This window comes from Cupressus sempervirens, chromosome 8 (genome assembly GCF_028749045.1).
Source record: "Cupressus sempervirens isolate cs-2001-9-10 chromosome 8, ASM2874904v1, whole genome shotgun sequence".
Classification (NCBI taxonomy): domain Eukaryota; kingdom Viridiplantae; phylum Streptophyta; class Pinopsida; order Cupressales; family Cupressaceae; genus Cupressus; species Cupressus sempervirens.
In genome coordinates this window covers 347046927-347119015 of record NC_143125.1, presented here as the reverse complement: position 1 = coordinate 347119015, position 72089 = coordinate 347046927, and the positions used below count along the sequence as shown (strand labels likewise).

The 72089-nt window shown below is 32.6% G+C and overlaps 1 pseudogene; it reads right to left on the bottom strand.

Moving 5' to 3' along the window:
• Positions 1 to 47655: 47655 nt before the first annotated feature.
• Positions 47656 to 48510, bottom strand: LOC149542757 (non-specific lipid transfer protein GPI-anchored 14-like; annotated as a pseudogene).
• Positions 48511 to 72089: the final 23579 nt, after the last annotated feature.

Sequence of the window (72089 nt, the reverse complement as noted above, 5' to 3'; positions counted from 1 at the left end):
TTTTTCCTGACAATGAACCTAGAGAAGGTAAGGAGGAAGCTAACACGAATGCCCTTTGGACATTGGAATTTGATGACAGATGCTCTTATTCAAAATTGGGTGTCAAAGTAGTCTTGATTTCTCCCTTAGGAGACTTGTTTCCTTTCTCTTTTAAATTGGACATCTAGAACACAAACAATACAATAGAATATGAAGCCTTGCTTTTAGGCTTGTAGGAAGCCAAAGAGAAAAAGATAAAGCAATTAAAGGTATAGTGCAAGGTAGAACTCATTGTAAAATAGGTAAGAAATCAGTTCTCTATAAAAAATGGTAGACTAAAATACTATAGAAACCTAGTTTCGGATGAGCTTGAATCCTTTGATGCTTTCTCCATAGAGTTCATTCCTCGCTCACAAAACCGTAGAATTGATTCCTTAGCCATTTCTACCCCATTACTATTGCCACACCCTGATTTCAAGAATGATGCCTATAGGATATAAATAATCTATATACGTAGTGTCCCAGATAATGTAGACCATAGGAAAGTTTTTGACAATGATTCACAATTAAAGGATTTTATTGGATGTATTGGAAGCTTTGCTGATATTTTATTTGATGGGTGAGAAAAAGATGGCAAGTCAGTGGGTGAAGAATTGGTTGAGTCTACAGAAGTTATTAAATTAAAAGGCAATAAAATTCCCAAGGGGTTGGTCTCATTAGAGCATTTGTTCAAATGAAAAGATGCCAGTACCATCAAAAAGGAGAATGATCACAATGAAGGCCTAAAGGAATGTGATAAAATTAATATCAAAGATGAGGGAGATCCTAAACATGATTTCAATCAGCCAAACATGCTCAAATTGAGAGAAGGGAAGTTTTCTCAAACTTTTGGTCAAATATTAATATGTCTTTGCCTGGGGGTACAAAGACGTAAAAAATTTCAAGAATGGAGATTTTAGGCATCACATATCTTTAAAACTTGAGGTAGCTCCTTATCGGCAAAAGCTCTTAAACTATAATCCAAAGGTGTTTGAAGCAATTTTAAAATAAGTGGAGAAAATGTTGAAAGCTTGTATTATCTATCCAATTCACCATTCGACTTGGATATCAAAAATTGTCCCTATGAGAAAGAAAAATTGTGAAATAAGGATCAGTGTAGATTTTAGGAACTTGAACCAGGTTGGTCTCAAGGAAAACTATGTGCTTTCGCCCATGGAATATGTTCTGCAGTCAGTTGTTGGTTCTGAGGTTATGCCAATGCTTAATGGTTACTCAAGTTATAATCAAATTATTGTCATGTCAAAAGACCAACACAAGACAACTTTCATTACTCTCTAGGGAACCTATGCTTACAATATAATGTCCTTTGGCCTAATCAATGCAGGAGTGACATTTCAGAGAGCAATGAGTTCCTCCTTCAAAGACTTGTGAGACAAAATAATTGTAATATATCTGAATGATCTGATTGTCTACTCCAAGAGGAAGAAGCACCATCTGAGGAATCTCAAATCAGTATTAGGCCAATGTAGATAGCATGGCATATATCTCAATCCTAAAAAGTCTATTTTCTTCATGGAATAAGGCAAGCTTCTAGGGCACATTGTTTCAAAGAAAGGCATAAGGATTGACCTAGACAGAATAAGAGCAATCCAATAGTTGTCTCTGCTTACCAATAGGAGTGATTTAAAATCCTTCTTTGGTCAAATAAATTTTCTAAGGATTTTTGTTCCTGAGTTCTTATAAAAAGTAAGGCATATGTTGAACATGATGAGTGAGAAACACCATTTTAGATGGCAAGAGGAAGGTAAAAGAGCTTTTGAGGATATTAAGACAACTATTTCAAAGGCCCCCATTTTAATAAACCCATATTTCAAAAGAGATTTTATTATTTACTTTTATGCTTTAGATCATACTCTATTTGGTATCTTGACTCAAAGAAATGAACAAGATGAAGAAGCTTTGATTGCCTTCATGAGCATTCCTTTGAAAAAGCATGAGTTGAATTATACTCAAATGCAGAAACATGTGTTTGTTGTAGTGAAGGTGTTGAAGCAATTTAGGAATTATATTTTGTATTCTCATTCTACTGTGTATGTACCTGAGATTGTAGTCAAAAGCATATTGACTCAATAAAAAATTGGGGTAAACAAAAGGGCAGTATGGGTGGCCAAGATTCAAGAATATGATCTTACAATCAAACCTACTAACTTGGTTAGGGGATAGGGTTTGTGTAAATTGATAGAAGAAAATAAAGAGTCATTGCTAGGAGACATAGCCACCACACTCACTATTTTTCTAGTTAGTTCAACTAATCCTTGGTTTTTTAATGTAGTATACTACTTGACCTATGATGAATGCCCAAAGAATTTGAGTTATAATGAAAAACAAAACCTCACATTGAAAGTAGCCAAGTACATAATTTCTTAGGGCATGCTATATAAAACAGGTATAGATGGGACCTTTTTGAGATGTGTAGACAGTGAACAATAGAAGAAATTATTGAAATTATACCATTCATATTTTTGTGGTGGGCATTTATCATCTACTATAACTTCTTTCAAAATTCTAAGAAATTATTTCTACTAGCCAAGCATGTTTAAAGATGTGTACTTGTATGTAAAAGATTGTGAGAAGTGTAAACTCTTTGCAGGCCTCCCTCAGCTCATAGCATTACCACTAAGGCTAGTAGTGACTGATGAAGCTTTCCATCAATGGGATATAGATTTCATAGGGCTCTTAAATCCTCCATCTAGTGTTGGCCATGTATATATCCTAATGGCTATATATTATTTCACCAAGTGGATGGAAGCAATCCAACCTAAGAAGGCTAACTCACAAGTGGTGTGTGAGTTTTTGATGGAGTTTATATTTGTTAGGTTTGGGGTCCCATAGAATATAGTGGCTAATAATGCATAATATTTCTCATCTAAATAGATTTTTATGTTTTTCTATGAACACAATATATCCTTGGTGCATTCTTCGAATTATTTTCCTCAAGGCAATGGGTAGGAAAAGTCTCGCAACAAGAACCTTGTCACCGTAATGAAGAAATTGGTAAGTGACAATGACTGGACTTGGCATAAGAAACTATATGAGGCATTTTGGGCTAATAGGATTATTCCTCAAGGAGTTATTGGCATGGCTCATTTTGGATTAGTTTATAGAGTAGGAGCTCAGGTATCCCTACTACTAGAGTTATCCACCATGAAGTTACAATCAATAATTGAGGATCCATTTTTTGGAGATTCCTTAGAAAAGAGAGTGATGTATTTGAACAATCTAAAGAGAGTGATGTATTTGAACAACCTAGAAGAAGAAAGGGATAAGCTTTTGGATCATATTATCAAAAACTAGATGAAAGTAAAGAAGATCTTTGATATGAGAGTTAGACTCCACAATTTCATAAAGGGAGATGAACTTCTGTTGTGGGGAAAAAGGAGAGAGCCTAAAGGGGCACATGGTAAACTAATTTATTATGGAAAGGCCCATTTGTTATCACAAAATTCATTGGTTTGAATACCTTTCACTTGAGTTACCCAGATGGTATAGGTCTTCCCTTTACTTATAATGGATAGGACCTCAAATTGCTAAAATTGCAATCCCTCCAAGAGTTTTTCCCATGTAAATATTTCTTAGCTTTCCTATTTTATTTTGTTTCATTTTCTGTCATTTCCTATTTTTATGCCCTTTTAGGTCAGTCTTTCTCCTACCATTTTAAGTTCTCTATGTACTCTGTCTACATAGTCCCAAGTCAGAGCCCTAGTTAGCCCTAGTTTTGAGTCACCATTAATTTTAGTTTCTCCATTAACTCCATAATCATACATTAGAAAGTTCCTTGAACTTTCTTCTTTTCAAAATTAATCATGCCTTGTATTAGAAACTTGATCTTGTGTGGCCTCTTTGTGAGTCTTTCTTTTGAACCACTTTCAACCACTTTCAACCTTGGTTCAAAGTAGTTCAACCAAAGTTTTTGAGACTAACTTTTATCCTATAGGTGGGACCTACTAAGTGTAGTAGAGATGTATACTTGAACCACTTCAAACCTCTTTGAACCTTAGTTCAAAGTAGTTTGAAGTAGTTCTACTACTAAGGCTTTTGCACATGAGTATTAATGATTCTTAAAATGGCAATGGTTCCTGAGGTATTAAATTAGGTGTCAGAGTAATGATCTAAGGGTCCTCTCTAATTCGTCATTACTTGATGCAAAGGTTGAGTTGTCATAATGATTAATGAGAGGGAATATCTTTCACTTTGGGAGCTCGATCAGATGTTAGAAGTTTAAAATTATTGCAAGGACATTCCCTTAGGTGATCATTTAATAAAGAAGTCTTGCCACAATTTCAAGTGTGTGTTATGAGGTGCAGTGATCTTAGCATAAATGCCTCATTATGAGCTAGAAATTTCACCAGTATGCCCTCTTTCCTTCAAAAATACTAAGTTTTCTACTTAGATGTTTTATCCTATGTCGAGGTGAATTGAAAGTGGGGCAACAAAGAAAGAAGGGAATTTTTCTAGTTTTATTTTAGTGGGTTACGAGTGAGAATGTATAAATTCTCTTTCCCCTTTCTCTATGTTGTTGCTTTGAGAATCAAAGGCAGTCTTGGATATTTCTTTCCTTTTTGATTAAAATGAGGTTTGTTCTTCATGTTTTTGGGAATTTTTTTCTAGCCTTGAATGTGAAAAGCCCATAATTTTGGACACTTATCTAAAGGGATTTAGGGTTGAGAAGCTAGATTAGAATTTTATTGATCAAGATAATAAGGTTAATGGTTGTTTAGAAGTTCTAACGAGTGGTTTTCTTGAAGCAACCACTTTTCCTTCTGCTCTTTTAAGCCTAGAATTACTTCAATTATGTATTGACCATTATGATGCAAGAACTAGAAGTATTTTGAATAGAAATGGTGAGCCCATACTATCCATTACTTGGGAAACCATCTCATCAATCTTGTGTCTACTTGAATGTACTTTTTTTTCTTTTAGCCCTACCCAGTCTCTGGTTCAATATCAAAAAGACCCTAGCAAGTATTGTAACATGAAGGCTCAAAAATGGATGTAGAAAAACTATAAAGATTGTTTGAGGTTACCTAAAATAATCACCAAGGACCACATAAAACCTCACATCCATGACCTAATGATTTTGCTACATTGGGCTAAAGGATCTATTGATATCTTACTTTTTGAAGATTGGATGTACTACTATGTGGATATTATCTTGATAGGGAAACAATTTCTAGATTGGGAAGAATTGATAGCTGGCTCACTGAGGAATCAATTGAAACATTCCAAAATCTTAAGAGAAGACTTTCATATGTCCTCTTACTTAACCTATTGTATTGTATGTGTTTGTAATATCACCCCAATATCTCATGAACCTTGGAGTGAGAATATAATTGTTTACCAATATTTCCCCCTAATACAAAAGGACAAAGTGTTAGAAGAGTTTAGGAAAGCACATGATGTTTTAATAAAGATTGTGGATTTAAATTTCAAGAAATCACCAATGCTAAGGATATCCCCAGAAGCCCAAAAGCTAATCTAAACCTATGGAAGCTTTTTCATCTAATTTCCTAGGTTTACATACCTATGAGTAGGGGGATTTGAAGAAGAACCTATGAAACTGTCTCGGTATACATTAGACTATTTTTTTATAGCTGACATATGTAGATCATTATTTTTTGTGATTAAGGATAACCTACCTTAGGAGAAGTGAGAGTCCATTTTTCCCATTAGACTTGGTCCTTTGGCTTGCGGTACTATGATTAATGCTTGTATCATCAAGATTAATCTTCTCAATTTTAACCTCAAGTTATATCAGGGAAGGAGGGATTTTGGTATTAAACATTTTGTAGCAAAAATGCTCAGCTTAAAGGATCAGTCACCGATAATTCTTCATCTAGAAGATTTGTGTCAAGATTATGGTGATGAGAGAGAGATGGTTCAAAGAGATCATTCAAGGTTAAGACTTCCCTAGATTAACTCCTTGAAATAAAAGTTCAAATCTAAGGGAATAATTGAAGATGATTTAGCTATTGTTGAACCAGGATAGGAAGAGGGAAATGAACAAAAGCAACTTGAAGTGGACTAGAACTGGGTTGAAGAGGATGATATAAACCTGAGAATCAAATCCATTTTATCTTGTATAGATAACTGGTTAAGAAGAAAGAGCATGAGATCAATTAATGAGAAAAAAATTGCAAAGTCCCCAAAGGCAACTTCTTCCTCTAAAATGTTAACTTCTAACATCCCAATTTCATCTCATGTTGTAGGTGACACTTCGACTTCTAAGAAGAAAAAAGAAGTAGCATCTCCTAAAAAAATTAGGGCTCCTAAAACAACATCCAAAATCAAGTCTGGGGTGCTCATCCAAGGGAAGGTTCAGAAAGAGAAAATCATGGCTCAAGAACAAGACAAAGGAGAAGAGCTCACTTTCTCAGATAATCAAGATGCTGATGTGGAATTAATAGAAGCCCCAAGAGTAGAGTAGTCTAATTTCATGATTCCTCCCAAAGGAAATCAAGGGATGGTAACCACTTTTTCCATTCCACCCTAGTTATCCATCTCAGTGAGTAAGTAACACAACCTTCAACCGGTGTCCATACCTATTAAAGACATCGTCACAAAATATGCAACTTGTGGTTCTAAGAAAAAAAAGATGAAAAGTGATGCACGATTAATCAAAGACCCTATGACTGGAAAAGTGATAGTAGAGGTGGCTACCTATAAATAAAAGGAAAACTCTAGGGAAATTGATGCTAAAGACTTTAAAGTTACTACTATAGAATTGGGAGCTATCACTAGAGATACCAAGAATCACTTCTTCAAATTCTTAGTAGATCATATGTTGACTTAGTCTAAAAGAGTTAGTAAAGAAAAGAAAGAATTAAAGAAACTAATGATTACCATGGTTGAGTATATAGACTCTTTGATGAATGTGGGTGCTCTTCTATTTATTCAAACCCCACAATCTTTTGACCCCAATTCTTCAGATAGTCAACAATTGGTCAAATAAATGTAGAAAGGGAGGTTACTGTTGGAGGTGATGAATACTGAAGTACTAGAGGTTACAAAGTTGAAAGGTATGGAGTACTAAATTTTTTGAGTGAGAACCCCATGAAAGTTATGGACTCATGCTTGTTATGCATCCTTAAAAGCAACATGGGTTGAAAAGATTCAATCTATAAGGTAGCTATAGAAGAAATGCAGGTAGTGGAACTTGAAGTTGCTAGGATGCATAAAGAAATACTAAAGGATATGTAGATCATAAACCCCATGGCTATCTTGCAATTTGATGATGGCAATATGGATCCCAATACCTTGAGCAAAAGTTTTGGTGACATCATATCCAGGATTAAGGATAGTGACACCCCTACTTCATGAGACTTTACCACCCTCTCTAACATCAAATCAATGTTATACCTGAATGAGGAGCTCATGTTGAGGTCTAGTCTCAAAATCAAGGAGTTTAGGTAGTAGAAGGATGCTTGTTGATCAAAGTTTCTCATCTTGAAGAATCCTTGCTCCCATGCAATGTAAGAATTCATGAGAACCTTTAGGAGCTAGAAGTTAGTAAGAAAAACATGGCGGACAAAGAAAAGCCCATCAAGGAAACTTAGTTACAAGTGGTTACCTCTTGTGTTTTGAATTTTGAAACTATTTTAAAAACTATATTTTGTTCATGATTGTTTTCAACTGAAAGGATGGGTTTTGATGGAGGCCTTTTTGAGTTTGTAAAAAACTATAAATGATGGAACATTAGATGGGAACAAGGTTAGTTTTTAGTTGCATAAAAATACTTTGATAGATTAGTATTGTTAGAAGTTTTACTTTGGTGGAAGATAGCAATAGAAAAAAGGTATCAATATATGTAGATGTTATTTCCTTGAAAGACTTTGTGCTTGGGAAATTTACTTGGATATATAATATTTTGTTGTGGTTTGAAACTTGGAGTTCAAGCTAAATCGTAATTAGTTACTTTGAGGGATGTGATGATTAGTTGTGGATGATATCTATTGTTGTTCTGCTAATTGTCATATCTTTTATTTTATTTGTAGAAGCTGGTTTAAGTTTTTGTAGAATTCAATTTGTTATCAAATATTGTTTTATTGTGGAAAAACTGTGTGCTTTTTAATCTTTCATTTGATTCCTAAATTTTTGAAATTGCACCTCCGTATCTAAGAGTACAAGAGAGACCCTTAAATAGTTTTTGGAAAAAAATTATAATTTTTTATTCTTTAGTTATTTCAAATTCATTAATAATCTTTGTAAAGGGAGTTGTACCTATAAAAATTTAGAGGGAAATGATTAGCATAACATTTACCCAACTGTTGTGAACACCATTGATCTTCTATTTTGGGCATAGATTGAATTGTTGAATTTTGTAAGAAAATATAATCTATTCACTAACACCCTAATAACCACCTTGTTTTGTTTATTCAACATAAGTCTTATTCTATCTAGATTGATAGTTTCGTCAAAGGCCATGAGCCTAGAGTTTCTATAAAGTTTAATTGGTGTGTCTATTACAAGAAAATGATAGAGAGAATATCCACTAAGACCCAAAATTGAGGCAAAAACTACCTTGAATAGTGATATAAAGCTGCCAAACTGAATACCATAGAATCGCAAGTAAATTGCCAACCCATAAAGTTGCAAAAAGAATAAAAGGTTCTACATCGACAAGAAGTCCAAGGTAAACGATTGAGAAATAGTGGTGATGATAAGATAGGAGAAAATGACAAAAAAGTCCTAGATAGTGATTTTAGTCAGAGACAAAATCTAAACATTCTCTCATATTACAGAATTTAGAGACACAGATATTGCAGATTTTTTTTCTTGTATTAATATTCTTTGGAACTAATACATTACTAATATAAACTTAGGAATAACTTGAGATATGATAGGATTTTCATTCAAGATTCATTTATAGAATTGACACAAAGACTAACTAGACCAACTACAAAAATAACATAATAATTAAAATTATACAGACTTCAAACCTTCCTCTAGCCTTGGGAACTCACTTATATAGCATGAGTTGCAACAAGCTTCAGGCATAAAGGGAAAATGATAGTTATCCTTAGCACAAAAAGATTTACAAAAGAGGGAAAAAAAACTAGCACTATCACAAAAAGATAAAATTTGGTTTATGTTTGCCTCTTTCAAACAGAATGGCCTTCTCATTGATTTTCTTATGGTGGGGCCACTTCTACTCTAGCAACTTCTTGTTGATCTATTGCATCTGATTATTGGCCTTGTTGTATATATTGCTCTTCCAACTATGGGACCACTTTGCTTTCCCATGATGTGTCATGCTCTAATATCTAGATATTTATTACAACTAATTTCTCTTCTTCCTATTCATTAGTTTGAGTAGCCACATCCACTATTGTAATTGGTTATTCTTGTTCCACATCACTAGTTTGAGTATCCATGTCAATTGTTATAGTTGGTTGCTCCCTTTTTCTTTCTTCTATTCAAACTGTTGCATCAATTTTTTTTACCTCATCCTAGTCCACATCCATTTCTTCAACTTCTTCTAGTAATAATTGATTTTCTGAGGAATATTCTATCATCTATCTGTCTGCTAGACTATCCTTTATGTCCAGTCATTTTATTTTCAAGGTTAATCCTCTTTTGGACTTCCTTATTGTAGGCATATAGGACTTGTTCATATTTCTCATGTAGCTCTTGTATAAACCTTTTCTCTTTCTTGGCAGTGGCTAAGGTAAGAGTGGTTGTTTCAACATTTAATTATGTTGCCTCTTCATTTGGATTATCCTCTACTCTCTTGACAATCAAGTTTCACATTAATTTAAAATCATTAGTTTGAGAAATACTAGCTCTAGATGCTATCTTTAAGGACCAAATAACTAAGGTAGCATGGTCTTCACTTTATTTAACACCACTAAGTACCCTTTTCTTTTTCTCCTCAGTGCTCAACTTCTTTGTAATAGTATTAAACACCATTGCATCTGTAATGTCCCAATTTGGAAGAAGTAAAACTCCATCTGATCTAATCATTTTTCTTACCTCTTTAGGAGTCACACTACTAAATTGTTGCATCATTTCTTCCTTGATCTCATCTTGTATGACTAAATCTTCTTTGTCTGGCTACTCAAATTTCCTTTTACTACATTTTTCCTCAAAGTTTTCAATATTTATTCTCCATGAAAATTGGTAAAAGGGCCTTGACTTTATAAAATTTTCATTAGATAAGAATTCATGGCTAGCCTATTCTCTTGCAAGATCTAGCTTTTTTCCTTTGAAATTAGCCATAGTCAATTCTAGGTTGGGCATGGGAAGTTCTATTGGATTTCCTTCTTCCAATTCTACAGTGGTGATGAACACTCCACCCTAAGATCCAAGCTTCACACAATTGTAGTTATCTTTTAGTGTTTGTCTTTTGATGCCCCAACCATGTGAATACAATTATTCACCAAATTGTTGTGAAGGTTCATTATACTTCTCTCATTCAAGTGGCCATGCAATTGAGGCTTTACTAACTATTTCTCTCAATTGCAAGATAAAAGGTAGTTGAGTGCTTATCTAATGTGACTTACTGACCAAGGAAACTTCACTGCTTTGCCAGGTTGCACTATAAAATGTTGTTGTCTTTTGATAAGATTTGACTGTGTGATTAACTTGATCACCAAGTCACACACTTAAAAGATTTATGACTTAGATCAAAACTCCAAATCCTTGGAGAGTTTATTTCATTTACCATTGATAATGTTAAGATCAATGATGGGTGTATCCCCACATTCTAAAGTTGTACAAGGTTTAAAAAAAGTGAGGATGTGAGGTTGTGACATGTGGATGTGTGGGGCCCTTTTCCTTAGTTTTAAAGTAGTGTATATTGTAAGAATTTTCCTTACGAAAAAATTCACCCAAGACCAAGAAGCACAATAACTAGCACAAATAGACCAATAGAGTATGATCAAAATAACAATGTGATATTCAATTCAATGTATAGTACACTAGAGGTGCCTATATATAAAGGCCTCTATGATGCATATTAAATGTCTAGGAGTTAGCTATATGATAAGCTCCACAACTAAGCACATGTCCACTAGGAATGGGTTATCCTAAATTAAGCATAGGAGTTAGTGCGATGATGAGAGGATAAGCCTACAAAGATGTGTCATGTAAATTTATGTTGTAGACACCATGTGCTAAATTGAGAGTGCAAAAAACTATGTTGTCAACATGACAACTTAGTTGATTATGCAAACTCCAGTGGTTTAGACACCATGTGCTAAATTAAAGTTTCTTACTCTTGTGTTATCAACATGACAACTCATATGAGTACACAAACTCCTAGGTGTCTAACCTAAGAAATAATAAAATAATGCATTTATCCTAAGTAAACTTAAGTAGAGTGTAAATAATAATTATTTACACTTACACCCCCCTCCCCCTTAAGGGCAGCTTAGGGGAATGCACTTAAGCTCACAAAAGCTATGATGAAATGCATAATGGGTCCTGGCTACTAGGCCATGTTAGGTACCCAAGTACAATGCAATGCTGAAATGCAATGAAATCTCTTTGCAAGTAGAGAAAGAGGGAAAACCTCATGGGAAAAACCCTCCCCCAAAAAGAGAGGTATGTACAATAGAGAAGAGAAGGATCATGTGACCCCCCTAGTGGAAAATCCCTAACCCCCAAGAGATCTCATAAATGAAGATACTTGCCTTTGTGAAGGGCTTGGTGAAGATTTTGGCCACCTGTTGCTCAGTAGGAAAATACTACAGTGTGATGACCTACTCATGGATCAACCCTCTGATGTAGTGCATATGAACTTCAATATTTTTGGTTCACTAATGTTGCACTAGATGTTTGAAGATTTCAATAGCACTCTCATTATCACAATGGATGACTATGGGTTTGGATAGATCAAATCCAAACTCCTTCAAATTTTTTTTAGCCAAATAGCTTCTATTGTTGCATCAACAACTCCTCAATACTCAGCCTTAGCTGATGAAAGAGAAATGGTTTTTTTTTTTTCCTCTACCAACAAATGGGGCTAGAACCAAGATAAAACACATATCTTGAAGTAGATTTGCAAGAATCAATATCTTCTACATAGTCAAAGTGTATATATCCCACTAATTGAAGTTTTATACTAGCTGTATAATGTATCCCATGTGTATGTGTACCTTGGATGTAATGTAGGATGTGTTTGGCTACCTTCCAATGAAATTCATGTGGTTCTTGCATGAAGTGAGAAACCATGCCAACTACAAATGAGATGTTAGGGCATGTATGTGTCAAGTAGATAAGGCTTCCAACCAACTATCTATGCAAAGTCACATCAACAAGTGGAGAGGAACACTTTGTTTCTAACTTAACACCTAAAAGGAATGGGGTAGATACAACTTTGTAGTCACTCATGCAAAAGTAAGCAAGAAGATCAAGAGCATACTTGGGATAGTGTTATCCCTAATGAAGACTGATGTATCTCTATACCAAGGAAATAGTGTAGTAGTCCCAAGTCTGTCATCAAAAACCTATCTTGCAAAGTAGCCTTTACATTGTCGATGATGGATGTAGTACTTCATATAACAATCAAGTCATCCAAATAAAGTACAAGGAGTAAATGTGAATCATCCCTTTGAAGAATGTAGACATTTAGGTCAGAATGACATCTGGTGAAGCCTTTGGAGAGAAGTAAGGAATCCATCTTGGCATACAAAGCTCAGGTGCTTGTTTAAGTCCATAGATAGACTTCTTTAACTTGTAGACCAAGGAAGTATCCTATATGAATACCTGTGCCTATTCCATATATATCTCCTCATATAGATCACCATTCAAAAATGCACTCTTCACATCCATCTGATGAACAACCCATCTCTAACCTACTGCAATAGCTATTGTCAAATGAATGGAATTCATCTTTGCCACTAGTGCAAAGGTCTCAGTATAGTCAATGCATGGTACTTGAGAAAAATCTTTTGCAACAAGGCAAGCCTTATGTTTATCAACACTTTCATTCACTGCAAATTTGGTCTGATAGATCCATTTACATTGAACCAATTTACTTCCCTTAGGAAGAGAGACTAAGTCCCATGTATTATTACTCATAAGAGAATTATATTCTTCCTCCATTGCTCTATCCCATTTTGAAATACTTGATGATTCTTTGAATGATTATGGATCTAAAGCAACTACAATATAAGCATGTGGGAGCAGCTTGTGCTATGATCTTATCCTCCTTGTATCAGAAGGATTCCCTACCAATGGTCTTGCTACATCCAATATCTGCTTGGCCCATCTAGGTCTAGTGGAAGAAGATGTAGTAGGTGTATCCTCAATCTCAACTGGCTGATGCCTCTATGTTGGTCAGGGACAAACATCTTCCAAGTCACTATTATCACTATCACTCTCTTCAATGAAGGAGGAAGAAGGAGGAGTTGAAGAAAAAGAGCTTGGACAACTTTCTTCAAAATTACACTCCTTTCATATAATATGTCATGTGTCTCTAGATCCATTAACTTAGAGGCTTTATGTGAGTCTACATATCCAACAAAAATGAAAGGTTTTCTTTGTACTTCCAATGCCTTGCATTTATATGGAGGAATTTTTTCCCATGTTGGACAACTAAAGACTCTAAAGTGCTCAACCATAGGTTTCCTACTAGTCCATGCTTCAAAAGGAGTTACACCATCCAAAGGTTTGTGAGGACTCTTATTCTGTATATAGTTAGCACAATTCCTAGCTTCAGCCCAAAAGACTTGATCAAGGGACTTGTTTTGTATCACACAAGTGGTCATCTCTTTGAGGGTTCTATTTTTCCTTTCAACAACACCATTTTTCTGTGGCATATATGGTAGTGAGTATTGAAGGTCAATACCCTCTTGAGTGCAAAAGTCTATTAATATTGTGTTTACATAATCCCCCTCATTATCTATTCAAAGAACTTTGATGACTTTCCCTAATTTCTTTTCCACTTGAGCCTTGAAGCTGAGAAATTTTTTATACACTATACTCTTATAAGCCATGAAGAAAACCCAAGTAAAGTGAGAGTAGTCATCTATGAAGGTGAATGCATAGAAAGACTTGCCAAATGATGGTACTAGAAATGGTCCCACCACATCACTATGAACTAATTCAAGAATACGTTGTGCTCTCCAAGACTTTCCCTTTTCATACAATTTTTTTGGATGTTTCCCAAGTGAGAAACCTAAACAAACACCTTCAAAAAACTAAATTTGAGGTAGACCATTGACCATTTTCTTGCTACTAAGCTACTGAAGATATCTATGGTTGAGATGTCCAAATCTCTCATACCGTAGTTTATTTTCTACATTTGAATGTAATAACAAGGCTTTTGCATTTGATGTAGGCATAAAGGAGGAGAAAGTATAAAGCCTTGAATCATGATTGGCTTCACCTATTGTGATCATAGAGTCATTTTTAATTCTTTTCACTACCATTGAATCTGGAAGAAATTCAACTTTATTTCCACCTCCATAGTGAGTCATTTGGTAGACTAAAAGAAGGTTGGAGGTTAGATTAAGAACATATAGAACATCCTTGAATACTCCATTGCTCATCTCAACTTCTCCTTTACCTTGAACTTCCACCTTAGTGTCATCACCTGCAAAGATGTGTGATACCTTTGAATGTGTCATGAAAAAAATCCCACTTTGACACACCCATATGATGTGTGGCACTTGAATCAATGATCCATTCTCCCTAACTAATATTTTTTGTGAGTAAAGCACGCCCTTTGCCTTTAGAATCTAAAGATGAAGATCCTTTCTCTTTATAAGCATTGGGCAGTGGAACATTGTGTTTCTTCATGATGTTCATCAACTCATCAATCTTTTTATGATAATACTAATGTTCATCATGACCCAACTTCTTGCAATAGGCACACTTTTTCTTCTCCTAATTAGTGTTCCCCTTCTTGTTTGTATTCAAGTAAGACTTGCTTTATTTTTTATTAAGGAAAATAGGTTATGAAGGGTGCCTGAAACCTTGTACACAACTTTAGCTTTTCAATAAGCACAAAAACAAAAGTACATCAAACCATAGAGGAACAGGTCACCCCCCAAAAAGGGATGACCATGGTGACAGAAAAACAACAAAGATCTGAAGAAAGGATCTACCTTGAAAAAACCTGGCTCAAACAAGGGAGGTCAAGATACTCCCTTTGATTTGGAGTCTCCCTTGTTTGACCGGAGAAACATATCAAAAGGTGGAGCAGAGGGCTTAGTCTTCTTTCTTTTAACTACAATCCAACTATCCTCCACCTTAGCTACCTCACCAATCCAATCCCCAGAATAAACTAAAGAGTGGAAACCATGGGGAGTGGGAAGACTTGCTTTGTTGATTTTATGGTGGTGTTGTCTTTTCTGTATCCTCTTGTTTGTTATTCTTCCACTTCTTCTTTTCTCCCTTTCCTTTATTTGAACTTTGACTAGCTGAATTTTGAGAATCCTTATTATTAGCTACCAATGCCTTAGACTTGGATAACTTGAGAATCCCCATTGATTGCAACTTCTTTTCTTCATCATATAATAGTTGAGCATAATCATCAAAAGTGACTTTCTTAGAGGCAGCCCCTAATGTAGTCTTTGTGGTGTTGTAAGAGGAAACAAATGTGGAGTTCTTAGATGATAGCTTATTATGAATGAGATAGATCAACCTATCATCTTTAATAAGACTACCACAATAATCAATCTTTTTTCTTAATTAATTCACCTTAATGATGAAATCTTGTATAAAATCAAATGTCTTAGGATCTAGGGATACAAGCTCATCTTTAATTTTATAAACATCCTTCTCAGTAACTTACCATATAGGCTTTTGAGGGCATCCAGAGCTACCTTAGATGTATTATACTTCTAAATTTGATAGAGAATCTTGTCTTCAACCCCCATCATAATATCACCTAGGGCTTTCCTATCTGCCTGTTCCCAAGTAGTAATATCACTTTTAGATACTTGATCACCCGTTGGTTTAGGAAGGGTACCATCTACATATTGAGAAACTTCATTATGCATTAATTGACACCACATTTTAATAGACCATGTAGCATAGTTATGTGGTGTTAATTTTGGAAACTTAAGATTTCCCATGATGCAAGAAATGAAAGATAAAAATAGGAAAAGAGGAACACAACACCAAGAGACACCCCCCCTTTTTCACTCAATCAAGAAACTCCCCCAAAATGAAAGATTTTGGCACTTTATACTTAGTGTGATTATAATAGCCAGTTGCCAATTTTGGCCTTAGTAGTCTTCTAATTTTCTATTTACAACCTCCTTTTAGAGTCCAAATATGAAACTAAGCAATGTACAACAATTTTGAAGGAATATAATGCACAAAAAGGACCTAATTCTAAAATTGATTTTTCTATCCACACAAGCCTATAGTCTAATTTCATATTTGGAAAGTAGACAAAAAATTACACACTTTCAAAAAAATGAAACATGGTTTGGAGTCCAAACAAGCCCGTACAGAGCAATTGTAGTTGCAAAATGCAAGATTAGATAGGTATGATCACCAAAAACTAAAATTTCTAACAAATCCATACACCAAAACCAAAAAATAACTTCACTACTAAAATTTTTAGGAAATTCTACCCAAAATTTAAAAATGCATCTAATTTGGAGCCTAGATGACTGAGATATGGCCTCCCAAAGTTAGACTGCCAAATAAAAATGAATGTGGAGGAGGGTCTGATCAGCAACCTGTGAGGTTAAATTTGATGTCCAAATAGTCATTGGCGTAGTTCAAATTTTCCTAGAAATGTTGGTTAGATGAATGCCAAATTTAAGATAGGGATTTGCTGACATCAACAAAAATCTGCCCCCTGGGTGACATGGCAATGAAATTACTATACAAACATTGTACAGAAAGGTGATGTAGGATACTAACTTAGACTATATCACATGTACACATTGCAGATTAATGTGCTAGGAAAATTCAACTCATGATAGGGTGGGAGGTCATTGACTTGGCTCCTGTGCTGATGTGGCACAGGCAGGGTGTAGAGTAGACCATTGACTCATGGATGACATGTCTACTTGTAGAGGTGGGTAGATGTCACTCCATGTAGAGGTGTGTTAATGGATGTTGGCTAACAAGGATGGGACAGGCTGTGCATTGCGGGTCCACATGTTACCGAGTGGGCATGAGGCCCGGTGTCACTAGAAATTGTTTGACGGGAGGGTGGAAAGTGTTGGCACCATGAAATCATTTAACAATGGCCAACCTTGTGGTTTTGGTTGCACATTGACTGTGGGTGATATGTGCAAGTGGTTTATAAACTAAAAACACCAAGAGTTCAAATAACATTGTTGTGGGATTGTGTGTTGTCAGTTGTTGAGTGTTCAGTCAGTATTGATGTCAATGCCAAAATTTTAGCCGTTGCTTATTTGTGATCCCCACCAGTAATGCTTGTGCACCATAATAAAATGGTAGCTGATGGAATATTTTGCCAATTATAGGGAATATCCCCTGCAGGGGCCAGGGTTTCACCACCCAGTTCCTGCAAAAAATATTTCTTTGTAGGCCCTACTGGCCTAATTTTTTTTGAAAAAATACTCCAAAAATGCAAAGAAAATTAAAATTAACAGATCCAAAAATAAATTAATCAGATCTGAAAAATGATCATACCATACTTGCAAATTGGGCCTTCAGGTTCTAGTTTGCAAAAAAAATTCAAACTCGACTATAAGCAAATTTATAGTTAATTTTCACTGAATCAGTGCTCTAGACACAATGGTGAGGTCCACTTTGGCTCTAGATACTCCCAATATCTATGGATACTCTAGATCTAGATCGAGGTGCCCTTAGAGAGGTGAAGCAAGATCTATCTCTAATGGCTATGAAATGATGCTCCTATGGCTCTGATACCATGTAAGAATTTTCCCTAGGGAAAAATTCACCCAAGACCAAGAAGCACAATAACTAGCACAAATAAACCAATAGAGTATGATCATAATACCAATATGATATTCAATTAAATGTATAGTACACTAAAGGTGCATGTATATAAAGGCCTCTATGATGCATCAAGAATGTCTAGGAGTTAGCAATATGATAAGCTCCACAACTAAGAACATGTCCACTAGGAATGTGTTATCCTCCATTAAGCACAAGAGTTAGTACAATGATGAGAGGATAAGCTTACAAAGGTGTGTCATGTAAATTTACGTTGTAGACACCCTGTGCTAAATTAAGAGTGCGAACAATTGTGTTGTCAACATGACAACTCATATGAGTATGCAAACTCCTAGGTGTCTAACCTAAGAAATAATAAAATAATGCATTTATCCTAAGAAAACTTAAGTGTAAATAATAATTATTTACACTAACATATAACATGCAAGTTCTTGATCATCAATCAAATAATGACCAATGATCATTGCTTCCTTGGATTCTAAAGATGTGCAGAGTTTAATAAAAGCAGAGAAGTGAGAAGCTATCATGTGGAAAAAGTGGGACCGAGTTCAATATGTGGTCCACAAAAGGAGCACTATCAAAGCAAGTGATAGATTATCATCTTTCTATTGGTTTAAGGTTGTTGATTATGACAATGGAGTGTCAATTTTGTAGAATCATTGGTCAAATGATGATTGACCTTCGTCACTTCCCCGCATTTTTAAAGTGCACATAGTTTAACCAAAGTGGGTCAACGATGTTGTGACATGTGGACTTGGTGGGGTCAATTATGTCATGAGTTTCTAGATGATGTTGAGATTGGATAATATGCCAAATGTTTTATTCTATTTCACCAAAGGTACAATGTGTAAGAAAAGGAGGATGTTGAGTTAAATTAATGGGCCTGATGTCTTTTAAGTGAATGTAGTAATAGTTGGAATCACTCAAGATTGTCGATCAAATGATGATCAATGATCATCACTTCCCCAAATTTTGAAAATGATCAAACTTTAACCAAAGTGGGAAGTGATGCATTAACACGTGTCTGACTTCTAAAAAAGGTAATGCATATTTTTAAAGTTTTAAAAGGAATTGTCCAATTTGGTGTAAATTGATGATTTGGTTTCAAATTTTGTGACATGGCTTGGAATATGACTGTTAGAGCATTAATTCTAATCAATGCAAGTTCACGTAAAGCCAATTACCATAAAATTTATGATTCCTCTCATTATTGAGTACCAAGTAGCAAAGAACTTTTAGAGTGTAGAAAAATTTAGAATTTCAAATTGCATTTCCTCAAAGCCACAAAAATTGTAGACGAAATTCTCAGTAGAGCAAAACAAATTTTTTGAGTGAGTACTAAAAATCTTTGAGTAGTCGAGAATTTGCAATTGTAATTGAGATAATATAGAAAAATGCCTCCACAAAGGTATTTTTAAGGAAAGGTAGATTACTAGTTGAGAGTTGTGCGTGATGATTTTCTTGAATAATTACCATAATCAACTAATGAGTCTTCCAAAGGAAAAGAACTAATGCCTAAAAACCCTAGATTACTAGTCAATTAGGGTTTCCATAACAAGGCCAATTGGTTAAGAGATGCCCAAACAACTGTTGGGGGTTTATATATTTTCACAAATGGTTTTTGAAGCGAAAACTTGATACTCCTCTAAAAAACATATGGGAGTTCAACATTGGTAAGCTAGTTTTCCTAGGTGTTTTCTTTGATGATGATTTATTAGCTAGGATAGCAAAGAGATATGACCTAGCTTTAAGTATGGTCAAGAATCATAGTGGAGATAATCTCTTTAGGGTTTCACCCTAACCTATTAAGGGAAGTTTTTCAAGTTAAACCCTAATCATGCAATACATGAGAAAATTGACATGGAGGATTTGTAAGCAAGATATGATGAATAGAGGGTGTACCTAAGGAGAGGGCCACTACAAGAACACTTTGTTAAAATAGGTCAATTACCATTGGTGACTGCCAATACCCTAAAGTTGTTATTAAGGAAATATTTTAATCCTAGGGATTGAGCACTATATTTTTCTCTCTACAAAATATTTACAATGGATGAATAGGATCACATCCAAGGATCCATTATTTTTATCATTTCTCAGACACTAGAGTATGGCATGAACTCAATTTTTGTTTTTGCTACATATTTAGTAGAAGAAATCCATGATGGATTAATAGGCATAAATAAGGCTAAAGTTGTAAAACCATTCTGCTACTACTCAAGTTGATGTACATATGTTTGTAGAAAGGTGTTACCTTTTTCTCCAAAGAGATGAAATTAGAGCTAGAGAAGGATGGAGAGAAATTACCATTCTAGCTATAGAGCACTAATATGAATTGAGAGCTTACTAATGTCAGTTTCATTGGATTTGATAGGTATTTTTCTTCCAAGATAAGAATTCTATTGACTAGAGATAACTCTAGAATACCTCAATCCTTGTTGGAATTGATTAGACCAAAGGATCACACCAAAGGATTGAAGGTGAGCCATAATTGGGGAGATCCCGTATTTAGTTTCTACTATATTCAAAGTGTATGGTTTCCTAGGGAAACCACATGTGTTTCTATACCAAGTTTCTTTAAAGGTGGGGATTGCAGAATTCTGATGGCAAGTAGGAGGGTTAGAAGAAAAGGAACTGTTAGGTAGATCTAAAGGTACTTTCTTCCCTCAGATTACTGTTGTCCGCAATTTTTTTTTTGTCAAGAAGGGTTGGAGGATTTTGTTAGAAAAATACTAGATGGCCTAGTCCCATTCTCATTTTATAGATCCTGAATGCTTCTATGATATGTTTGAGGAGAGAATAAGAGATAAATCACATGAACATATTGTTTATTTTCTTGGAGATATAATTAGAAATTAGTTTTCACCACAAGAGCAAGAGGTTAGAAAAGAAAAATGGAAAGTGTACAGTAGGGTGCTTGAATTTGTTAATGCCTTTGAGCCAAAGTACAATCCCCTTGCTGATAAGACATATTGGGGTGCCAAAATAGATATGCTTATGAATAATTTTTTTGGGTTTATAGAAACCTTAAATGAAAAGAAAGCAATTTTGACTCAAACCTATCTAGACAAGACCATTGAAGTAGAACATAGGTTGGCTAGCAAAGAAGGTATAAATCCAGTCCACTACACATTGCAGAAGAGAGTTGGTTATGTTGTGGCAAGAAATATTCAGCCTATGCCTATTTATAAGAGACAACTATCAAAGAGTCCACCTATTACACCTACTACAAAGAAGAAGAAGTTAGAAAAAGGTTCCTCTTCTAATATTGAAGAGTATTCTTCTTCACAAACCCCTATTTGAATAGATGATGAAGACTCCTTAAGGGAGCAATTGAAATAGATGGGAGATGAAAGGAATATTGTTATAACTACTACAAAAATAGAGGAAGGAGCACCTAAAGAGCCTCTTATGCCATCATTAGGTCTTATTTTAGGAGACTTTAAGGGTAGATAAATTGACCCTATGGTGGAATAGGTGTCTAAGAATTTTTTGGATAATGAAAGCCTTGAAAAATCTAGAGCATTTACTCAATTTTTGTGGAGCAGTAATATTAGTGATTTTGAGGCAAGGTGCAAGAAAATTAAAATAGAGCAACCTGATACGTAGGAATTTAAAATTGAAGAAGAGTTCAAGGATAGCCTCATAAAAGAATTTGGGAAAATAACCCTTGTGGGCAGAAGGGAATTGTTAAAGGATTTAGGGGTCATGATACTTCCCAAATGAGATATTGCTAATGCAATGATCTTTGATGTTTTTAGAAAGGCAAAAGACGCCTAGTTCAAAATTGAGGAGGAATTTTTGCAAGCCCATAAAGGGTTGAAGTATAGTGATGACCATCAAGCCTTGGTCATATGGTCTATTTAGAAGAGAGACAAGACTATAGCTCAAGAGGTCTCAAATTCTGAGCACACAGGCAGTCTCATGGTTTACAGGGCATAAGAGGTAGATAGTGACAAATTGGCCTGAATGACTAAAGAAATGGCTAATTTCAAAGCTGTGGTTACTACTAAATACTAAGAATAAATTCTTGCAGTTAAATGATAAATTTAAAAATGTCTTGAACGCCTACAAAGAAAGGGGAAAGAAGATCAACCAATTGGAAAACACGATTGCCCAAATGGATAAATAGTTTGGGAAAATAAAGGTAGGTACATAATCTGGTCATCTCAAGATTGCTTATCCTCCTCCTCTAATACCACCTTTTAATACCATCCCAATTGTAGAGATTTCTAGTACTGCTTAAGGGCCAAGAATGTATACAAAAGAGGAGCTTGATGAGGAGAAGGCAAAAATATGGTCATTGAATGTGGAATTGGGCATGAAGCATGAAGATAGAATTAGAGATACACTTTTGTATCTAGTGGATAGAGTTCGTTGGCCTTCATTTTATTTATAATTTTTAAATTTAGTAGAGATATCGAATGAGTTAATGAATACCAAGGAAACTTTAAGCCCAATTTTGGACAAATGGATTAGTAGGGATGATATCATCACAACCCTTTGTTGTCATGTGATTGATTTTTCTAATGAACAAGTTGAAAGAACTTTTGATCAAGCTACTGATCTCTTAGATTTTGATTGTAAGAGAAATTTATTGAAAAGAAAAATAAGTAATTATTTACTAAAATACCTTGGTAAAATTTTTGATCTCTTTCCACATGTACTTAAAGGTATAGGCTAGATAAGAGAAAATGAGGAACGGGCTAAAGAATTGAATGAATTAATGAGCATTAGGCTTAATACAGTTGTAAATGATAAAAAGAATTTTTGATTTGCTAGAACTACAAATGAAGTGGTAAAAGTAAAATTATTTTTTGATTCTTTTAAACAAGATTTTGAAGAAATAAGAATAATTGGAAGAAATGTCTTGAGAAAGGAATAAGAAATATTGAGTTTCAATTGGTCTAATGATACACTCTTTGACAAGTAGGTAATTGATCAATGCTTCAACATTAACAAGTTTATTGAAAGAGGTAGTTGAAGGAGAATATGTGGACAAGTTTGTTGCTATAGAAAAGGTGCAGTTAATTGATGTATTGATGCAAACAAATAGATTAGATGAAGAACAACCAATTGCAACTATGGACATGGTAGTTCAAATTGATGATATGGTAGGGGATCAACTAATTGTGATAAATATCTAGATTACTAAACCTAATACATCAAGTATAAGCCAAGTGGTTCTATAGTTGGAAGAACAATAGATAAAATAGAGCCAATTACCAGATATAGTGGATCAACAAGCAATTGCTACAAATGAATTAGTCCCACCACAAGAAGATCAATGATACATACATTCTATTGTAAAGTTGCAAGTGACCACCAAATTTTATCTTTTTGTGATAGTGACATCTTTTATCCTTTTTTCATTCTTTTTTTCTAAGGATAGTTATCCTTTTCCCTCTATGCTCATAGCTTGTTGTATCTCACACTATATAAGTGAGCTCCCAAGGCCAAAGGAGGGTCCAAAGTCATATAGCTTGTAGTTTTTGTGCTATTATCTATAGTTAGTCTAGTTTTCTTTGTGTTAATTGTATGATGTATTCAATTTTGCAAGTCTAAGAATTTTGAATATCAAGTCTATCATATCTAGAGTTGTTATTGAGTTTATACCACTAATGTATTAGTTTCAAAGAACATTAATACAAGGAGGGAGTTCTAAATATTTGTGCCTCTAAATTTTGTCTCCATTTTCATATGCTTGTTACTTTGGGATTGAGTTTTCATGGAATTTAATGTAGCTTAGCTAGGTTGTATGTTAATATATTGTTGCTTTTAATTCAAGGAATTAAGTAATTTCTTACATAAATTAATAGGATTTCAAAGCATTTGAGAGGGATATCATAAGAATGGGGTTTAGGGTTAACAACTAATAATTTTAATTGTAAGGCAATTATATAGGTCAAGTATTTACTAGTGTGACTATGTACAACAAATGGATAAGGCACTGATCATAAGTTGTGATGCAAATTGATGTAATTTTTTGGTTACACAAAGTATATATAAATCAAATCAATTTTACTTTCCCATAATAAAGAATCAAACTATTGGTCTTCACTTATTTGTAATTATATTTCTCTAAATTATAGGTAGCTATTATAATCAAGGAGTTATTACAAATCTAAGAATAATTATGACCATTATCTACTATATAGGATAGATCTATAGAGAAGAGTGTGAATGAATGAACTGTGAAAAAGAATATCAGAAAATGTACAGTCATTCTCATCCCTAAGGTACACCCACCTTGGTGCTATAGAGCCTAAAATATAGAGAGTCCTTGTGATTTTGTGGAAGTAGGTCTAGATCTGAAGAGAATTCAGTTGAATATAGGAAGTAGCTAACCCTTAGACTCAGTCTTGTCTTTTGCATCTAGTCTCATGAAATCCAGGGTGACAGCCATGTGTACATCCTTTAGACTATTCATTTATTACCATGAAAAATTGATAGGGATATGTAAAAACCTTATTCATTCCTTATATCCCTAAGTCCTTTATTTCCTTCACATCGAATGAAGATTTTGGAGTTGCAATGATGCAATTACCTCTTTTCACTCTATTGCCCCAATTCATTACTTAACTGTTAGAGGGGTCATGAAGGCATGACACAGTCATCTCAATAGTCAACACAACTTCATAGCTTAGAAGGATAACATCTAGTTTCAAGTCATGAAATAGTGACTAACCATACATCACATGGTCATAGATAAGGTTCTGCCTTAAGAAAACCTTAGGGGGGCACAATTTTCATAACCATCAGATCTTGTTAGATCAATGGCTGGTGTATTCATGCTTTCTAAAGATGTGCAAATTTTAGCTAATGCTAGGATATGAGCTTTTGACACATGCCTTGATGGGCTAGGTGCATATGAGGCCCTCATCACATTGTCACAAGGGTTAACAACAAGATAGGACTTTAAAAATTAAGTAGGAAAACTCTCACACATCCTTATAAATGAAAACAATGTAAAACCTCTTTTAGGAATCTATGGAAAAAACTAATTAGTGTAACATAATTTTAAGGATTTTTTCTAGGCCATAACCAAATGAAAGACACGCAATCCCTAATTTCAAATGGATAACTGGATTTCTCACTGTAATTTTGTAATTTTGCAAAAACCTTCAATTCAATCTATACATATACATATATAGAAAATAATTTCATATAACTAGCTAAATTTTGTATCTGAATAATGCAGGGAGCTATTAGAGGATTTGTTGGATTCACAAATAGTGATCTTGCAAGCCTTGTAAATAAAGTTGTAATGCTCAGTCTTGTTGCTTATCTAGATCATGTTACTTCTCCCCTATCAAGATCTACAAGAATAATCAACCTTGATTATGTACTTTTTTTGTAATTTTTTGGTAACTACATTTCTATAATTTAATTCATATGTATACCAAATTTCTTTAATGCTCATCATTTTCACCAACAAGTATACTTGGCTATAGGCATCTATGAATACAATACATCAATGTAAGTTGCAAAATCATCTAGTAAAAATAAAAATTTATGAATACAATAAAATAAAAATTTATTAATATCAATATTATATTTTACATTCTCTCTTTTAAATTGATTTAATCATTCTTTAGATCGCATTTGCGATTTTCCATTTAATTTAGGGGTAGTAGCTAGGGATTTGAGGCTATGGATTTGCAGATTCTTCCAAGAGTTCAAAAGATATTGATCATTAATTACTAGTGAGCATATAATAAGTTTTGATATATATTTCTAAATATTGAATATATGAATTGTAGTATTCATTTGAAGTACACATTCACTAGGAAGGTTTTGTAGAGATAGTATTGAATATATACATCACATGGATGGACAATAGTGGTATAGCACAAGAAATATTCTTCCAAGATTTTGTGTTGTTAATTATATTTGTAGTTCTCATAGACATAATGCTTGTTAAATTAGGATTTGTCCCTCCTATTTAGGTGTCACAAATGTATAGGTTGTGTATCCTTAATTTAGATACCATGAACATCCAGGATGCACACTTTTAATTCAAGAACTCATGAATAAGGTCATTATGTTAGCAGGCTACATGAAGTTGACTGACAGGAGAGAAAAAAACCTCTGCTTCTAGTGCTCATTAACCATTGCCATTAATTAGTAATTTTTATTTCTTTTGTCTTTTAGACTACATATATCTAAGTTTATGACTATAGTCAACATCTTTTGGTTAGAAGTTAAGCTTATGTGCATTACTTAATAGGTTGGGGAGCTAATATGTGGAAGCCAAAGGGAGGAGAAATTGGAAGTTATTGAGAAAAGATATGTGGTGCAATGGGTTGTCTTTTCTTGTTCTTTGTAAAAAAAATCATTTGAAAATACTTTTTTTTTTGCATAACTTATTTTTTATGTATGGTTGTAGCACTGCTAAAGAGCCATCTTAAGTTAGCAATCATTGACAATATCTTAATTTGAGATAGCTACATTTCTTGGTTATTAGAAAAAGTTTATATATTTAGTTTTTTAAGGAGTATCCCTTCAATATATGTAAACTAGTTCATATTCAATTTTTGAAGGAATATCCCTTCAATAGATGCATACTAATTTTGATCGATACATTCCATTGAAATGAACTTTAGAGTTTAAGTTGTGACAATGCAAAAGGTAACTAGAGCAGTCCATTTCACACCATTGCAAGTGATCAAGGTTCACCTAGGGTCAAGATGGTGATGATGCAAAATGCATTGTTCACATTATCACAAAGAGTTAAGTGCAAACCCTAGTCAAGGTTGTGTAGTTGCACAGTCATTATCCACACCATCATATGGTTATTTGTTATGTTAAGAACCTAAGTCTTGATGGTGCAATGGCAGTTAGTGTAGTGGTTATCATCATTTTGTAGTAATCAATGGAAAGAAACAACAAGCAGACGTGATGGAGCAATAAATGGTTAAAAGTTGTCTTCATAGGTCTACACAGTCAATGAAGAAATGAAGTTGTGAAGCTACAATGGCATAAAATAGTTGGCTCTAGAAAGTTATCACAATGTTGTAGTTAAGAGGATTTGAGACAATTTTTAGGTCATGAATTTGTGAACAAAAAAATATGAAATAGTTAATGGTCTTCATAGCTTCACATGGATTTACCCATAGTTATAGTTTACAGTTGCAAGGTTGCAAAATCAAGGATGGCAGTCATCAAAATAGTGATCACGGTGTCACATGACATTAGGGGATTTCATGTCTGTAAAAGATAACTATATCTCAACCTTGCATGGTTAAATAGTAGTTAGGTCCTAATTGCTATAAGGGTGTAAGGCATTCCTTTTATAACATTCACAAAGTCGTTGTTGTTAGTCAAAAAAATTCTTTAAACAAAACAAGTTGGTTGAAATCTCCACCAATGCATCAACTAACATTGATGGAACTTTTAACCAATCTTGGTTGCAATTTTGACCAAAGATTTGTTGACATTTTGACCAATACAACAAGCAACACTGGTGGAATTGTCAACCAATCTTGGTGACAATTTTGACCAAAGATTTGTCAATATTTTGACCAACGCAATGACCAACACTAGTGGAACTTTTGACCAATCTTGGTGATAATTTCAACCAAAGATTTGTCAACAATTTGATCAATGCATCGACCAACATTGGTGGAACTTTCGACCAATATTGTTCGCAATTTTGACCAATGCATCGACCAACATTGGTGGAACTTTCAACCAATCTTGGTCGCAATTTCAACCAATGAGTCTACCAAGATGCAATGATAGAAGAGTTTAATTTTGACCAAATAAATCATCACAATTCTAACACCTACAAGCTTTAGTGAAAATTTTGATGACAAAAATAGTGACAAACTAGTTGGTCAAAAATTAGACCACCATGAGTCAAAATTTTGACCAATTTTCATCAAAAAATGAGCAAAATTCAACTACTAAATTTACAATTCTATGAATGAAAAAAATTATGATGACCATGATGTACATATACATGAAAATATTAATTTATTACCATCCAAATCCTTATTGATGTACTTTTTGATGTTCAATATCCCAACAATTAGGAGGGGTCAGGGTATCACTGCCCAGTTTCTACAAAAAAAATTCTCTGCAGGGGCCTATAGGGCTTTAAAAAAATTCAAAAAAATACCAAATTCAAAAATATTGTATTGAAGAAAGAATGGTGTCTAGACAAGAATGGTGGCCTCCAAGACGGAAGCTAGGGTTTGGTGGAGATGCCCTAATGATGCCCTGTTACGAAGAGATGGTAGAGTCAAAGGGAATGGGTTGTTTCAATCGAAGGCACAAGGGTAGATTGGGTTTAATGGTAGGGTGTATGGTGGCTCAAGGAAATCTTTTAACATCCCCCAGGCTATGCATGATAGTGATAGGATGCCTTCATGGTGGAGTGGCAAATGACAGGGTTGGGTTTTTCATAGTGATCAGAGGCCTGAGAGGAATGGGAATGGGGCTTCTTAGCATTTTAATGAAGATCTTTCAATACCTCCTCGCTTCAATTTTGAGCAGATCAAACATAAGATTTGGTGACCAAAACATGTTCAATAGGAGAAAATGGCGGTAGTGGGTATGTCATCTGATTCCCTAAACAAAAATATTTGTAGGGTTTCCACTCTCCCAGTGTAAAATCCCTCCTAGAGTGAATCTTTTAAACATCTTCAATGTAAGGCTTTGTTTATGAAGTGGTTAAGACCTTGTCCTTCTGTAGGGGAAATTCATGAGTGATTGAATGCTAGCTAGGGTGAAAATATTGTACTTAAGCCTTTAGCTAATGAATTTTTCCTGGTGATTTGTCCTACACCTGACAATAAGATGGCCATCTTAAATGAAGGCCCATATATGTTGGATGGAAAAGGTTTCTATGTTTGTAACTAGTGGCCAAATTTTAACCTAGAAATTGAAAAGGTGAAGGAAAATTTGATCTAGGTTAACCTAAAAAATTTACCATGGGAATACAAGGACAAGGAAACCCTGCAGATGATTGGGAATAGTTTAGGGGTTTTTATTAAATCGAAAGAATATTTGGAAAAGAATCATTTATATTAGTATTTTAGGATTTTAATTAAGATGTAGGACTATTATTCTATGCCTGACCAAATTTCTATTCACACTCTGGAAGGGGAATTTGCAGTTGCCATTGATGTCGATTATGCTGATCATGTTACTCTTCCAGAGAATATTGGTAAAGGGAAAGGACAAGGGGAGAATTTTTGTTTGGATTTGATGAAGTATATTGAGAGGTAGAGGGAAATTATTCCCCCATGGTCTATTTATTTTGAGAAGGAAATGATTTAAAAAGCTAAAACAAAAGTGGATTTTAATGATGGCTTGGAGAGTGGTACTAGTGATGGAGGTTGCGGTCTAGGTGCAGATTTGAGTTGCAAGATTGCTGCCCAGTCTACACAGGTTGTGTTAGAGACCCCTTACTCCCAGTTGTATAATATCTAGGGGGGCCTAAAGATTGTTTGTACCCCTCAAGGTCAGAATTTGTATGTCCCAAATACCTTTGACAAGAATGTTGGTGAGGGTGGTAAACAAGTTTTGGATGAGAGAGAGTTAGTGCCACAGAGGGAGGAGTGTGTCAATGAGGTGGTGGGGGAGGTTTCAACATTGGTGGGCAAGGATTGGGTGGAAGATGAAATCTTCAAAGATATAAAAATCTCCCCAATTAGAACTCTAAATTCTTTTTGGGATAGTGAGAAGGAACAGACGGATGCCTTGGCTTCTAAATCTGAGTTTTCTTGTGATGAGGATATTGGGGCAGATGAGTGTAGGGTTAAAAATTCATTGGTGATTGAACAATAGCATTCAATTTGAATAAGACCATCAGTAATTAGTAAACCTAAGGTCTCTAAGAAGAAGAAAAAGGGGCCCTAAATCAATGAGTGTCAAACTTGCCATTACTGGTAGCACAACAGACCAAGCTAAACTACTAAGATTGGGAAGAGGATACACCTCTTCTTAGAAGCCATGAAGTCACTTTCATGGAATGTCAAGGCCTGCAATGCCCTCACAAATTGTGCTTGAACAAATGTGTGGTTGATCAAGTTAATTATGATGTTGTATTTTTACAAGAAACAAAGTTAAGTGTTGAAGGTAGTGTTTTTCTCTCTATAAAACTTTTGTCTTGGCAGTGTATGCTGGTGGACACTGATGGTGCATCTGGTGGTTTATGTGTCTTCTGAAAAAAGGCTTTATTTTGTGTTTCTTTGGTGGATTTGGGTTCTTATTGGCAACTGGTGAATATTTCCTCTTTTCAGCTACATATAAGTTTTTTGGCTTTTAACATATATGGGTCGTGTCAACAAACCCTTAAATCATAGTTCTGGTCACTCTTGATGGACAAATTAAGATAGTGGGATGGAAGGTTGGTGGTTCTGGGTGGTGACTATAATGTAATTCTATTTTTGAGTGAGAAACTAGGTGGGTTGGTTAAATTAAATATAAGTCATCAAGAGTTTTCTGATTTCATTCTAATGAAAAATTTACAAGATTTACCTTTTTGTAAAGGAAATTTCACATGGACTAATTGGAGGAAAGGATTCACCAATATTGTTGAGAAGATTGATCATTTTTTATTGGGTAGTGATTGGAGCAGCACAAAGTGGTTGTGCCAAGCTAACATCTTGCCCCTTATAGGTTCTAATCACTTTCCTATTTGTTAAAATATAAGGAATGATTCAATGTTGGAGCGTGCTCCTTTTAGGTTTGAAAAGATGCGGATGCCTAAAGATGGTTTCTTTGATATGATTAAAGGATGGTGGAGTATGGCTCCTAAATGTAAAGGCACCTTTGCTTTTAAGTTTTTTAAGAAATTGTAGTTTGTGAAGGAACAGTTGAAAGTGTGGAACATGATAGTGTTTAAGAATATCTTTGATGAAAAGTCTAAGTTAGAGAAACAATTGGCAAAAGTGAATGAGGTGGTGATGGCTAGGGGTATGGACGATGCTTTATATCAAAAAGAGTTGAATTTGAAGAAAGAATATGATGTAGTTTTATAGGAGGAAATTTTTTGGAGGTAGAAGTCTCAAGAATTGTGGCTTAAGGAGGGTGATCAAAATATTAAATACTTTCATAATTTAGTAAAGGAAAGGAGAACCGTCAATAAGATTTTCTCTATTAAGAACTTGGATGGGGTTACTCTTATGGATCAAGCATAGATTAATGGTGAGGTAGTAAGGTTTTTCAAGGATCTATTAGGTGTTCCACATAATGAAGCCTCAGAGGAGGATTGTCAAAGTTTTTTGGATGGTATTCCTAAGTTGATTTTAGATGCCTAGAATAACATATTGACTCGACCGGTGTCTATGGAGGAAGTTAAAACTGCCCTTTTTTAGTATGGAAAGGGATAAAATTCTTGGTTTGGATGGGTTTCTAGCTCTTTTCTTTTAGAAAGCCTGAGATTTTTTTGGGCAAGAACTCTGGGAGGTTGTGGAGGAATCTAGAAGGAAGGAATTTTTGTTTAAAGATCTAAACAATACCTTTATCTCACTCATACCCAAAAAAGGGGATAGAGAAACTTTTAATGACTTTAGGCCTATTTCCTTATGTAACATAGTTTATAAGGTGATTTCTAAGGTAATTGCAAATAGGCTTAAGTTAGTTTTGCCTACAATCATTTCCTCATAACAGAGTGGTTTTGCTCCTGGAAAGTCTATCTTTGAAGGAATTATTATAGCCCATGAAGCCATACATTCGTTGAGATTGAACAAGGATGTTAGGATGATTATAAAATTGGATATTTGGAAGGCTTATGACAATATGAATTTTTGTTGAAGGTTTTTAATAAGTTTGGTTTCAGCAGTTTCTGGTGTAAATGGATCTTCTCTTGTATTGATTCCCCCCACATCTCGGTGTTACTTAATGGAAGCCCTCAAGGTTTCTTTGAAATGGAGAGGTATTCATCAAGGAGATCCTTTATCTCCTTTTCTTTTTATTATTCTGGTGGAAGTGCTGGGGAGAGCAATTTCAAAAGAAAAAAAGGATAGAAGGTGGAAAGGCTTGCATGCTTCTAAAGGTATTGATTCGGTTACACATTTATAGTTTGTGGATGACAATTTTCTAATGGGTGAGGCTAGTGTTAGGGAGGCTTTTTGTATTAAAAATGTTACAAAGGAGTATGGAAAAGTGTTAGGGCAAAAATCTGAGATCTTTTTGAGTACTTCAAGCAATATTCAGGCTAAGATATGTCAAATTTTGGGGGTGAGGCATGGAAAGTTACCTAATAAGTACTTAGGAATACTGCTATTTTAGGGTAGAAATAAATCTAATTTATGGAAAGAATTCATTGATAGTTGTATTAAGTGCTTGGATGGTTGGAAAGGGAGGTAGTTTTCCTTTGCAGGAATAATTTTACTTCTATAGACAGTAATTTTAGCTATTCCAACTTTCTCTATGAGCTATTTGAAAATTTGAGTGAAAGTGTTAAGGTATATTGAATAGAGGATGAGGAAATTCCTATGGAATGGGACTCAAAATGAGGATAAAATTCCTTTAGTTGCATGGGAGTCTTTGTGCAAGTCAAAGAAATAAGGGGGAGTGGGTCTACATAGATGGCAAGATGTCAATAAGACGTTTGGAACAAAATTGATTTGGGATATGTATGAGCATCCAGAATAATTATGGGTCAAAATACTATGGGCTAAATATTTAGACTCTGGGGACCCTTTAAGGATTCTTACTATTAGGAACCCTTTGAAAGGATCAATTGTTTGCAATTTCACGTTGGATTGCAAGCATATCATCACTAAGCATATCTCTTGGCACATTGGTAATGGGGAAAAAGCCTCCTTTTGGCATGACTCTTGGAATGGGTTGAGTAGGTTGGCTGATCTAGAGGGATTTGAAGATCTTATTCCAGTAATAGAGGCTGCATGGGGTGATATAGTGGATTGTTATGTGGAGGAGAGGCAATCAAAGGTGGGCTCTTGCTGGGTCTAGAAGGACTTCTCCAATTTACAGCTGTCGGAGGAACATAAATTGACATTAAAAGGTATTTTTAGGAAAGGAAAATTAATTTGAGTAATAAGGAGGATATTATTATCTAATGTGCTTAAATGAGTGGATTTCATTCAACAAAGTTGGGTTATCAACTTAGTGGAAAGGTGATTGTTTCTGATGGGTGGCCCCATAAGTTGTGTTGAAATAAATTATGTTTTCCTAAGGCTAGATAATTTGCATGGTTAGCTTTGAAGGGCAGGATTCTTATGGATGATAGGAGGTATAAGTTTAGGTTTGTGGGCCTTTCTCATTGCGCTCAATCTAAATGCGATAGAAACTACGAATCATCTTTTGGTACGATGTGATTTTGCTCAACAATGTTGGATGTGTTTGAAGATGCATCTATGCTGGTCTACTCCCCTACTAGATTCTCTTCATGGAATTTTTCAAGGTTGGCTGGTAGATTTCAAAAAATCTATTTACTCAAATATTTGGGTTATTAGTCTAGCTTTAGTCATTTGGGAAGTGTGGAAGGAGAGAAATAGGTGTATCTTTCAAGACAGATTAGGAAGCGTGGATAGGGTCTTGGAAAGAATTCACCAAGCTATTGAAGAGTGTATGAATGCCAATGGAATGCTACAACACTCAAGGAGAATTTTTAATTGTTGGGATAGTAGGGTGCAAAATTTTTGGCTTAGGATCAAAATAAAATGGGCCAATGATGGAGAATTGGAAGGCAAGCTGAAAGTTGATAGGAAGGAGGTTAGATGATGCTCACCAAAAGGGGACTCGATTAAAATTAATTTTGATGGTGCTTCAAAAGGGAATAAAGGTTTGTCAGGTGTAGGGGTAGTGGCCAAAAATGCACAAGTGGATATTATTGGTTTTGTGGCTAAACAACTAGTGGATGACACTAATAATGCTGTCGAGATAGAGGTTTCACTTCTAGAAATATTATTAGCCAAAAAATTATGTGTTAATTTTCTTCACCTTGAAGGGGATTCAAAAATTGTGGTAAATGGTATTGTTAAAGGTTCTATGTAGGCATGGTTTTACTAGAATCCAATACAGATGATTAGAGAGGAGCTTGAAACTTTTATTAATTTTAAGGTGAGTCATGTGTATAGGGAGGGTAATGTGGAGGTGGACAAGCTAGAAAATTAAGTAACAACATTGCCCCAAATTAATACAATTGCATTTGAGGACTTTTAAATGGCATGATTAGATGGGTGATTTGGTAGTGGCGATTGGTTGTTATACTGTTGTTAGTTATATATTTTTGGCTAGTGAAGTTATGATGGATTTGATGGGGCTGCATGTGAGAAGAAAGGTAAGAATGAAGTTTCACACTTATTTTTTTGGCTTTTAGATTTGTGTCATTAGCCAGTTTTATTTAGACAAAAATGGCCTATGGGACTCAATTTTGAATGAATGCTTTAAGCATGTGAGGTAGGTGTTTTTATGTGAGATAAAGTTGGTTGTTTCATTTATGAAACACAGTGTAGGTGGTTGTTTTTCTTTAGTACTCTTATTAGTGTATGGGGAAGATGATTGTAAAGGAGGCCTCTTTTGCCATGGACTCAAACAAGTAGCCAAAATCATTTAAAGGTCCCAGTAGTAAGGAGAGGTTGAAGGGCTTACTTATAAAGATAAAAATTGAAGGAATGATTGAGGCATTTTTGGGTGTAATTGGTGCCCAATTTCAAGAGTGAACGGTGAAACATTGCTCAAATCTCGAGACATGGGGGTTGGAGTTAAACAATACCATGGAGGAAGTCAGCTATGTTCTCAGATCACTGTTTGAGAAGGACATGTTGGGAAGCCTAGATTCTATCTGCGAGTGGTCTGTTATAGGCATTGAGTCAAACTTTTTTGAGTCTTTCAAAGACAAGGATGAAGGAAAGCATTATGGTTACATCCCCTTTCTGTGATGGAAGGTGAAGGCAGATAAGCCTTCTCTGTATAAGGTAGCCAAGGACAACTGGGAGAAGTTGTGGTAGGAGTTAAGTTGAGCAGAAGGTGGGGAGGATCAGCTAGAAAATGAGTTGGTAAATTTCCCACGTCGAAGGCACAGTCCACAAGGCTAGAGAGCTATTTTTGAAAGTCAGGGGTAGGTGTTTAAGGATTGTTGGTATGCTACGAGTGTATTTTTTGCTGAGTTAGTATGCTATTGTTTAAAGTTTATTTTTTATTATCAGGTGATAGTTATGTATGTAATTTTTGTTCCTATGAAACAATGTAGAGGGTTCAGACTAGGGTTGGGATGGTTACGGGTATTTTTGGTCATGGTTGTTGTAATGTATCAAAATTCTGGTAGGCGGTGATAGGTTTGTTTTTAAGGCTAGAGGGCTTTTTGTTAATGGTGGTTTGATGCTTTCTGAAGGACTTGTATGTAATTGTTCTATTTATTTTATTTTTAATATATATAAACCTTACCGATCAAAAAAAAAATCCCAACAATTAGACACTCTTTTACATAATACATATGCATTTGGTATAGATATTCTTCATGGTTTTCTGTTGTGTTGGGATTTTTTGTTGTGTATCCTCTCATCACTTATCATCTTTTGATTTGTATCCTTCCACACCTACTCTTTTTATTATTGCTACTACTTATATTACCACCCCTAGTGTTGCCCATCTTGTTTTATTATATCTTTTAGTATTTCCACCACTATTTCCTCCAATAGTATCTCGGTCACATTTGATCCTTTCACACATATTCTTATAAGTGTTATTTCCTAAACTTAAACTTATAATTTTCCTTCTTCTTACCCTATAACCCTTTTAATTTATGTTGAAAATATAATAGTGCATAATTTTTATTCTTCATCCTTAGAGGAAGACTCTATTTTTCTATATATATGGTAGTAGTATCTCATAACCAAGGGACACCACCTTTCATTAGGTATAGTTATAATTATATAACATAACATATTAATTATTATATTATTATATAATATTATTATTAATCTAATAATTATGTTATCACGACCTTATAATATTAATTCAAATGGACTATTGATTATTGAAGTTTTTCTTCATGAGGAAATGATGACATAAGTAACAAAATTTGTGAGGAAATGAAAGGTGAGTTTGAAATGTATATGATAGGAGAAATGAAATATTTCTTGGGTTATAAATAACTCTGATTGAGGATGATATCTTTATATCTCAAACTAAATATCTTAAGGAATTGCTAGTGAAGTTTGGTATAGAAAATTACAAACCAATTAGGACACCTATGGTTATAGTTTGTAAATTGACAACTACTAGTAATTCCCCCTTTTTAATAATGTCAAATAGGGATAGAATCATGTGAAAAAACTTTCATCAGGGAAGGTATGTGTATGTAAAGTTGGAGGACTATATATATAGAGGATATTCATAATGTAGTACTTAAAAACTTTTGAATTAATAGTTTCTCACCATATACTTCCATCAATGCCAAAGAAGGAGATTGTTACAAATCTATAGAGATTTTTGGCACTTTGATTGATGTAGAGATATAGTATTAATGATAATTTTCATCATGTTTTGATGTCAACATATGTTCTTTAGTTGAAGACAGACTTGGATTTTGTGTATCATAGGTCATACAATATAGGTGGTAGTTGACATATTTGGATATTGATATTCTAGATGAGTAACAATTTATTTGATATTTAGTGAACAAGAAAGGATGCTAGAGGTAGTTGTAGTATTTTTGTTATAGCTTGATGATGAGCAAGAACTAGTGTTTGTGAGAATGGAAGATGCTAGAAGACTTTTTCATGCATGTGTGTTTGGATTTGTGAGTCATTTGGCTTACTTTGGAAAGGTCGCAAATGTGTAACATGTGATGCATTTTATTGGTAGTTGGTTGGATCATTATACTATGTGAATTGTTTTTTATTAGAAAAATAGGTTTTACAGGGATCTTGAAACCCAAAAGTTAAAACACATCAAAAGGCTCATAATAACCAAAAAAAGCCCAGCCATAGTCCATACATATTAAAAGGCTGATAATAAGCACAAATGCCTAGCCACAATACTATGGCCAACCAAAAGGCTAGAACAACAAATATGCAAAAGTCCAAAAACCAAAAACTACAAAAACTAGTCAGACCAAAGGACAAGAAATGAAAAACCTATGTTACTCATCTATCTTTCTTTCTAGCTCCTGCATCATTTATGTCGCTTCATAGGCCTTCTAGATCTCCTTAGCCATATGCTCCTACTTCTTTGGATCTATCTAATCCAAGTTGCTAAAGGTAATGTCTATAGTCATGTCCTCATCCATCCTATCTCTAGCTCTATCCTTTTCCAGTCAGACCAAAGGACAGGAAATGAAAAACCTATGTTACTCTTCCGTCTTTCTTTCCAACTCTTGAATCATTTTTGTCACTTCATAGGCCTTTTGGATCTCCTCAGCCATATGCTCTTGCTTCTTCTGACTTGTCTAATCCAAGTTGCTGAAGGTAATTTTCGTAGTCATGTCCTAATCCATCTTATCTCTGACTCTATCCTTTTCCTCATTATCCTCCAAGAAGCCCTTGGCTTTTAGCTTTCCGGCAAGAGAAGAGATATTTTCATTAAGAGAAGTCAATATTGAAATTATCTAGTTTTCCAAATTATGATTGTAATTTTCCAAATTTTGAATTCTTTTTTCCACCAATCTGAGGCCATCCACCTGATTTGTCAAATTTTCATGTTCTAACTTCTTCCCTTGGTTTTCCAATTGACCCACTCTTTCTTTGACCTCCTTCAGTTCATGGTAGAACCATTTAATTGACTTAAAATTGTCTATCATACTATTTTTAGCATTATTTATCAAATTCATGCTAGTTTCCATTGCATTATCAGTAATAGCCACCAAGATCGGATCAATGAGTTCCTCCATCTGGAGCTTTCCCTCTTTACCTTCAAGGATTTCAGGGTTCATGGTTTCTCTCACTATTACCATTTTTGAAGTTCTAACATTAAAATTTTTCTAGGAAATGTTTCTGTCCTTTATAATCACCTCTCCACTTTCATCCTCTATCTTCCCCTTGTCATGTTCTTGAGGAGGGGAAATTTGGGAAAGAGGAATGGTTGTGATCTCTGACCTAGGATCCATTTTCCCCACTGGGGGCATGTCCTCCTCCTTAGACCTCCTCTATTTTTTAGCTATTGGCTCCTCCCTCTTAACATCCTCCTTCTTCTTATTCTCTTAATCAGTATCCATCTCATCCCCTTCCTCATTATACTCCTCATCTCCTTGTCCAACAATTTTAAACCCTATCCCCCAGGGACTTTTCTTGCAAGGGTTTTAGTTGAGGGAGGCAATTTCTTCTCAAAAGCCTTAGCCTTCTTTCCACATGAAGGGTTTGCATCTTCATCCTCTGAACTTATACTTTGAACATCATTTGTGTCAGATGAGAAGTTTGAACTCCCCATCTCCTCGAATGCTACAGCTACTTGGTCAAGGGTTTTGCTTTGAAATTGAGCCTTGAAATGCTCATGTATCAAAAGCAACAAACCCTCATGCAAGGCCAGATTTGAAGTCGGCTTCTTCTTCTACATAGAAATTATCTTATGCATAGAAGTATATAAATAGAAAGGAAAAGAGACCTTAATCCCATAACAAAAATGATTGAGTAGAACAAAATGGTGTGTCCTAACTCTATCAAATCTCATGTCTAAAGATATATACTCAATAATAGCCCTCAAAACATACCTCCATAGTTTCTTTACTGAATCGATCTCGTAGTATGTTTCACTCTTGACCAGTTCCTTCTTTTCTTCTATATTTTTTGCAAAATCTTTCACGAAATTTGCAGACACCTTCTTATCTCTATAAAACTGTAGTCCTTCATCTAGAATTTTAGTTATATGAGCAATCCAGTCACTTGATATGAGACCCCATCAACTTTAACCCTCCCACCTTTCTATGAATTTACCATAAGGTCAGTAATTGTTGGGTTGTAACCATGGAGCTTGGCTATATATTTGGAAATTCCTCTCTTTTCTAATTTCTCCCACACTTTAGTTCTTTGCTTCCATTTTTCAGCCTCACCTACTAGTTCTTTCCTGCTTCTTTCCCCCACCATCTCTATAGTCTTAGCACTAACTATTCTCATAAAATCCTTCCTCTGAAACCCTTTCTCAACCTTCTGAATACTCTAATGGAAACTGCTTTGATTTTTGCATCTTTGTCTTTCAATACCACTAAAATGGTATATAGAAAAAATGATCCATAAAATGTGTCGATTTGACACTGATAACATCATCTGCCTATTCCATTCTTATATACCATTATTGCACTTCCTTACACCCATATTCACATTAATATCCATAATTATCTTTGGATTTCCCCTGTACCGTCTTGGATGTTTTCCACTTCAATTAGGATTTTTGCACCTATCAAAATATTCCCACTAGTATTCCAAGTCATCACCATGTCATTCTTTACTGCCTCATTTACTAACCAATCAGCCATCGAATTTTCCTCCCAATATTCATGACTGACGTGGATGCTATTAAATTTACCAAATGTTAAATAGATTTCTTCAATGATTTTAGCTATTGTCCATGATGGTTGGATATCCCCTTTAATACATCTAATGATGGTATTTGTGTCCCCCTACAACCATGGTTTTTTAACTCCCTTATTCAAAGCTAATTTCACTGTGTGTAGAGCTGCACTGGCTTAGGCATAATGGTTTGTCTGATGTCCTAGTGGGTAAGATAAAGTAGCAATCCTTCACCATAGCAGTTTTTTATAATACCTCCACATCTTGAGGGACTAGGATTCCCTTTTGCTACACCATCAAAGTTTGCATTATGTCATCCCTCAGGTGGAAGCTTCCATTTCACTTCTTGTCTTTTTGATCTCATATCCTTTTCCTTCTCCTTTTTCTTACCCCCATCTTCAATGTCTCCCCCCTTTCTAATTTGGTAATTTTCCTTCATATGTCTATTGATTTTATCCACCAATACATAAGTAGGTTCCTCCCTATCTCTAAGTACCCTATTGTTTCTTTCCTTCCAAACTCGCCAACAGAAGTGAGGCAATGACCAGGTGCTTAAATCCTACAAGTTTGAGCCTTTATACATACTATTCCATTGACAAAAGAAATCTAGCACATTACTTGGCTTGCACCAACTGACTCCCAAATTATTAGTAAGAATATCCCAAACTTCCCCATAAAAAGTACAATGGATAAACATATGATTAACCAAATCCTCTTGTTGTTTAAACATAGTGTGTGAATTGTTACTGGCAAGTGTTAATTTCTTTTTTTAGCATGTGGAACACTTCATGTAATGATTGTATAATTTCTTGAAAAGGTGTATTTGCCTTAGCATGATCTATGTAATTAATTGTACATTGAGGAAGCGCTAATAGGTTGGCCTAATTAATTATTTATAATTGGTATAAATGAAAGTTTTTTTCCTCATTTGTATGGTACATGATGTAGATAATGTCAAGTACAAATGTGAGCCTCGATGCTAGATTGTCAAGAGAAAAGTTGAGAATTTGTCAGATTATTTGAGAAGAGGTATGAGGGGAATCTATCAATTCTAGTGAACTTATTAAAATAATTATTTTGGCAATTAAGTTTTAGATTAGTTAGTTCACATTGTTGGATTTATTATCCTTCCATAAAGGTGATTTAACCTTTCATCACTTGAGAAGTAAGCTTGGGTAGTCTACCTTTTTTCTAATCAATTCCTAATAGAGTTAGAACCTTCTAATAAGGGTTTATTGTCTCATAACAAAGATTTATCATTTAATAGGGGTTATTTTTCTAAATATACTATATTTGACTCCTAGCAGGGCTATATCATCTCAGAAGGAACTTATATATTAGTACATAATTTTGTGGGTGCTATTTGCACTGAATTTTTCTCCATGATCAAGGGATTTCCTCAAGAACAAAACTCAATATATTATGGTGAATGATTTCTTATTATTATACATTGTTATTTTAATTATTGATGATCAAATTTTAAGTTTAAAATTAATTATATTTTTATATTATTATTTTGATTGTTAGTGATCAATTTATTAATTTTATAAGTTAAATTTAAATCCTAATAAAAATAGCACAACTATCCTACACTATGATATAAGCCTAAAATTGATGTTATCAATCAAAACACATATTATGATGTTTCTATATAACTAAAGTGAATAATCTAAAAATTGATCATCCCTAATTATTTGATCACCTCTACCCTATGTCCACAATCTAGCTCTTAAAAAATATCTCATTTTTAAAAAATCTTACACACTTATACAGACACAGTAAAGAGATCAATTTGTTTAGGAAGTTTGGAGTTACAAATTGATTTAATACTGCCACATCAACTGCTATTCTAGTATGGCTTTTCAAGACTTTATTCAAACTTCCTTGAATACATATACTTTTTATAAGCCATATTTTGCTCTTAAAAAATCATAATTTGTTTAGATATTAGTGTATACCATAGTTGATTGCAACAATAAAATTTGAATGATTAAGTTGGTAGACTCATTCCTATGAGGATTACCACTAAATTGTTCTAATTTAACAATGTTGTCAAATGCTTGGAAAGGAATTTAACTATGGTTTCCTTAAGCCATATCGAAAAGTGGATCTATATTTGGTATGATTTTTGTATTGATGAGTATGATTGCATCTCCATTCTTCTGGTTCATTAGAGAAGAAAGACATGGGATATGGTTATGGTCGTTGCAAAAATTATTCAACATACTTGCCTAGGAAGAAAATGAATAAACAATGGACAAAGTAATGGTCAATACCACAGCCAATCATTTGTAAAAGGTGGATAGATCCTATGTCTATTTTATTTTTTATTTCATTTTAGATGGGGTTTGAAATCTAGGTGGCTACTTAAAAATCACACACTAAGGCTTGATTCCTAAGCTAAAAGTGTTAATAGTCAAATTTGACTTATTTTTTCCAAACTTAATTTCTTCCTTAGTGTGTGATGTTTAAGGGTGGCCCAATAATCTAAAGTGTTACCAACATTTCACATTCTCCTAATTCATACACAAATACTAGAATATAACTATAGTTTTCAAACAATTGTAGGTATATGATGGATAATCCATTGGAACAATGTTGCCTTCATTTTCAAACTGCTCACATAGCTGGTTGAGCCTTGCACCAGTGTATTGTGCACTAGGAGCTTAAGTAGACTGATCTATTGAAATATTATATATCCAAAGATTATAGAGATGAAACATGACTCTCGATGACGAATGTTTTGGAGTGTGATTAATTATAATTTATCTATATTACAATTTTAAATTTAAGTTCTTAATGATCACTCTAAGTACATCTTTACATCAATATTTTTTAAGGAGAGGATTGTATGGATTGATATGTCATTAAGTTGATAAGATAGGCTTACCCTTTATAAATTTGATTGAAAAATAAAAGATTTAGGGGACCTTGTATTCAAATGTCATAAATGACATTTTGTTACTTTCAAGCTTTTGTATTGTGGCATGAAAGTTAATTGTGTATCCTTTATATAGCATGATCTTTAGGAATGGTTTTGAATAACATTCCAAAAAATATGTAATAATGAGTATTAGATTAAAGATGTGAGCTTCTTCATAAGAGTAATTTAGTTTTTTTTAAATCTAACTATAAATGAACTTAACTTTCCATTTTTTTTAATATTTTAAAATTCAAATTGAGGTTTGTCTCTTCATATGTAATTTAAAATAAAATACAACTAGTAGTCACAAGCTTTTGTGCTTGCAACAATAAGTCGATAGGTGTTTACTTTAAGTTAAATAAAATAAAATTTTGTAATAAATCAAATAAATAATATTTATTTATTTATTTTATCATATACTAATAAATTATCATCTAAAAAATATTCCCATAAAAATTTATTATGAAAAACTAATAAGAAAATAATATGAAAAAAAATATATATATAAAATGGAGCAAAAAAAAAAACTTAAATTAATTATAAAAACTAAAAACTAAACTAAGTCGTAGTGCTTCACCTCTATGAACATCACCTAGATCCAATGACTCCTAAGTGTCTATTTATTATCATCAGAAATGGATTATTGTAAATCACTACTCATTGAACATGAGTCACTTTAAAACTACATAGTTAAACCCTAATAACATTATCAGAACTTAACTTGTTGTGGAAAAATATCTCCTACTTATTAATTTAAAGTCTATTAGCTTAAATATATGTATAAAATCATTAAAAAAATTTAAAAAATAAAATCTACCAACGTAAATATATGAAAAAATAATTATTTAAAAATAATCTCAGTAAAAAAAAATTATTATGAAAAATTAATATGAGAAATATTATTTTAAAAAATAACAACTCCCACAAATACCATATTGGCTAAACTAAAACCAATATATATGTGAAAAATTATACTAATTTAAAAAATAAATTAAAACAATTTAAAAACTAAAATTTCAATCATATAAATATCTTAATCGCTAATCATATTCGCTAAACTCAAAATCAATATTTAAAGTGAAAACTAAACTAATTTTTAAAAAACTTTAAAATAATTATGAAAACTAAAAGCTAAAATAATTTAAAGTCTATTAGCTTAAATATATAAATAAAATAATTATATAAAAAACTTCAAAAATTAATATAAAAAATAATATGAGAAATATAAACAAATATAGTAAAAAAATAGGAACTCCTCCCACAAATATCATATTGGCTAAACTAAAAATTAATATTTGAAGTTAAAAAAAACTAATTTAAATAATTCAAAAATTTAAACTTCAATCAATTTTAAAAATTAAAATTAAATAAAAAGAAAGAAAAACATAAGTTAAAGGTGGAGATAACAACTAATTAATTTTCTTAATAAATAGAAAAAATAAGAGTTCAAAATATAGATTAATTTATAAATTAAATATAAGAGTTAAAAAATGAGAAAAATAAATAAATAAGAAAAGAACAAGAGTTTTAGATTATGGTAAAAGCAAGTTTTGAAGGGACTCGAAACCCTTTACAAAAAACTAAAGATAAGCAATAAAGAACTACCAAGTTTTATAAAGACTGAAACCTAAAGTTTAAAAACAACAAAACCAAGTTTTATAGGGACCTAAAACCAAGAGTTTAAACCATAAAAAATGACCAGGTTTTATAAGGACCTGGAACCTAGTTTTTAAACAAGTTAGAAAGTAAAAGAAAAAACCAAGAAAATCACCCAAACCAACAACCAACACACTCGCTCCACAGCCAACACCTGCAATAGCTCTTTGATAATGTTTTCCACCTCCTTACATACTTCTGTAGTACTTTGGATAATATCTATCAAAAAAAGAACAGGAGCCTCAAGAGCCTCAACAACTTTTTGCCTTATGCTCTGCTTAGTTTTCTTACTAGGACCACATGGACTCCCCATTCTTGCATTACTAGGAGACGTTATCTCCTCATTACTCTTCTTACCCAGACTGGCCACCACAACACATAGACTAGAAGTAACCTATTCCTTTATAAGATAATGAAGCTCCTGTTCATATTCTTTAAGCTTATTAGGGATGTTACCAATTTGCACTTCTGTCTGAATTCTCCTAGTGTGTTCAACATCTAATTCTTTTTGCATAACCCCCATTTTCTTCTTGAGAACCTTTATTTCATTATACAGCCAAGAATCACTCTGAAGAGAAGTTTTTTCTTTAAGCTTAATAGTGTGAAGAAAGGAGAGCTTAGCATCCTGAGAGTCATCCCCCACGTCATCCACATCCCTAGGTTTAGAACCAACCGTAGTGGTCACAGTATTGATCTAGATATTGGTGTTAATGTCCAGATTCTCCATCCTTTCCTCATTTTATTCTTTGTTCTAGCTATTATCCTCACCCATAGGGCCTTTTTCTTCAATCTCCTTACCAGTATCCTCCTCTATTTTCTCCTCACTGGCATTATGAGAAGGGTGTCACTCTATTATTAATCATCCTCCCCGAGGGCTTTTGACCCAACATTTGAGTCTATATTTCTATCCTTACTTCCCTCCACATTGTCTTTAGTAGTTGACAACCCTTACTCCCAGAGTAACCATCCAAGTTAGAATTGAGATCCCCCATTTCCTTTTTCTCATCATTATCCAAATTCTCAAATTCGGTTATCTCCTCAACATGTTTCTTAGTCCTCTCCCATTTGAAAATCTTCTTGCTATCACTAGCCCCTTCTTCCACCTTTATTCTCTTAGAGTGGGGAGCATTACTAGACCCTTTCCTTTTCTTAAGAACCGGTGAGGGCTTTATAGCCTTACTTTTACAATAGTTTTCAATCAGTAAAATTAAATCTTCATGAAGCATAGGATGGGACTCTTTCTTCCTATGTGCATAAAGGCATAAAAGCATAGAGTATCTCAAAAAAAATGAAAAAGGAAATCCTATCTTTGTGCCTAAAATGATTTAGGAAAACAAAGTGAAATTTATGGACTATCTTAGCCCTACCATCAAGAATAAAATACTCACAGATACAAGATGAAACATCCCTCCAAATGACTTTTATTTGATTTAGTTCATAGAAGTCCCCATTTTTTTCCAAATTCTTCTCTTCATCTTCTATCTTTGGAAATTTCTTGAAAGTCACATTAGAGATACTAGTCACCTTACTGAATTTAATCCCTTCTAGAGGAATCCCCCCAACCTCACCAATAAATTCTTCAGTCGATTTCACTATGACTCCATGCAAAGTGACCCTATCTTCAAAACAAGAGTTAATAGTGTAGATAATAGCTAATTAAATTAAATAAATAGGCAAAAAAATAAGAGTTAAAGTCAAAGCTTAACAATTTTCTGGTAGAAAAAGTAGTTTAAAATAAATAAAAAACAACTAATTTTAAATCTACCAACTTAAATATATGAACAAAATAATCATTTAAAAATAATCTCCGTAAAAAAATATTATGAAAAATTAATATGAGAAATTAAAAAAAAAAACAACACCCACAAATATCATATAGGCTAAACTAAAAATCAACATTTAAATAAAAAATTATACTAATTTAAAAAATAAATTAAAATAATTTAAAAACTAAAATTTCAATCATACAAATATCTTAATTGCTAAACTCAAAATCAATATTTAAAGTGAAAAACTAAACTACTTTTAAAAATAAAATTAAAAAATGTTTTCGGCCAAAAAAGTAATTTTAAGGTGACAAACTAAACACCTCCTTTATCAATGAATCACCACCACCATGCATCACTATCACCACTGAATTGAATAGAAATTACATGGATTACTTTCATGAGATCAATCTAGAGATATCTATTACTATATAGAAGATAGAGAATCTATCAAAGACATTTATCATAGTATAATTTAAAATATATTATTAATTTAATCTATATAATATAATTTTGTATATTCAAACATAATTAAATATAATTTGTTATTTATTTTATTTTGTAGCTAACATTTTTATCATAATCACAAATCAATCTTTACTAAAGAACAAAGTAATCTATAATGTCTACTTTGAATAATATTTTTTTAATATACTTAATTATTTTGCATTGACACTCTTAACATCCATTTTATTTTATTTAAAAGTAGAGAAAAATATGATTTAAAAAAATAAAATTAGTCATTATTAATTCGATAGATCTATTAACATTTATTTAGATTCTTAATTTCATTCATTATATATTATACATTTCAGATAAAATTGTATTTTGTAAATTAATCATATGCACAAGCATTAAATTTCTACCATTAAAAAATTACCAAAGAAAAGCATCTTGAATCAAATTATCTGAATTTACACAAGATAGAGTTAGTTCATTCTCTAAATCAACTCTTCAAATTTTGTTGTTTTTTATTTTGTTTATGTGCATCACTTATAGTTTCCAAATAAGGATTTGTATTTACTTGTACATGCTAAAAAGGTAATGCAAGTAAGGGTCAAGCTTCTCTTCATATTCTAAGAGTAATAAATGAGAAAATTGAGCTATTTATTATTTCATTGATTAATTCTTTTACATTTTGTATATCTATATTAATTAATAATACTAACAATTTGATTGATTTGATACATGTATATATAATAATATTATTTTTTATTTCATTTAACATATAATGAAAAATATTAAAATATTAATAAAATATAAATTATATTACATTATTATTTTATAATTACAATCAATTCAATTTGTTTTCACTATGTGGCACTTGTTTTATTTATGAATTATGTTCTTATATTTTTTTTAATCTATTTAGGAAAAAATAAGTCAAAATCATTTTTTTTCTTTCCAAAATACACACCATGATTGAATAAGAAAGTCAATAATGAACATGTGTGTGTGTGTGTGTGTAATGGCTCAATCACTATAAAAATTGTAGTAATATTTGACCATTCCAATAAACTAAATAATCTTATTTGTATTTTCAATAATGTTTCAATTTTATATCTTAGAAATCAATATACATACATACATACATACATACATAATAAAAGAAAATCTATTTCATAAATGCTCTAATAATTCCAATATTTAGCAGAGCTCATTGCCATATAGTTCACAAAAAAAAAATATTAATGTTGATTAAACAAATATAATAGTATACTAATACTAAATATGCTCTCATGACTCTATTATAACTTTCCCCTATCAGAATTAAGGATATACCATTCTCCGTTGATACAGATGTCAATATAGATTAACATTCTCATCAAAATGTTTGAATTCATAATAAAACATAAAATATTGTAAAAATTATTGTATGAGACTCTTCAACGTTGTATAAACTCCTATATGCTAATCAGTAACTAGTAATAGGCTATAAATAATCAATAAAAATATTCAAAACTATATAAAAAATGGTCAGTGATGTCAGCTACAATTAAAATGAGATAAACTATGAGGTTGTTAGAAGAACAAATCCAATAAGCCAAAGGCATGACTACATCCTAAAACTCCAATTACTGATGGTCTCAAACGGTGAGGATATGGAAGGTGATGGCCCTACAAAAGAAAAATAAAACTTTATATGATCTTAAATTTAATTCTTAATCTATACAATAATTGATAAATATGTACCAATGGAGGGTGATGGAGAAGGAGTAATACCCATTTCAAAAATCTTGGTATTAGGAGAAGATGAATTCAAAATATTTGTCAAATAAGAAAGAATTTAATTATTATCTAATATTGAGATCTCAATCCATTTATGATGACAATATTGAGACACAATCATATTAGATAATTCATGGCTTTCATAACATAGGAGATTTTGAGAGCCTTCTCATACCAAAGAAACTTGGTTAGATTTTTATAAAAATCATACATTTTAAAGTTATTTAAAAACAAAGATAAATGAAAAAATAAATGAACCTGATTTTTAGGATCATTAAAAGATGGAGAATATGGAAACAAACCTATGTAGTCAGAGATTTTTCTTGACACTTGACATTGAGTAGGCATTTGAATAATGGGTGTTTGGTTAATAGCCAAACTGATAGAAGGATCAGATATATCTTTTATCAAAAGACACAAGCACCTTGGATTGCTAGCCCGAATGTCATTAACATTAGTACAACAATCACTTGGAGGTATTTTCCCTTCCTTCCAAATATCCAATACAAGGTGCCAAAGCTTGTAAAGAAGATGCACATTTTGTTGCATCTACTTGCAAATCTCCATAAACCCCATGTAACAATAGCACCACCAAAACACCAACAAACATTGCCTTCCTCATTTTAGCTCTAAAAGAAAACCTCTTGTTTAATTTCTTCCTAAATTCTTCACATGATATGTGTAAGTATCAAAAGATTTCTTCAAAGAAATAAACTCTTTAGAGGCTATGAGAAAATAATACCATGTAGATTGTTTATAATAACTATTTATTTAGCTAGATTCTACATTGAAATTCTTTCATTTAATTTTTCAAAATTGAAAAAATCATACAATATCATGTAATTTTTTTTATTCATTAGCATTCATGCATTTAGTTAAAGTATGCATTGAAATTTATTTTTTTATTATAAAAGAATTTGTGCATTCACATTTATGCATTAGTTAAACTGTGTATTGAAATAAATTAATTTATTTGGAAGTATGGAAGAAATTATACATTAAGCTTTTTCAATATTGGTAAGAAATTTTATTGGTTTTTACAAATAATATTTTTTTTTTTTGTATTAGAAATAGCAAGATCAAAAAGAAGTTACACTGTATTCGGGAGACCCATCAGAGGCACAGCCTCAACCAAGAATACATCAACAACTGAAACTCTAACGAACCAACAGAGCAAAACTACTAGAAGATGTCAAGATACAGATCAACCTAGGTGGTCCAGCCAAGTGGGCCTTCCATCCATACAATATTTTTCCTTTCTTGGATCTGAGACAGAATAAATAATTCCTCCTTTTTGGCATTATGGTTCTTTTTGATGGCTTGGTTCAGCTTCCAGCAGGTACGCTCAAAAAGTTGCAAGTTATCCATAGTCCTCTGCCACTGGTATCCATACTTGAGCTCATGAACAAAAAAGGTCACCTGCCCGTCTTTAAGAAATTTTTGAAGTTTATCCTTCTCAATTATCATAGTGGTTTGAACCTGCAAAAAAAATTTGAAAAAAGTGAGTTTTCGAAAAAACTTAGTAAGAATCCTTGGCTTACCTTGGTACTATTCCTCGTTCCTGCATTTCTAAATCTGCCAAATAATGTTAGAGGACAGCATATTCCAAAAAAAATTAGAATCTTTACTGATCCCATTAATGTGACCAGTAATGATATCAATAATGCTCACACTAATAGGATAGTAAATACCAAATAAATGCCATATTTCTTTAGCAAATAAGCAATCAAATAAAATATGTCTACTATTTTCTAGTAACTTGCAAATTCTACAAATATCAGAGTGTTGATTGTATTTTCTAATAGGCAGTCTATCAATTAAAGCCAACCATTTAAAACATTGAATTTTTGGCTCAACAGGGCTTTTCCACAGAAAAACCAATAACTTATTCCAATATTTACAATCAAAAGAACAGTACCAGATTTTATTAAGATGCAAAATAATATCTTCATTGTAGTCAATAACCTTATATATGTTTTTAGCTTTAAGTCTGTCCAAAACAGTACCATCAGGCCACTTACAATTCAAATGTCTAAAAGAATCCACATGACAGATAGAAGGAAGATTTTTAGTAGCTTGTAATATAAGATTATAAGTCTTCTTCTAGGATTGAGGAATATTAAACCTAATCTTGAGATCGTCCCAAGCAATAAGGACATCCTATTCATAAATATTAGCAATTTGAGTAATACCAGCTTTAGCCCAAAATTTGGCAGAACATCCCTGGTAGAGTGCAAGAGGTTTATTATTGACACACAAATTCCACCAAATGGACTTTTCACCATGGATTTGACTATTATTGTAGAACTCCTTATTAGAGATAAACTTTCGGACATATTCCCAAGCGCGCCAAATAGACCTAAAAATCGCAGAACCTTGGACTATGACCAAAAATTTACCAGTAATAAGGTCACAAAAGGGGAGGTTCTTCCAAGATTTAGCCTCCTTGGGGTAACCTCTCTCAATATTATGTCTGACAAGAACCTTCCAGGGACTGTCACCTTCCAATGCCTAAAAAATTCATTTAGCAGAAAGAGCGATGCCTTGTAACTTATGGTCCTTAAGCCCAAGCCCACCGAGGGACTTAGCAGTATGACACCAATCCCAGTTAACAACATGGTGCTTACGATTGCCTTTGCCATCAGACCATAAAAAATGTCTGATGGCTTTTTGGATCTCATGAATCTGATAGTTATTAAACATCCAAGTGGAAGAATAATATATACTATAAGAGGACAGGATCTTTTGACAAACCTGAATTCTACTAGCAAGCGATAAGGTTCTATTATGCCATTTGTTAAGCTTGTTCTCAATTTTGGCTTTAACCCAGGACCACATATCTTTGAGAGAAGGGTCAATAGAATAAGGGATTCCCAAATACTTAACAATCTTCTTTGATCCTCCCCACTAAAAATTGTATTGAGAAAACCAATCCGGAGGCTTGTCCTCCCATCCCAGGCATATAGACTTAGCTTGAGAGAGTTTGGCACTAGATATAACACAAAAAAAAATCCAATTTGACTTGCAGATTTTTTAAGTTGGTTTTAGAAAGCTCGAAAAAGATAGCGGTATCATCAGCAAAGTGGTTGTTTAAAAGCTCATCATTGTTAGGCAGGTACAGACCTCTAATGTCTGGAGAGAAAGAGAAGTCTCTGAGAATGTAGAAAAGAGCTTTAGCAGCAATGACAAAAAGAGCAAGGGCCAAGAGGCATCCTTGTCTAATAGAACGGCCCAAAGGGAAAGGATATAAAAGAGATCCATTAACCTCAACTTGAGCATAAGCATCCTTAAGCAAGGTAGAGAAAACATCACAAAAAAAGAAGGAAACCCGAAGGACTGTAACATCAAAATAATGAATTGCCACTCCACCCTATCATATGCTTTTTCAAAGTCTAGGAGAAGCAAAGCAACATTCTGATGTGACACTTTAGCCCAATCCATGGCTTCCCAGGCAGTAATAAGATTCTCTAGAATGTCTCTTCCCTTAATAAAACCAGTTTGAGTAATGCTAACAAACTTAGGGAGAATATTAACCAGTCTAATAGCAAGCACTTTAGCTAAGATCTTGTAAGAAACATTAAGGAGAGTGATCGACCTCCAATTCTTAATCAGAGTTTTATCTCCTTCCTTAGGAAGGAGCTTAATATACCCCTTGTTAATTTTCGGCCTGAGAGAGCCAGTAGCTAAAGCTTCATTATAAAGGTCCAACAGATCTTTGCTAATCCAGGTGATGTTAGCCTTATAAAATTCAATAGGAAGCCCGTTGGGCCTAGGAGCTTTATCATCCTTGAGAGCTTTGATGGCCCCTTCAATTTCCTCAACAGAAATTGGGGTTGAGAGAGACCTGACATCATCATCATCCAATTTATTGGGAAAAAGACTTCTACAACTATCTCTACCTTCAACGGCCTCTCTAGAGTCCTCAAAAGATAAGAGTTGTTTATAATAAATAGCAAAGGCGGCAGAGATGCTAGCTGGATCCATTATTTCCTTGTTTTTTTATGATCAATATATCTATAGATTCTTTAGTATGCTTATGTTTAAGGAGGTTAAAAAAGAATTTGGAGCCACGATCCCTATGTTGGAGCCAGTTAGCCCTCGAGCGAATTTTAGCACCTTGGATCTTGTATTGTTGATGCTTTATGAGGGCATCTTTAGAAGCAACCAACTGGTTAAGAAAAACCAGGTTGGAAGGGTCAGATTGAGCCTTTAACTCGGCTTCTTCAAGGCTAGAGATTAACAATTTCTCATTAAATCTAAAGTCTTTAGCGTGCTTTTGGCCAATGGTCTATAACAAATTCTTCCATGCAAGAATCATAACCTTCCACTTGTCCAGCATAGAATAGTCTTTAAGGTTAAAAAAATTGAAATTTCTAATGATATGAATGGCATAGAGGACATCATTATCTTGAAGAAGCTTGGTGTTAAGCAAAAATTTGGAGCAAACAGAGTTCTGACAAATAGGGCCAGAACTGATATTAATCCTAGTGAAAATAGGGTGATGGTCAGATAAAATGGTGGCTGTGACTTTGACAATGACACTATTATTGTCAAGAAGGAAGGAAATGAAGTCTTTGTTACCATAAAAGCGGTCTAATCTAGAATAGATCCGAGCATGACCTTGCTAGAAGTTACACCAGGTGTGTCAGATACCAGGGTGAGTGTCTTTTGAGTTGGCAAGAGGGTCAAACAGATTTTTATTCCTAATAAAATTGGTCCAATGAACATACTCTTGATCCCTCCATTTAAAAGGAAGGCCACTAGACTTGTCGTAAGGTGACTCAACCATGTTAAAATCCCCTCCAAAAAACCAGGGAATATCAGGAAGACTAGCAAGCCAATTACAGAGAGAGATTCTGGATTTAACTTCATTAGGAGAATAGATGGAACAAAAACCAACAGATTTATTATTAATGTTCATAATGAACCAAACAGCCTTGTTACATGGCAAAACACCATTATCAAAGATATAAGATTCAAATTTAGGGTTAATAAGAATAGCAATTCCTCCCTTTCCCCTGCAATGGTTAGTTGTGAATTTAATAGAATCCTTCCAAATGAAGCTAAGATTAGAATCAAGATTAAAACTAGTAACTTTAACCTCTTGCAACATGACCAAATCAATATTATCAAAAGAATTTAAAACCCGCTTAATAGCAAATTTCCTATCAGGGGATTCAATCCCCCTCACATTCCAAGAGATGCAATTCATTGAGATACAGTGACAATATCATGATCCGTAGTTCCATTCACCATACTGGGACTACTGGATGAGTCCCCATCCAATTTACCAACGAGTTTATTTCTAGACCCTGGTGGCCTTCCGTGTCTTTTCATAGTCATAGACTCAGTTTTAGAGGATTCGTCTCATTCAGAGGGCTCCAAATCCATGCTAGAATCATTCAGTTTCAACTCTTTAGCAGGAATAATTTCAAATATATACCCATCATCAAATTCCTTAAAAAAATTTGGAGGCAAATTATCATGAGTTAAGTCAGACGCAACGGTTCTGGCTTGAGAAGTAGACTCTAGATCTAGACCAATACTCGGATAAGGTAAACTGGCCTGAGAAGGAGGACGAAGATTTTTGAGGCTATTGGCTTTGGGTTGACCCGAGTTATTCTTTTTCCTCTTCTTCTTATTGCTAACCAAAGTAAATCCATCATCATTATCAAGCCCTGACTCGACATCTATATGAGGGTTCTTTTGAATGATAGACGACAGATCAACCTGAGCAATACTTACATTTTCCTTGAAAGTTTTTCCAATAGAATCAGGAGAAGGTTGAACAACTGATTGGTTAACCAGATTGTCAAACGTGGTAGGGGATTTGGGGTTACCAAGAGGTTTAGGTTTGGATTTGTTAATGATAGGACAATCCTTCCTATGATGGCCTTCCCTCCTGCACAGAATAATATTTTAGTTTATCAATGTTAAATTATAGATTTCTTAATTTTTTATTTATTTTTTACAATTGAAAAAATTAAGCAATACTATGTAATAATCTTTATGCATTCTTATTCATGTATTTAGTGAAAGTGTACATAGAAATGTACTCATTTACTTTATTAAGTCTTAGAGAAATTATGCATTCTATTCACAACTTTAAGTTATAATGTGCATTGAATTTTTTATTAATTTGAAGTGCTAATAAAATTATGCATTTACACTCATGCAATTAGTAAAATTTTATTGATGGGATTAGTAACTTTACATTGAAATTAATCTATTTATTTTTTAGGATGCAACAAAATATGACCTGAAGTTTTTATGATTGGTAAAAAAAATGATTTTTATAAATAATCTTTTAGTTTGCCAATGTTAAATTTGGGAGTTTTTTAATTGACCAAGGTTACATAAATATCTTCTTTTAGAAAACTTCATAATCTTTTAATTTACTAAGGTGACAGTGTGAATCTCTTAATTTACCAATATTGCATACCTATCTTATTTTAGAAAAATATTAATATTAATTAACTTAACCTAAAATTTAAACTTAATTACAACCAAAATTTTAATATTAATTTATTCAATTTTATAAATAAAACTTCACCTTTTAGTAAAAAAGAAATTATTTTATAAATTAAAATATTAATTACATCTTATCTCAAAAATTTGTTTTATTTATATTAAAATAAAATTATTTTTATCTTAAAATGTTTAACTTGTGTAAGTAATAATATAATATTTAGTTTTTTTCTTTGATTTTATAAATTATTCTTAATATTTAATTTATTAAATTATTTTATTATATAGATAAATAGGAGATATTTTCAAGATATAATCAAATTATGATATTGCTATCATAATTCATGTGTGTAATTTTTTAGTCAAATTCATTGACCAATATTGTGTTTTAATTGATGTACTTAAATAATAATTTATTTTATTCTTATATTTTAAAAAATATTATTATTTTTTATCGATAAATGGCCAATGGCCTTGATAATTGATTATTAATTTAAAAATATATATACAATAGCATTCCACCATTCAAATGGGCATTGATAGGAAAGAACAGGGAAAGAAAACCTCTAGTCTAGCTCGAGATCATGGTCCTATATTATTACACTATAAAAGGGGCATACCCCAGTCAAAATGATCCTATCACATCTATTATAAAATCGAATTTACAAACAATTCTTGGAGTGTAAGCTCTTTGAAATGTTACATGTTTCCTTAACAAAGATCCATCATATTCTTTAATATCTTGCGAAATTGCCAAATTCGAGCTTTCCTGTCTAACCAACTTGAAAATCAACTTGGTTAATCATAAAAGTTATAAAGTTTCTAAAATACGTACATTATATAGATCCATATTTATATTAAAAACCATATTAAATACCACAGCTCTACATTATAACAAATATACTTAAAAACTTCCTTAAGCATGTCAAAATATAAACCATAAATGAAACTACCCTAAACCAAAATGAATTCTTATAAAAGCCTCCACTATGAGTACAAATTGAGAGCTGAACTATATGAAAATTACCAAAGTTGCATCTTTGTTGTTAAAATCCAATAGATAGAAAGAGATGAACATGCCAAACTCACCTATCTTCCTATTATCAAAATCTATTATGTATCAAAGGGTACCAAGCATAATTGATGTACTTAAATAATAATTTATTTTATTCTTATATTTTAAAAAATATTATTATTTTTTATTGATAAACAGCCAATCGACTTGATAATTGATTATTAATAATAAAAATATATACAATAGAGTTCCACCATTCAAACAGGCACTTATAGGAAAGAACGGGGAAAGAAAACCTCCAGTCTAGCCCAGGATCATGGTCCTATATTATTACACCATAAAAGGGGCATACCCCAGTCAAAATGATCCTATCACATCTATTATAAAATCGAATTTACAAACAATTCTTGGAGTGTAAGCTCTTTGAAACTTTACATGTTTCCTAAACGAAGATCTATCATATTCTTTAATATCTTGCGGAGTTGCCAAATTGAGTTTTAATTGATGTACTTAAATAATAATTTATTTTATTCTTATATTTTAAAAAATATTATTATTTTTTATCTATAAACGGCCAATAGCCTTGATAATTTATTATTAATAAAAAATATATTTACAATAGTGTTCCACCATTCAAACGGGCACTGATAGGAAAGAACGGGGAAAGAAAACCTCCAGTCTAGCCCGGGATCATGGTCCTATATTATTACACCATAAAAGGGGCATACCCTAGTCAAAATGATCCTGTCACATCTATTATAAAATAAAATTTACAAACAATTCTTAGAGTGTAAGCTCTTTGAAACGTTACATGTTTCCTTAACGAAGATCCATCATATTCTTTAATATCTTGCAAAGTTGCCAAATTCGAGCTTTCCTGTCTAACCAACTTGCCAATCAACTTGGTTAATCATAAAAGTTACAAAGTTTCTAAAATACCTACATTATATAGATCCATATTTATATTAAAAACCATATTAAATACCAAATCTCTACATTATAACAAATATACTTAAAAACTTCCTTAAGCATGTCAAAATATAAACCATAAATGAAACTACCCTAAACCAAAATGAAACCCAAAATGAATTCTTATAAAAGCCTCCACTATGAGTACAAATTGAGAGCTGAACTATATTAAAATTACCAAAGTTGCATCTCCGTTGTTAAAATCCAACAAAAAGAAAGAGATGAACATGCCAAACTCACCTATCTTCCTATTATCAAAATCTATTATGTATCAAAGGGTACCAAGCAGTATGATAACACTACTACCATCTAACCTCATTTCTGATATCAGGCCATTAGAATTAGGCCCCTTAGTAGTTATAAACCATCCTCTATTAAAGCCATCCAAGGGATTTTATGAAATCCAAATAATAATTCTATCCTACTAAAACATGTCATCAAATACTTCAACAACCAAGCATAAACTAAGCCCTTACCTATATTGTTAACCATTACTCAAACAGTTATCCATCATGATACATCTCTATTAAAGCAGTATTAATAAATGAATTAAATGTCACCTTGGAAGTGCTCGAATGGACCAAAACCTAAAATGAATACCTACTAAACAACCTGCATCATTTTAGAATTTATAACTTGCAGTCACTGTGTTGATTCTTGTTATTGCATTACCATTTGTAGCTCTAGATACAAAAATGACCTATCTTATAGCTAGTGTGTTGGTCTCTTTTAATCATTAGGGTAAATAAACCAATTAACAAGTGAAGAGCATAATTTGAAGACAAGAGAAAGGAAATTTTGACAATGGCTAAAATCCATAAAATTAATATAGTTGAGAATGATGCCATGAAAGGAAAGAACAAGCAAACCCAAAATTCAGAAGATATGCATACAATGCTTGAAAACCCTTAACCCCTACAGGTGTCCAGATCCAAATCACTTTAAAGAGGCAAAATTAATAACCAGACTTCTTGTATTCCATATAGTATATATACATGATATAACTAAGATTATAATTCCATTCATCTAAGTCTATAATCTTCTTACATCTGATATTAACATTCATATAGAGGGATATCATAACCTATTAGTCATTACATATACCCAACATATACACATCGATTCATATGAAATCTATCTATAGCCATATTACTAACCCTATAAAAAAAATAGAGCAAAATTCTTGATAGGACACCAATGGTGACAACTTACTAATACACCATGATAACATCAGAGATATCATTAGAGTTCTCGACATGGAAGTTCGAGGAAATTCGAAGTTAGATTTAGCCTTGCTAGTTTTCTCCAAGTTTGGTGTACAAGAGTTTAGGACATCAAGATCATCAAAGACCACTCCCAGCTGGATATATGCATTGAACAAATTGAGGTAATTTGTTTGCCAAGCCATGCTTTCGTTCGCTATAATTCCTCTCCAACGAAGTAGAAACTGAATGTTGGCCTCTATCTTGGGTCATTCACGATAAAAGGCATAGTTCTCATGAATTACCAATGAAGGGCGTCGATAAGCATATTTTTAAAAAATTATTAATTTGTATATTAAATTTATTTTTACTTAGAATAAATATTATATATTCTTTTTAATTTAAAATTCTATTTTAGCGTATACACTATTACCCAACCTAAAATTATCATAAAATGTTATATGCATGTTGAGCTTTATGAGTTGTATGCAATGCATTTCAAACTATCAAATTATATCTTCACTTTTCACCAAAGTTTTTTTTACAATCATCTGACTTCTACATGTGGTTAATGAAAATGGTGAAAGGTAGAAAAAGACAACGGAAGGAAAAAAATGTTGAATAGAAAGCTATTCTCTCTCTTACTTTTATTGAAATTGAAAAGAAATCACCATGTATAAACATTTAGTATATGATTGGAATTGGTTCCAAATTAATTAGCAAAATGCTCTGAATTTGCAAATTTGGTTAGAAAAGAAAAGATAAGATGCATACAATAACACGAATCAAAAAAGTCTAGAAAACTCAATTAATTTTTTTAATAAATTTTTTATTCTTTTTTGGGTTTAAAGAAGCAACTAAAGTTTACTTAAAAGAACAAGTGTTAACCATGGGAGATTTCAATTTACTAGATCCCCTACTTCTTGGCTACTGAGAAATTTTATTAGTTCACTAAATTTTGCTTCCCAAATGAATTTTCAATAGGAACTTCATAATTCAAGAGAATTTAGTGTGTCAGAAATCAAGGGTGAAGCGCAATTGATCAACTGTGGTGAATTTTTTTGTAAAGATGAGAACTTTGAGGGATGCATGAATACAATATTGGTAAAGATGATTTTTTGGTTACATGTAACTCTATGGTGGAAAACCAAAATGGTAGTAATGGTGATATTTTGGATGAAAACCCAGAAAATGGCATTGATAATTTGGAGACATGTAGTTGAGTTGATACCTAGAGCAAAATGGGAGGAGCATGGAATGCCAAGAACTCACCTCTATGTTATGTAGGTTGACCTCTTGAAGGTGTGATATTGCTATCAAGATTTAACTGTGTGATTTTTGAGTCAAACTCATTGACCCGTGTTTCATGAGTAGTGATTCAACATGAATCCATATTTTATGCCTCTTTGAAAAGAAACCATAGTAAAGCAATTTAATAGTTAAGGTAAGTGGTCGTAGATTGACACCTTGCAAGAAAATGTATATTTTTACTTATGTAGAAATATAGAACTTAAAAAATAAATACTAATAGTTGAAAGTTTTTGTGCTTCCAACGATAAGTTGATAAGTGCTCGATAATAAAATTATTTTTTAAAATATAATCTTATGTGAATAAATTAAATTATTAATAATTTTCAATTTAAATAACATTATATTTACTTCAATATTTTAAATAGATTAATAAATATTATTTATTTAAATTCAATTCATCAAATATGATCAAAATAATCATTTAAAAAAACTCCATCAAAAAATATACTATAAAAAATTAATAAGAGAAATACAAAAAAAATGTCTAACAAATATTTTATTGACTAAATAAATTATATAAACATAAAAACAATATTTAAAGAAAAAAATAATATAAAAATAAATTAAAATAATCTAAAAACTAAAACTTAAATCAATTTTAAAAATCAAAAGTTAAATAAATAGAGATCACCATAAACTATGGAGATAAAAGTAAGTTTTTTTTCAAATAAATAGAAAAAGAAAAGCTATAGTTGAAAGTGGAGATTTTAATATAATCTTATGTTAAAATTTTCAATTATTAATAATTTTTTATTTAAATAATATAATTTTTAATAAAATCTTTAAAATAGATTAATAAATATTATTTATTTAAATTTAGTTTATCAAATATGAAAAAAAATCATTTAAAAAATCCCATCAAAAAATCTATTATGAAAAATTAATAAGAAAAAATTTAAAATAATTTTAAAAAATAGCAACGTATGTACCAAATATTCTATTGACTAAATAAATTATAGAAACTAAAATATAATATTTTAAAAAAAAACTAAACTAATATAAAAATTAAAATTAAGATAATTTAAAAATAAAATCTAAATCAATTTAAAAAATCAAAAGTTAAATAAATAGAGATCGCAATAAGCTATTGTGGAGATAAAAGTATTTTTTTTAAATAAATAAAAAAAGAAAAGAAATAGTTAAAAGTGGAGATAACAACTAATTTTAAGAATATTTAATTATTAAAATACAAAGTCAATCAAATTTTAAACTAAACGGATATAATATTACTAATATTGATAGGCCAATAGTGACATGTTGTGATGGTTAAGTTGTTGTGTTGTTATCCTTGTCATCAAGGTTCAAATCTCATATCAAAACAAGAGCTAAAAATGGAGTGAAATAAAAATTGGTCAATAAATAATTAATGGGAAGGATTTACAAATTTTCAGTCAAACTGACAACTTTTCCGACCAACTAACTTTTCTATCAAAAAATTATTTTTTGGATTCACACAAATAGCCTATCAACTAAATAAATAGAGTTCACAATATGAGCTAATGTGGAGATCATGATTAATTTTTTAAAATAAATAGAAAAAGAAAAATAATAGTTAAAAGTAGAGACAACAACTAATAAATATCAAAACAAGAGTTAAAAGTGGAGTGAGATAAAAAATCGCTAGTAAATAACTAACATGAAGCATTTACAATTTTCTTGCTAAACTGACAAATTTTTTGATCAACTCACAACTTTTTCAGCCAATTGACAAATTTTTTGTCAAAAAATTAATTTTCGGAAACAAAGTTCCCACAAATAACCTATTAGCTAAATAAATTAATGAAATAAAATTCTAAAAATTTAAAAATTCAAAAGTTAGAATTAGATATATATTTTTTTAAAAGAGTTCAAATTAAACCTCTAAGATCAAAGAGATCAAAGAGAGTACTACAAGAGTGCTATTACATTTGTAGCAATCCTTAAAAAAAAAATTAATGTCAGATGACATCATACATACTGTAGATATAAGAAAAAGAAAGGAGTCAAATACTTAAAGATGAAGATATATCACTCAACTTTTTTTGGAGTATAAGAACCTGCTAAAAAAATGTATTAACATTAAACTCCATTACATTGAATATCCGTGCATGAAAGCAACAACCCCAAATGCAACAAAAAGAGCCTTAAATCATTTTTGACATGACAGATGGGAACACCATATAAGTTAAGGAAAAAACCATCAAATGAGAGCTAGCATGGAAGGGAGATTGAGATTGTAAATAGGGACAATTGGAAAGTATTGGCACCTGTCTATACATAAACTTTAGCAACATAAGACTTGATCAAAATACAACCCTGCTTCACACCCTAAATAGAAATAAGGCAAAGATATGGCCTCTGGGAAGAGGGCAACTACTCCACACTGCCTATACAGAAAACTTCAAGCACTAAAGATTCTTATGGAATGATAAAGAGGCATTCCAAGGCATTAAGATAAATGCATAACTTATAGTAAGTTCCTCATTATTAATATTATAAGGCATTAAGAGTGGTATATATGCGTCATCATTCATAATTTCATAGCTATATTATATGAGATAGTATAATAAAAATTATATGGTGATTATATATGTATATAAAGTAAAATATATTTTCTAACCAATTTTTTATGACCCTTAAGTTTTTATATGTGGAATTAATGAAAAATAATATATTGAAAGTATAGATTATTGTGTGTGTGTGTGTGTGTGTATATATATATAGAAGACAAAATATATGCTTATTTGTTCAAAGTATATATTTAAATGACACATTTGGCTATATTATATTAGAATGGTCTTCTATAATTATATAAAACTATTTATTATCCTTGAGTATTATTGTAGTCTCTCTTTCTTATTTTTATTTTTAATATGTACTATAAGAGCTATTTTCTTTGATACTCTCCTTAGATCTTCTTGTAGGAAAATGGAATTTGATATCAAATTCAGATGGAGTGTGATACTTCTTCAAAGACAACTTTGGATGAGGAGAGCAGATGATTGATATTCAGAGGGAGTTTGAAAGTCCATATGAGTGACTCTACAATTTTAATGGGCCTACCCCCTATGTACATCATGAGGAAGTGAAAAATTTCAAATGATCATCACTTTTATTTGTAGAAGTTATTGAAAGGTGGTGATCTTACAATTACTTAATTTTCTATTATGATGGATATCTTATGATATTTATGCAAATCATGATATATTATACTTTGCATGGTGGATGCTTATATGGTATGCATTATGAGAATGTGTGTGCACATACCTTATAACCATTTTTTAATATATGGTGAATGTAATGTAAATTGATGTTCTGGAAGCTGTTACATAGAGTATTTGGTGAATATCATGCAACTTGATGCTTAGGAGACCATGACTCATAGTACTTGGAGAATATCTTGCATCTCAACATTCTGAAGGTCATTACTCAAAGAGTATTTGGTGAATATCATATATTATTATTCTAGAGATCAATGTACTCAAATGTGATATCAAAATGGTGAATCATATGTTGATATTATGGAAAACCATTTCCTTATTGAGTACATGATGAATATCAAGTGTTAATATTCTGGAGACCATTACTCAGAGTTTTGGTGAATATTATATGTTGATGTTCTGAAGGCCAATATTGTTGATATCATATGTGATATCAAAATGGTGGATATCTTTTGATCAAATGTATTTATAAAATTTACCATACCTAATATTACCAATGGTGTAATACGTGTCATAAGTTTATACTCCCTAGCTAAGAGAGAGTGTTGATATTTTGGTAGCTTTAGTAGGATAAACCTATGAGATCAAAGAGAAATAAACATAGACACAACTATAGTTAAGTTTTTCATTATATTAATGAATAGACATGTCTCTTCTCTTGGTTCATTCCTCATACAAATACAAGAGGATGCTGCCATTTGGAAATTACATACCAAATATTATGACAATGCTATTAAATTTGCAGTGATCCTCAGAAAAACAACAAAATTCAAACTAACCAATGCCTAATGTGTTTAGAGAATAATATTTACAAAGTAAATATCCAATGCATTTATCAACTAACATAGCTTATATTAATCAATATATTTGTAAGTGTTTATTTTATTTTATTTTATGGAAATATGATATATTGTGTGTATTTCAAAATGATAGGTTGTACATTTCATATACAAAATAATAATTTGAGTTTAGGGAGATATAAGGAGGGATATAAGGAGAAAGGTTAATGGGATTGAATAAGATGAATAATAAGAAGAGAGAAGAGCAATAGAGAGGTGAAAAGTTTGGTACTGATAAATAGAGAGAGAAGCTTGTGTTGAATGTTGTTTCTCTTTTGGGGATTTTGATGCCCAGTCAGGGAATCTTAAATGATAGGGTCGACATCAAACATACAGGATCCCCATTGAATGCATGGTTGATACAAACCCATCTAAATTCCATGTTGAAATGTGCAACATCTTGACAGTCATTAGAAGTAGAGTCAAAATTATGACATCCTCCCAACCCCATTGAAGTTTCTGACTAAAAAATTACCATGACAATTTTCAATGTGTTTCCCACCATAAGGGGTCAAAATTTGGACGATTTTCCATCAAAAAATGGCCCCGAATGTGCTAGTGGCCCTTACCAAGTCACTACTTACCTTCTAGGTCATCCCTTACTTGGAGCTTCTAGACTTTTGGAATACATAGATCTCATAATATATAGATTTTAGTTTCTAGGTCTCACATTCCACTTGGTTTTTATGTTTGTTATAGCTTGAAAGTTACTTTTCAATTATGAAGCTGCATCTTCTAATATCCCTCAAGGTAAGTTTGATTCTTCACTTGGGGTCTGTTTGGCTCATGGAATTATAGAAATTAAGATTTCTACAAATCTGAATTTAGCCAAATCAATGGTTTGCAAATCTTAAAAATAATTTTTGCAGTTTTAGTAGATCCATTTGATTCACCTGGAAAATGAGTGGGAAGATTATATTTCTATGTTTCGTTTCTCAAATTATAACTAGAAAGGGGATATTGAAAGATAAAAAATATAAAATGTTGATATTATTGATTTAGATTTTCATTGATACATTTGGATACAAACTGAATTGATACTGAATGTCATTTATATTCATGTCTGAGCATCAGTATATAGTCTTATTTTCCCCAGCAACTACTTATGGGAATAACTTCCCAGAACTATATATTGAACTAATTTTATTTATTTAATCTAAACATAGAAACTAACCTAATTGATGTAATAAATCTAACATTCCCCCCTTATTACATTAATTCAACAATCTAACATTTTCGCTTATTAGAAACTAACCTAATTAATGTAATCAGTCCAACATCTCCCCTTATTACATTAATCCAATAAAAGTGAAAGCCTTCACCAATATTATTCCAAAAACTTTGATGAAGCTCATTCAACAATCTTTGAAAGTAGATCTCTCTCTGCAACTTTAGTTTGCAAATCCTAATCCTGGAGTTTCCCTCCTATTTTAGTATCCCAACTTCGGACTATAAATCCTAAAGTTGACCTAATAATAACATTGTTTCCACCTCCCTTACACAAAGAGACATAGTTCCTCCAAAATTTCACATCTCCATGGAGTTTTCCTGATGCCTCCTTTAGTGTTGCACATGAGACGCCTTTCCTTCGAAATTCCACATCTCCTCTGAGTGTGTCTAATGCCTCCTCAAGTTTCGTAGAAATAATCACCACTAATATGTCTTCATATGGACATCTTTCCTTCAAAATTTGGCATCTTCTTCGAGTCTCTCTAATGCCATTCTTGAAATCCTACCCCTCCATAGTCCATAGAAGGACAATCACGTAGCCAAGCCCCCTCTTTTCTTCAAGGAAACAAATCTATCAAGTCCCCTCTTATCTTCAGGGATGAGTTTGCCAAGCCCCGACTTTATAGGGACACAAATAGTTGCTTCCCATGCAATAATCATCTTTGAGTGAGAAGTTAGCTCGAGATGATAAAAATCCTCCAACCTCCATTGCCTCCAACCTCCTATTTACTTATTTGTAATTCTTTAATGCAAAAATCTTGTATCAATTTTAGGTGGACTATCACAATCATCAGTATTTGAATGTATTGTGAAATCAAAAAAGTGTGTCCCACTTTCAACTGTAACAAAGATTGTATTTTTTTCAACTTCCCATCAATAAGATCTTTAGCCCGCTGAAAATAATTAATTTGTACATGTCCACTTTGCTGACAATAAAAAAAAAAAATAGTTCTCTTCTGCTAGGAACACTAGATTTCTTTCTAACAAATAAAACACAATCCTCAGTAAAATTATGACTCTTATGAGCTCTATTTCCTTCATCAATTAAAGAAGAGTTTATAGTTTCTAGGCTAGGATTCATTTTGTTCAAAGTGAAAACAATATGATCAAAGCTTAAAGGCATGCTACTAAGTAGGATTGCTTTGGCATCATCATCATCAACTTTAGAGTTCACACCTGCAAGTTGATTAAGAAGTGAATGAAAAGTACTTATATGTTGAATAATGTTATCATCTTCATTCATCTTCAACCTAAAAAACTTTTTTTTTATGGACATTTTTGCACTAGAAGCCTATGAACCAAACAAGGTGTTAAGCCCATCCCATATTTCTTTTGAAGTATTTGAAAGATCAATATGGTGCAAATATGCATCTGATAGACCAAGTCCAATCAATGCAAAGGCTCTATGATCTTTGGCTGTCCACTTTGTTATTTCATCTACATCTTGGGGTTTTTGAATAGTTCCATTAACAATGTCCCATAAATCTTTTTCAATCAATAGCAATTGTATCTTAATTTTCCATGTGTGAAACTTGGGCCCTTCAAGTTTGGGAATTGTAGATAATTTATCCATTGTTTAGAAAACAATATTGTAGAACAAATAATGTAATTGAAAAATTGAGCAATGCATGTAATCTGTAACTGATCCCTATTTTATTCCTGACAAAGAAGAATGATCACACCATATTCATGACAATATAAAATTATAATATCTACATAACAAATCTCAAACCTCTCTTCAATAAATCTACAGAAGTTAGGGTTCTCATTATCCAAAATCCATTTACACTCTTCTCCCCATTGATCAACCGCTTTGATACCAAATGAAAGAGAAAAAATATTAAATGTTGATATTATTGATTTAGATTTCCATTGATACATTTGGATACAAATTGAATCAATATTGAATGTCATTTACATTAATGTCTGAGCATCTATATATAGTCTTATTTTCCCTTACAGCAACTACTTGCGGGAATAACTTACCACAACTATATATTGAACTAATTTTATTTATTTAATCTATTATTTATTTAATCTAAGCATAGAGACTAACCTAATTAAAGTAATAAATCTAATAGATATAAATCTCACTACAGACCATGGATGTAGAGCTCATGTGTATTAGATAAAGTCACATCCTTTGTGTGAGGATCAAGCAATGCAGGGCTACAAGTGCAAAGTGTAAGTTTCTAGATAAAGCAATTGCTACGATTAGATTTTCATACCAGAGAGATTGGGCTATAAGTGGTGATTATTGTTGGGCTTCTACTAGAAATATCAAGTGCTTGCATGCTCTATGTGAGATTGTTATTTGTAGGCCTTTGGAAAAGAGCTACTTGGAGTGTTCGAGTGTCTAGACCAGATTTTTCAATTCTCATAGAGCTCAAACTTGACCCATTTCAACAATGAGAATGGAACCTGATCAAATGTGGTCTACTTGCCCAGTGGATTAGATCATTGTATTGTGCACTAGATTAGGCTAAGACAGATGGTTAGGGTTACTATTAAGAGAACAAGTTGAGAGAACTCAACTTGGAGTGGACTCGATGTCACTGGTCAAAGAATGGCTAACATTGTGTGTTATTGAGCTAGGATTTAAGAAATAGGTTAAACAACTAGGTTAACTAAACACAAACTAACATGAAAAATTAATAATAGTGGTTTTTTCACTCATTGCAATTTTCAATTCCAAGTAGCTAGTGGGAATTATGATAAACTAATTTTGAGATAATTAAGATTTTTGGAGTTATAATTCTATTTTTGAATTTTGGACACAAATGCAAAATTTTCCAATTCCAAATTTTTGTAAATGTTGATTCCGGTCTAATTTTTCCAACCAAACAGACCTTTTTTGTTTCATATCCCTTACTTTTATGTCTCATATATGATCTTCTCATGTTCTTAGTTATCATATGTACTTATACATTATTTGTGTTTCAACTAGTTAATTACTTACATTAAATCAATTTATTAAACACAATCAAATTAATGCATAACACTAAAAGTAGATAATAACCAATAGAAATAGGTCCTTTGAGTATACACATTTGAAAGGACTTATATTTAGAAAATTAGAATCTTTTACATCCAATTTTTTTTTTGTTAATATTACTTGGACTCTTTGGAAGTTGATGCTTTAAGGTCCTACTTTCTCTTTCCCTAATGTGCATCTAATATTAGGGATTTAATATACACATCTTAATCCTTATCCTACATAACATTGTGCCACCAAATTTCATGTTACATTTTGGAGAACACTTCACTTTTAGTCTTTAAATATTTTTCTTTGATAGTGTTGGTGCACAAAATCGTTGGTTGATTTCCTACGAGCTTGCCTACTCAATGCTAGGAAACTGAACACAATTTTGGTCAATGACGAAGGTTGAATCTTTGTTTGTTGAAACTCCACACTTTAGGCTCTGTAAGAGCTAGGTGGTTGTACCTATATTAGAGATGGCTACTAGTTATAAATATAGACTTAATTATACTCTTGAGTTTGCAAAGGATCTCAAGTAGAAATTTGAGTTCTTGAAAGGTTTTAGAGAGAATGAAAGTATTATGAGATTATTTGTCCAATATTGATGGATTTAACCTCACTAGCCTACAACCATACATATACACTTGCAAGAAATGTACAATGACCAGTCCTTGTTCCTTTTGGGAAATAGAGTCAATTCTCACATAATCTCATTATTTGAACCCTTAAAGACAATGTGCACCCCATCAACCACCAAATAAAAGAAGAGATAAATGCAATCTCATGCCTAGATGAATTTACCCACAACTTAAAGAGACTGAGGTAGAACAAGTTCATGCATTATTTCCATTCATCGATAGAGTAATATTAATCTAAGAAAATAATGAAGAAAATGAAACATTTAATACGTCATAAGCCAAAAGAGATTTAAAGCAACCATCATTGTTCTATTTCTTCATAAGGAAATACAGAAGAGGAGTTATTATTCAAGAGCCATTCAATAAATACACAAAGATAAAAGTATTTAATTTATACTAAAAATTCCAACTGTTGTCTCCAATATATTCTTGTCATATCTTAGTTTCAAAATGCCTCTCTAATAAATATAGGTATTGGTACCTTTTCCTTACAAAATGAAAAGGTGAGAAGAAGATTTAGACCTTTACATCACTATAACTAATTACTTAATAATGCAATAACAAAGACATTAAATGTAAGACAATTATCAAGCTTCTTTAGCCTCTTCTTTTGCAGAAATAGTCACATCATCAACCTCCTCAACCACCTTCATATACAGTTAAATCCATTTGGCTATGTCGGCATGAGTGGGCCATGTAAAAGTAGAAACAATTTGAGAAAAATCCCATAGATCACTCCACCTCTTTCTGTGGGCTATTTTGTCTTCATTGATAAATTTGGAAAACTTGTTCTCTAGGGCAATCATTTTGTTAAGTAATTTGTGAAATATATCCATTTGAAAAGCCTTGTCAACCTTGTATTTTGTTATCACTAACTGTGGAAACATTTGGAATTTATGCTTCCAATCCTCAAGTGATTTAATCCTTCCATATTTATCAACAATCAAAGGAATACATGAATGCTCAACAAGAGTGATTTCCTTTTTCTTTTCTCTGAATTTCTTCTTTTCTTGAGTCATGTGGGCCAAATCCTTTGTTGCTATGTCAAGGAAATCAATGGTATTCCTAATTTGAATAGGTGCATTAGATTCCCTTTTGGTAACTTCAAACAACTTATTTAATTCAAACTTTGATGGGCCCGATTTCCTTCCAATTCAAATAAATTTTATATTCCTTTTGTAAAGAAATCTAACATGCTTGAAATATTATTGTATCCCTCAAAAACTTCTTAACGCTTTTCCAAAATAATATTTACCCTATATGTAAGCACTTCCTCTAGTATTTTGAAGACACAATCATGATGATCAATCTTTTTGATCAATTCTGTACTTGGAATCTCCTCTTCAATAATAATAGGCACTTTTTGAACAACCATAACATTGGATATCTCATTGAAATCCTTCTCATATGCTTCATTTTCCAATTTTTTAATTTTTAAATACATTTTATTAATAATGGCATTCATATCCATTTCTCTCTAATTCAACTCTTTAATCATTTCTTTCATATGCCTAATTTGAGCTTGGTCGAACATTGATTCATGAGTAAGTCTAGCAACAGTAAGTTCTGGATCTATATTTTCCACAATCTAGATTAGGGTTATTTCTTCTTCACCTTTGAGATGTCAATTAGACTAGGTTTATTTCCTCTAAATTTTACCCAGGTGGCTAGTGTCTCGGTTCTTGGATCATAACCTATTCCTTCCACCTTACCCAATGACTTAAACTCTAGCACAAAAGTAGAATCCTCTTCCTTCCTTATCTAGTCAAGTAAGAACAACTCTTTGAGAGTATAGTAGAATCAGAATATCATTGTTCTTTAATATTTCTCTAGATTCTTCTTCAATGCAAGTTATATTGTCTAGATCCAATTCACTTATCATCTATTGTATAATTACAACATGTTGTGACTCATCTACTCCCTCAAGTCTCTTGGCCATTTTCTCCTCAAAATATTTCATTTTGTACTTAATCCAAAAATCCTTTAATTTTTGTGATTGAATAAAATTTTATTGTTCAATAAATCATAGAGGGACAACCTCTCTCTCTTCTTCAATATCTATTGGTGTACTAGTCTCCATTGTTTGGGAATAATGCCCATGTTATTCTTTTGAATATTTGAGAGAAGGCCATGAGAGTTTAGACCCTTTATCATCCTTCAAGCTCTCTAGAACTTGAGAAATCTCTTTAGATGCTTCATTGTTAGAATCATCATATGAAACCAATGATGTTGGCTTCCTCCTTCTATTGTGGTAAGGAGGTTGAAGTGCTAGGGCTAGGTTTAATTGTGTCCACTTTTCTCCTTTTAGCTTGAGGAGAAAGTGATGTTTCCCAAACACCTTTCTCCTTTTCTTGCTTCATATTTTCTTGATACAATCCATCAAAGTTTTTAATTCTCATCACTTCCAATACTATGTTTGAATAGAATTGGGGCAGACCCTTGACCATTTTTCTTCAACTTTAGACAAAACATGCCACTTCTTTAGTCTCTGATAAACTTGGGATAAATCATCACAATTTCTAATAACATCATCCTCCAAGTTTAGTTGATGAGTGTATATGGCCTTCATTCTTCTAAGATGCCCTTCAAGGTCATATTCCCTACTCTTTTCATTGGCCAACCAATAACCATTCATAATGTACTCTTGTACTTCTTGAATCATATTATACCCAATAAAAAAACCATCCAATAAAATAAAATTTGGGAGCATATTACCCTTCCTTCTCTATTGGGCTATATCCCTTTCTACCCACATCATCTCCTAAATGAATTCTAAAAAACCCAATCTCTCTTGAACAAATAATGGAAATTTATGAGGAGGGTACATACATCCATATATCCTCAACAATGTATACTTGGGTTTCACAATCCAATCTCCCAAGTTGAAAATAAAACCTTTACCAAGATGACAATATTAGGCCTTTGTATATTCTTTATTGCTTGAGGAATCCTTGTTATGGGTTCTCCAATTATCCTGATTATGCATTGCACAAATAAATCTTAAAAAATAGTGAAGTCCTCATCTCTAGCATGAGTATCCCAAAATGGGCACCACATTTGAATGGGCATAGGATTACCATCACCATTAGTAGTTACTAATTTCATAGAATTTTTGAACTAGTCAACATTTTGGTACCATGTCAAGTGGCACAATATTGAATAATTTTTTAATGACTTTGAAGTTTTCCATTGGATTAATTGATTATGCTAATCTCAATCTCACTACTAAAGTCAAACTCTAGGTAAGTATGTGGATTACAAATCTTCATACACATGTGCATGCAGTCCAAGGGAATATTTTACTTTTCATCTTCTTTGAAAAGTTGAAGCCATGCATACAAGGTATTCTTTAAAAAGTTCATAAATGAATCAATTGGATGAGGGCCCATATTGTCCACATACATCAATTTATTGTTATGACTCCTACACATGAAATGAGAAATTTCCCAATACTTCTCAAAGTTCATATTTTTTGATAATCATTCTTGAAATGCTCCCTATCAATTTTGGTGAGCACTTTAGTGCTTAATCCAAAACAATGTTCAATACATGCCTTGGTAATTACTAATAAGGGCATACCATCCAATTTTCTTATTGTTCTAGTAGCAGGTTCATAATAATTTTCTAGTACATTTCTAAGCTCAATATCCACAAAAATATTAGTAACAATACTTTTACTAGGTCAAGTCTCCAAGAATTATTTTTGGGTTCCTTCTCACTTCTATTTGGAAAGAAATATCAGAATAAGGACCTACCATGCAAAGGCAATGTTTCATCCCTACACTCTTTGAATTTATCATGAAATATAGACATCTAACCACTAGTTTGAAAGCCAAATATATTCAGAGGTGATCTCCAATGCTATTGTCTTCTTCTTTTCTCCACATTTTTGGTTTTTGTGAATTAACTCATTCTCAATGATTTATCAGCTTCAAGAAATTCCTTATTTAATGCTCATGACTTTTCACACATTTTAGAATTCATGCCTTGTTCCAAATGTAGTGCCTACCCTCGTTCACATCTTCTCTGGACATTGTTATTATTATCAGACCTTGATAGACTAGTTTCATGTTGATGGATTAGTGGTATTGTTTTGAGATTATCAGACATTATGTTATGGATTCAGTGGTTATATGATGAGATCATTTAGATTTTACATTTCATGCATACATGATGATCATTACACTATTTTCAGTTATTATTGATGATTAGATGGATGGTTTATTATCTTATGTGTTTTATTATGGATACTTACCCCATACTTGCATGTGTATGGTGTGCGTGTTTTCTTATTGTATGGCGTTTCTGATGTGGTTTAGGAAGAGAGTCGTAGTCACTTGCTTAGTCGG